Source organism: Homo sapiens, chromosome 11 (assembly GCF_000001405.40).
Source record: "Homo sapiens chromosome 11, GRCh38.p14 Primary Assembly".
Classification (NCBI taxonomy): domain Eukaryota; kingdom Metazoa; phylum Chordata; class Mammalia; order Primates; family Hominidae; genus Homo; species Homo sapiens.
In genome coordinates, this window is record NC_000011.10 from 56,555,822 (window position 1) to 56,627,910 (window position 72,089).

General features: G+C 36.7%; 2 protein-coding genes and 2 pseudogenes across 2 annotated transcripts, besides 3 other annotated features; all 4 read right to left on the bottom strand.

Annotated features, from left to right (window-relative positions):
- Positions 1-20,952: 20,952 nt before the first annotated feature.
- OR5M10 (olfactory receptor family 5 subfamily M member 10) lies at positions 20,953-21,900 on the bottom strand. The gene has a single exon (NM_001004741.1). It carries the CDS (start codon positions 21,898-21,900, stop codon positions 20,953-20,955), a length of 948 nt encoding a protein of 315 aa, NP_001004741.1.
- Positions 35,974-36,475: an enhancer, noted in NCBI's record as "H3K4me1 hESC enhancer chr11:56359271-56359772 (GRCh37/hg19 assembly coordinates)". NCBI's record gives its function as "activates a minimal SCP1, AML or CMV promoter by ChIP-STARR-seq in primed H9 embryonic stem cells {active_cell/tissue: H9 hESC(primed)}" and the evidence as "EXISTENCE:reporter gene assay evidence [ECO:0000049][PMID:30033119]".
- Positions 36,476-36,975: an enhancer, noted in NCBI's record as "H3K4me1 hESC enhancer chr11:56359773-56360272 (GRCh37/hg19 assembly coordinates)". NCBI's record gives its function as "activates a minimal SCP1, AML or CMV promoter by ChIP-STARR-seq in primed H9 embryonic stem cells {active_cell/tissue: H9 hESC(primed)}" and the evidence as "EXISTENCE:reporter gene assay evidence [ECO:0000049][PMID:30033119]".
- OR5M13P (olfactory receptor family 5 subfamily M member 13 pseudogene) lies at positions 41,686-42,173 on the bottom strand (annotated as a pseudogene).
- Positions 53,415-59,053, bottom strand: OR5M1 (olfactory receptor family 5 subfamily M member 1). The gene is made up of 2 exons (NM_001004740.2): positions 59,036-59,053; positions 53,415-57,698 (listed from the first exon to the last, which is right to left on the bottom strand). The coding sequence occupies exon 2, from the start codon at positions 57,679-57,681 to the stop codon at positions 56,734-56,736; it is 948 nt and encodes a 315-aa protein (NP_001004740.1). The 5' UTR covers positions 57,682-57,698; positions 59,036-59,053; the 3' UTR covers positions 53,415-56,733.
- OR5AM1P (olfactory receptor family 5 subfamily AM member 1 pseudogene) lies at positions 63,925-64,989 on the bottom strand (annotated as a pseudogene).
- Positions 68,876-69,555: an enhancer, noted in NCBI's record as "NANOG-H3K27ac hESC enhancer chr11:56392173-56392852 (GRCh37/hg19 assembly coordinates)". NCBI's record gives its function as "activates a minimal SCP1, AML or CMV promoter by ChIP-STARR-seq in primed H9 embryonic stem cells {active_cell/tissue: H9 hESC(primed)}" and the evidence as "EXISTENCE:reporter gene assay evidence [ECO:0000049][PMID:30033119]".

Here is a 72,089-nt window from a genome sequence, read left to right on the forward strand (position 1 = left end):
ACTCTCAATATACCTGTCCACTAATGGCCAACTTGTCAGCAGTCTAGTACCTATGATCAGATGCAAATGACCAGTGATACCCAAAAGCAGCAATTCCCTAAGCTATCCAGGTGTGCTCAGAGATTCTCCCAAGCAAACAAAAGTTCTGGGTGGCTCTGGAACCTATGCTCAGCTCTGCCACCAACTAACTTTCTAATTGAACTTGGTTAATATCTCGCTCATTTGCAATTTTTGCAAAATAAATTAGATTACATGATACTGGGCCTACTCTAATATACTGAATGTCTGAGTAAATATTTTAGTATTCAAAAAGTAACAATTTTATGAATCTAATCCCCATTAGTGATTTTGATTCTAGCTTCATCAGTAACAAATCGTACCACCACCACAGTGTCAAATTATCTAAACTGTCTTACGTTAATGTTCCCAGCTATAAAATGAGAAATGGAGTTTTTAGGAGGAATAATATAGTTTACTCATTTAAAGTGCTTAGAAAAATGATTTGCATATAGTAAGCATGTAATGAGTATTGTTACAAATGGAGTTAACACTTTTCATAGCTAACCTCCTTTCCTACTTCTTTGCTCACAGCCTCTGAGAGAAGGCACTGAGAATTTTTCAGAGGAGAAACTGATTCATGCCCCCCAATGATATGCAAAGTAAAAGAAAAAAATGATTTTTAATAATAAAAATGCAAACATTTTGTGAGATTCAGTTAATACATTAATATATTTCCCCTTTAACCAAAAATAAAGAACATAAAAATGCAAGGACTTAATTCTGGTTCTGATATATACTCATTTCCTTGATATTTGATTAAAAAGGTTTTTAGGTGCTTCTCTAAGCTTTAAAATGCAGTCATATTTATAGCAAGATGTGAGAGGTGGAGACCTGCTCTTAAAGCAAATCTCAGAGGGACTAAGGAATAGCAGTGATGAGTGTTACTTCTGGAATCATCCCTCTTGTGTTTAATTAAAGGACTCTGGGATTAGGAAACTAATTATGCTTCAGTCATATTGTCATAATTTCAAATGTATCATTGTTTGTTGTATGAGCTCCATAGAAGGCATACAAAAAAAAATCTTGAAATTTTGAGGATTACACTTTTGGAGGGTAAAGTCAGAAAGAAGAAAGATGATGGAATAGAAAATCCCCTAGCATCACTGTCCCCATAAAAATAAAACTAGAAGCTATTCAAAGATGGGAGCTCCATTGTAAATACAACAGAACTCAGAGGAGAAGTGCAGAATCAAGGAAAGTTGTGGAGTGTAAAAGAAATGGTCATTTCCGGTTGCACTACCCCCTTTCCCAAGCTAGTATAATGCCACTCACAAAGAATTTCCCTAGACCTATGTCTGCTAAGGAGGAAGGGGGGAAATGGAATTGGATGTTCAGTCTCCCTCCAGCTTAGGAATCTTCATCAGTAATCCACTCTGGTCCTCTCTCATAAAAACCTTTGGGAGTGCTAGGAGAATTGAATCATCTGAGGTGAACTGAGAACAAAGAATAGGACACTGAATGCAGTACCTGATGCATGGAGCCTGGTGGCTACTCAGCACTGTAATTAGTAGAGATGCCACATTTAACAGACCGATTAGTGTCATAGAAATACAGGAAGCACAGTTGGCAGTACAGCAAGAATTCTTAGCCGGATTTTCCACAAACCCAAGGTTCTTTCATGAAGCCTCCCCCAGCCTGGCCCCAAAACAATTAAAAGACTGGGATTAATAACTTTCCGGAATTGGAAACAATGACAGCACAGCAATATAGTCCCAACACAGTATTTAAGCTTCAGTGCACAAAATAAGACTTCCCCACACTAGGAAACAATGACAGAAGAGAAATTTAGTTGCAGTGGTCACTATAAGCCTACCCCAGCAGAAGCAACAACAAGTCAACATTTAAGAGTGAATACTGGCCAGGCACAGTGGCTCACGCCTGTAATCCTAGCACTTTGGGTGGCCAAGGCGGGTGGATCACCTGAGGCCAGGAGTTCGAGACCAGCCTGGCCACCATGGTAAAACCTCATCTCTACTAAAAATACAAAAATTAGCCAGGCGTAGTGCTGTATGCCGGTAATCCCAGCTACTTGGGAGGCTGAGGCAGGAGAATCGCTGGAAGAACCTGGGAGCCAGAGGCTGCAGTAACCCAAGATCACACCACTGCATTCATGGGTAACAGAGCAAGACTCTGTCTTAAAAAAAAAAAAAGAATACTAAGAACTAAAGATCTAAGACCAACAAAGAACACCTGCGAAAACTGGAAGTGTCTCTCTCTTCAAATGCACAGGCATCGACATAAATATGCGAAGATTATAAAAACCAAGGGAAATATGACACCACCAAAAGAAATCAACAGAGGCTCAACAATGGACCCTGAACAATTAAAGATCTATTAAATGTCTGACAATGAATTCAGCATAAGCCTCTTAAAGAAGTTCAAGAAATTACAGGTCAGAACAAAGATCTCTGAGGAAATAAGGAATTTAAAAAAATATTTAAAGAAAGAAAAATGTTAAAAAAAGAAATTATAAGAAAACAGAAAACTAAAAAAAAAGGAAAATAATTCAGGAAGAAAATAAGAAATTGGAAAGAGAAATAAAAACAATGTTTAAAAATATTAATCCCAGAAATAAAGAATACAAAAACTGAACTTAAAAACTCATTAGAAATCTTTTTTTTTTTTTTAAGGAGGTTTTGTTTTTATTATTTCCTTAGCAAACTCAGGAAATAAAAACAAATCTGAAATTACAATGGGATTGCAGCATATGCTCTTTGAATTTATGCAAATTTAATTATATGCCTGAAGGGAGAGAGAGACAATTCAAAGGGTGGAAAGAGGTTAGCTGGTTGAGCCCTGTGGGAGGGTGCCTGGGGGTGAGGACACCTTGAGGATTGTTGCTCTGCTCTACACTCAGTGGATCCTGGTCCCTGCTCTCGACGGGAGGGGCAATTAAGGGGTGTTCAAGGTTCGTCTGGACTCTAGACTTCTTCCTTACATGCTGAATTTTCAATCCAAGCCCTGCTCGAAAGCCAACTGTACTGCGCCTGCAAGTGGAGCTGTGGACTGGACGGCAAGCAGAGGGGAAGCCTTTGAAGATGGGAACCCAGTTTTGACAGGTATATTCTTTTTCTGTTGCTGCCATAATAAACTATCACAGATTTAATCCCTTAAAACAACACAAATTTTGTCTTGCATTTCTGGATGTCCAAAGCCCAAAATGCTTCTTACTGGGCTAGAATCAAGGTGTCGGCAGTACTGCTTTCTTTTTGGAGGTTCTCGGGGAAAATCTACTTTCTTGCTTTTTCCAGGTTTTGGAGGCTGCCCGCATTCTACCTCCAAAGCCAGCAATGGCCACACATCTTTCATCTTTCTCACCCATTGCTATGACGCTGACTCCCTGCCTCCCTCTTCCCAACCTCCTCTATCCTTTTTCTTTTTTTGAGACAGAGTTTCGCTCTTGTTGCCCAGGCTGGACTGCGATGGCACGATCTTGGCTCACTGCAAACTCTGCCCCCCGGGTTCAAGGGATTCTCCTGCCTCAGCCTCACAAGTAGCTGGGATTACAGGTGCCCATCATCACAAACAGCTAATTCTTTGTATTTTTTTAGTAGAGATGGGGTTTCACCATGTTGGCCAGACTGGTCTCAAACTCCTGACCTCAGATGATCCACCCGTCTCGGCCTCCCAAAGTGCTGGGATTACAGGCGTGAGCCACCGTGCCCATAGTTTTGATGACAGAGGAAAGAATCAGTAAGCTTGAAGATAGAACATTTGAAACTAACTTCTCAGAGGAGCTGAAAAAAAAAAAAAAGTAAAGCAGGCCTATGAAAATTATGGGACACAATCAAGTACATTAACTTTTGCATGATTGAAATATCCAAATGGAATGAGAGATAAAAAGGCCTAGAAACTATACTTATTGAAATAATAACTGAAAATTTCTCAGTTCTGGAGAAACACAATAGCATCTAGGTAGAAAAGACCATTGCTCACCAATCAAATTCAATACAAACAGTAATATCTCAGGTTACACTGTAATCAAATTAGGAAAAATCAAAGACAAAGAAATAATATTCAAATCAGCAAGAGAAAAATATCACATTTAATGGAGACTGATATGGTTTGGCTCTGTGTCTCCACCCAAATTTCATCTAAATTTGCCGTCTCCTACTGCTGGAGGTGGGACCTGGTGGGAAGTGATTGGATCATGGGGGTGATTTCTAATGGTTTAGCACCATTCCCCTAGTGTTGCCTTGTGTTAGAGTTCTCACAATATCTGTTATTTAAAAGTGTGTAGCACTTCCCCCTTCGCTCTGTTTTTCTCCTCTTGCCATGTGCTTGTTTTCCCTTTGCCCTTCCACCATGATTGTTAGTTTTCTGAGGCCTTCTCAACCATGCTACCTATACAGCCTAAGGAACGGTGAATCGATTAAACCTCTTTTCTTCATAAATTACTCAATCTCAGTTAGTTCTTTACAGTGATGTGAGAATGGACTAATACATAAAATTGGTACCAGAGAAGTGGGGCATTCCTATAGATACCCAAAAATGTGGAATCGACTTTGTAATTGGGTAACAAGCAGAGGTTGGAACAGTTTGGAGGGCTCAGAAGAAGACAGGAAGAGGAGAAAGTTTGGAACTTCCTAGAGACTTGTTGAGTGGTGGTGAACAAAATACTAATAGTAATATGGAGAGTGAAGTCCAGGCTGAGGTGGTCTCAGATGGAGATGTAGAACTTATTAGGAAGTGGAGTAAAGGTAACTCTTGCTATGCTTTAACAAAGAGACTGGTGGCATTGTGCCCCTGCTCTAGAGAGCTGTGGAACTTTGAATTTGAGAGAGATGAATTCAGGTACCTGGTGGAAGAAATTTCTAAGCAGCAAAGCATTCAAGAATTAGCCTGGCTTCTTCTCTATTTTCAAAGAGATGGTCTGAAATTGGAATTTATATTTAAAAGGAAAGCAGAGCATGAAAGTTTGAAAAATTTGCAGCCTGAACATGTGGTAGAAAAGAAAAACCCATTTTATAGGGAGGAATTCAAGGCTGCAGAAGTTTGCATAAATAAAGAGGAGCTACATGTTAATAGCCAAGACAGTGGGGAAAATGCCTCCAAGAAATTTCAGAGACCTTTATTACAGCCACTCCCATCATAGGCTCAGAGGGCAAATAGGAAAAAATGATGTCGGGGGCCAGACCCAGGTCTGCAGTGCTCTGTGTAGCCTCAGAACATGATGACCTGCGTCCTAGCCACTCCAACTCCAGTCAGGACTAAAAAGTGCCAAGGTACAGCTTGGGCCATTGCTTCAGAGGGTGCAAGCCCCAAGCTTTGGCAAGTTCCACATAGTGTCTGGCCTGTGGGTGTGCAGAAGACATGAATTAAGGCTTGGGAGCTTTTGCCTAAGTTTTAGAGGTTGTATGCAAATGCCTGGATATCCAGGCAGAAGTCTGCTGCAGGGGCAGAATCCTCACAGAGAGCCTCTACTAGTGCAATGCAGAAGGAAAATGTGGGGTTGGAGCCCCCACACCGAGTTCCCACTGGGTCCTGCGTAATGGATCTGTAAGAAAAGGGACACTATCTTTCAGAAACCAGAATGGTAGCTCCACTCACAGCTTGTGCCATGCATCTGGAAAAGCCACAAGCACTCAAAATCAGCCTGTGAAAGCAGCCAACAGGGCTGCACCCTGCAGAGCCATGAGGGTGGAGTTGCCCCAGGCCTTGAGAGAGCAACCCTTGCATTAGTGTGGCCTGGATGTGAAACATGGAGTCAAAGGAGATTATTTTGGAGCTTTAAGATTTAATGACTGCCCTTCTGGATTTTGGACTTGCATGGCATATGTAGCTCCTTTATTTTGGCCAATTTCTTCCTTTTGGAACAGAAGCATTTATCCACTGCCTGTAACTCCCTTGTATCTTAGAAGTAAATAACTTGTTTTTAGTTTTACAGGCTTACCTGTGGACCTTGTCTCAGATGAGATTTTGGACATTTGGACATTTGGACATGAGGAATTGGACATTTAAGTTTGTGCTGGAATGAGTTAAAACTTTGGGGAACTATTGGGAAGACATGATTGCGTTTTGAAATGTGAGAAGAACATGAAATTTGGGAGGGACCGGGACAGAATGATATGGTTTGACTCTGTGTTCCCACCTAAGCCTTATATTGAATTGTAATCCCCCAGTTTTGGAGGTGGGGCCTGGTGGGAGGTGAATGGATCATCGGGGTGTTTTCTAATAGTTTAATACCATTCCCCTAGTGCTATCTTATGATAGAGTTCTCATGAGATCTGTTTGTTTAAAAGTGTGTAGCACTTTCCCCTTTACCCTCTCTCCTCTGTCGCCATGTGAAGATGTGCTTGCTTCCCCTTCACCTTCCATCATGATTGTAAGTTTCCTGAAGCCTCCCAGCCATGCCTCCTGTACAGCCTGTGGAACTGTGTGTCAATTAAACCTCTTCACTTTATAAACTACTCAGGCTAAGGTAATTTTGTTTAGCAATGTGAGAACAGAGTAATACAGAGCTTGAATATGGCTTTCAGCAGATTTCTCACAGAAGCTAGCAGGTCAAGAGGAAATGGTATGCTATACTCAAGATGATAAGAGAAAAAATCTTTCAAGGAAGAATATTATGTGCATTAAAGTTATTCTTCGAACATGAAGGTGAAATAAAGATTTTTTTTTCGCAGAAAAACAAAAGCTGAGGAAATTCATCAACACCAGACCTGTTTTTCAAGAAATGCTAAAGAGAGTTCTTCAGTCTGAAAGAAATGGGTACTAACATGTAACAGGAAAACATTGGAATGTATAAAATTCCCTCGTAAAAGAACATTCAAAATCAGAATACTGTCATACTATAATTGTGGTAAATAAACCACTTGTATCATAAGTATGAAGAATAAAATACAAAACTATTAAAACCATCAATAACTACAGTTTAGAAGTAGGCAATATAAAAACATGTACATTGAAACACCAAAAGTCAAAATGTGTGTAGGGCATATTAAAAGTGTAGAGTTGGTTTTTGATGCTTTTATTTGCAATCAAAATTAAGTCATTATCTGTTCAAAACGAACTGTTATACTATAGATTTTTTTTGTAAACCTCACGGTACCCACAAAACAAAAACCTATGACAGATACACAAAAACATAGCATGGAATCAAAACATACTTCTAAAGAAAATTACTTAACTACAGAGTAATACAGTAAGATAGAACACAAGAAATAAAGGATTTAGAAAACAACAAGCGAAGAAATAACAAAATGGCAGTAGTAAACTCTTACCTAACAATAATACTCTTCAATGTTAATAGACAAAATTCTACAATTAAAAGACGCTGAGTGACTGCTCAATGGAAAAAAAAGTAAAACAAAAGAAAAACAAACAAACAAATATCAATACTCAAGTATGTGCTGTCTTCAAGAAATTTACCTATAAAGACAGGCATATACTAGAGTAGCAAGTTAGATAAAAAATAAGATCCATCCATCTGCAATTTTCAAGAGATCTATCTCACATAGGCTCAAAGTAAAAGGATGAAAAATAATCTACTAGACAAATGAAAAATAAAAGACAGCAGGGGTTGCTATTGTTATGTCAGATAAAAGAAGCTGTAAACCAAAAACTGGAAAAAATGACAAAAAGGGCACTGCCTAATGACATAGGGTTCAATTAAACAAGAAGACTTAACTATCCTACACATATACACACCCCACATTGGAGCACCCAAATTCATAAAACAAGTACTTCTAGACTGACAAAAAGACCTAAAAAGCCACACAATAGCAGTAGGGGAATTCAACACCCCAATTACAGCCTTAGGTCATCAAGGTCTGAAAACTAATAAATTCTGGACTTAAATTTGACACTTGATTAATTGGACCTAATAGACATCTGCGGAGTACTCCACCCATAACCACAGAATATACGTTCTTGTCCTCTGCACCTGGAACATACTGGAAGGTTGATCACATACTAGGCCATAAAGCCAGTGTCAATCAATTAAGAAATAAAATCATGTCAAACTCCCTCTTGGAGAACACTGGAATAAAAATAAAAATCAATACCAAGATCTCTCAAAACCACAAAATTATACGGGAATTAAACAATTTGCTACTGAATGACTTTTGGGCAAACAACTAAACCAGAAATTAACAAAATATATATTTGAAATAAATAAAAACAGAGACACAACTTACCGAAATCTCTGGGATGCAGCAAAATCAGTGTTAAAAGGAAAGTGTACAGCGCTAAACACTTCCCTCAAAAAGTTAGAAAGTTCTCAAATTAATGATCTAACATCTCACCTAGAGGAACTATAAAACAACAAACTAACTCCAAAGCCAGTAAAAGAAAATAAATAACTAAATCAGAGTAAAACTGAATGAAACTGAGACCCCAAAATACATCCAAAAACCAATAAAACCAAAAGTTTATTTGAAAGGATACACAAAATGGATAGACTGCTAGCTAGATTAACAAAGAAAATAAGAAAGAAGATCCAAATCAGCACGATCAGAAATGACAAAGGTGACATTACAATCAATTCCTCAGACATATAAAAGACTATCATAGACTACTATACAAAAATCTAATCAAAATGTTTTAAAGACAAATGTATGACCTGAAACTATAAATCTACTAGAAGAAAACTCTGGGAAAATACTTTTAGACATTGGTCTAGGTAAAGAGTTTTTGGATAAGGCCTCTAAAGCACAGGCAACAAAACCAAATATAGATAAACAGGATTTCATCAAACAAAAGAAATCTCTGCACAGCAAAAGAAGTAATCTATAGAGTGAAAAGACAACCTACACAATGGGAGAAAATACTTACAAATCATTCATCTGACAAGGGACTAATATTCAGGTTACATAGGAAATTTGAACAACTCAATTTCAAAATAAATAAATTTTTAAAAATCTGATTGAAATGTGCAAATGATTATAGATATCTCTTTTTCATCTTTTTTCTTTTTTGTTTTATTTTAATAATTTTTTCTATTTTTAGTTTCAGGGGTATATGTGCAAGTTTGTTACATAGGTAAATTGAATGTCACTGATATTTGGTATACAAATGATCCCATCACCCAGGTAGTGAGCATAGTACCCAACAGTTTTCCTTTAAAAAAAAAAAACTTTTATTTTAGTTTTGGGGATACATGTGAAGGTTTGTTACATAGGTGAACATGTGTGATGGGAGTTTGTTGCACAGATTATTTCATCACCAGAGTATTAAGCCTTGTACCCATAATTATCTTTTCTGCTCCTATCCCTCCTCCCACCCTCCCCCCTCAAGAAGACCCCAGTGTCTGTTGTTTCCTTCTTTGTGTTTGTAAGTTCTAATCATTTAGCTCCCACTTATAAATAAGAACATACGGTACTTGGTTTTCTGCTTCAGCATTAGTTTGTTAAAGATAATAGCCTCCAGATCCATCCATGTTCCTGCAAAAGACACGATCTTCTTCTTCTTTATGGCTATGTAGTATTACATGGTGTGTATGCACCACATTTTCTTTATCCAAACTGTCATTGATGGGCATTTAAGTTGATTCCATGCCTTTGCTATTGTGAATAGTACCAAAATGAACAGTCACATGAATGTATCTTTATGGTAGAATGATTTATAATTCTGTGGGTATATACCTAGTAATGGGATTGTTGGATCAAATGGTAGTTCTGCTTTTAGCTCTTTGAGGAATTGCCATACTGCTTTCCACAGTGGCTGAACGAGTTTACACTCCCACTAACAGTATAAAAATGTTCCTTTTTTTTTGCAACCTCACCAGCATCTGTTATTTTTTTACTTTTTAATAATAGTCATTCTGACTGGTGTAAGATGGCATCTCATTGTGGTTTTGATTTGCATTTCTCTAATAATCAGTGATATTGACCTTTTTTCATATAATTGTTGGCTGCATGTATGTCTTCTTTTGAGAAGTGTTTATGTTCTTTGCCCACTTTTATTATGTATTTTATTTATTTATTTATTTATTTATTTATTTATGAGACAGAATCTCACTCTGTCGCCCAGGCTGGAGTGCAGTGGTGCAATCTCGGCTCACTGCAACCTCTACCTCCTGAGTTCAAGTGATTCTCCAGCCTCAGCCTCTAGAGTAGCTGGGATTACAGGCACGCACCACCATGCCCAGTTATTTTTTGTATTTTTAGTAGAAACAGGGTTTTGCCATGTTGGCCAGGCTGGTCTTGAACTCCTGACCTCAGATAATCCACCTGCCTCTGCCTCCCAAAGTGCTGGGATTACTGGCATGAGCCACTGTTGCCAGCATCTTAGCCCACTTTTAAATGTGTTGTTTGCTTTTCTCTTGTAAATTTAAGTTTCTTAAACATGCTGAATATTAGACCTTTGTCAGATACATAGTTTGGAAATATTTTCTTCTATTCCATAGGCTGTCTTTTTACTCTGTTAACAGTTTGTTTTGCTGTGAAGAAGCTCTTAAGTTTAATTAGATCCTACTTGTCAATTTTTGCTTTTTTCTTTTTGCAATTGCTTTTTGTGTCTTTGTCATGAAATCATTGCCCATTTCTTTTTCTAGGATGATACTGCCGACATTTTCTCCTAGGGTTTTCACAGTTTGGGGTTTTGCATTTAAGTCTCTAATCCATCTTGAGTTGATTGTTGTGTGTGGTATAGGGAAGGGGGTCCAGCTTCAATCTTCCGCATATGGCTAGCCAGTTATCCCAGCACCATTTATTAAATAGGGAGTCCTTTTCCCATTGCCTGTTTTTGTCAGCTTTGTTGAAGATCAGATGGTCATAGATGTGTGGTCTTATTTCTGGGCTCTCTATTCTGTTCCATTGGTCTGATCATTTTTCAGTCTGCACTCCCCAGCTCTTCCCCCTCTATTAACCCCCAGTGTTGCTTGTTCTCCTTTATTTTTCATGTGTATTCAATGTTTCTCTCATACCTTTAATAAGAACATGGGCACATTTGGTTTTCTGTTCCTACATTAATTCACTTAGGATAATGGCCTTCAGCTGCATCTATGTTGCTGCAAAAGACATGATTTCATTTTCATGGCTTCATAGTATTCAATAGTGTGTATGTATCATATTTTCTTTATCCCGTTCATCATTGATGGTTATCTACGTTGATTCCATGTCTTTGCTACAGTGTATAGTGCTGCAATGATTGCACAAGTGCATGTGGTTTTGGTAAAATTATTTACTTTCCTTTGGGTTTATACCCAGTAATAGGATTGCTGGGTCAAATGGTACTTGTGTTTTAAGTTCTTTGAGAAATTTCCAAACTGCTTCCACAGTGGATGAACTAATTTACATTCCCACCAAAAGTGTATAAGGATTCCATTTTCTCCACAACCTCACCAATGTCTGTTATTTATTTCACTTTTTAATAATAGCCATTCTGACCGGTGTGAGATGTTATCTCATTGTAGTTGTGATATACATTTCTCTGATGATTAATGATACTGTATTTTTAATATATTTTTTGGCCACATGTATGCTTCATTTTGAGAAGTGTCTGTTTATGTCTTTTGCCTATTTTTTATTATACTTTAAGATCTGGGGTACATGTGCAGAACGTGCAGGTTTGTTACACAGGTATACACATGCCATGGTGGCTTGCTGCACCCATCAATCCGTTATCTACATTAGGTATTTCTCCTAATGGTATCCCTTACCTAGCCTCCCACCCCACAAAAGGCCCCAGTGTGTGATGTTCCCCTCCCTGTGTCCATGTGTTTTAATGGTTTTAGGGGGAGGTTTCTTGCCTGTTGAATTGTTTATGTTTCTTATATATTCTGGATATTAGATTTTTGTTGGATTTATCATTTTTGAACATTTTCTTTCATTCTTTAGATTGCTTACTCTGTTAATTTATTTTCTATGCAGTAGCTCTTTAGTTTAATTACATCCCATTTTTCAATTTTTATTTTTATTGCAATTGCTTCTGGAGACTTATTCATAAATTTTTTGCTGAGGCCAATGTCCGGAGTGGTATTTCCTCAGTTTTCTTCCAGGATTTTTATAGCTTTAGGCCTTATATTTAAGTCTTTAATCCATCTTGAGTTAATTTTTATATGTGGTGACAGGTATGGGTCCAGTTTCACTCTTCTGCACATGGCTAAATAGTTATCCTGGCTCCATTTATTGAATAGGTAGTTCTTTCCCTATTGTTTATTACTATCAACTTATTAAAGATCAGACAGTTGTAGATGTCTGACTTTATTTCTGGGTTCACTGTTTCATTTTGTCTATGGGTCTTTCTTTGTACCAGTACCATGCTTTTTTGGTTACTGTAGCCTTGTAGTATAGTTCGAAGTTGGGTTATTTGATGCTGCCAGTATTGTTCTTTTTGCTTAGGATTGCTTTGACTATTCAGTCTCTTTTTTGGCTCCATATAAATTTTAGGCAAGTTTTCTCAAATTCTATGTAAATAGTGTCATTAGCTTGATGGCAATAGTGTTGAATCTGTAGATTGCTTTAGGCAATATAGCTGTTTTAGCATTCTGATTCTTCTAATTCATAAACATGGGATGATTTTCCATTTGTTATATCATCTATGATTTCTTCCAGTAGTGTTTTGTAGTTCTCCTTGTAGAGATCTTTCACCTCCTTGGTTTGTTGTTTTCCTAGGTGTTTTATTTTTGTGCGTGTGGCTATTGTAAATGGGATTACATTCTTGATTTAGCTCTCAGCTTGAATGTTATGGGAGTATAGAGATGCTAATATTTTTATACATTGATTTTGTATCCTGAAACTTTAATAAAGTTGTTTATCAGATCTAGGAGCTTTTTGGTGTAGTCTTTAGGGTTTTCTAGGTATAAAATCATATTATCAGTGAAGAGAGATAGCTTGACTTCTTTTCCTATTTGGATGCCTTATATTTCTTTCTCTGGCTTTATTGCTCTGGCTAGAACTTGCAGTACTATGTGAAATAGGAATGATGAGAGAGGACATCTTTGTCTTGTTCCATTTATTAGGTGGAATGCTTTCAGCTTTTTCCCATTTAGTATGATGTTGGCTGTGGGTTTGCCATAGATGGCTCTTATTATTTTGAGGTATGTCTCTTCAATGCCTAGTTTGTTGAGTATTTTTTTATTATTATTATTATGAAGAGATGTTGGATTTTATCAAAAGCTTCAAAAAGAAGATATTCAAATTGTCAGCAGGTATATGAAAAAAAGGTTTAATTCACTAATCATAAATGAAATGCAAATCAAGACCATAATGAAGTATAACCTCAACCAATTTGTAATGATTGTCATTAAAAAGACAAAAAAATGAACAGAGGTTTGCAAGGATACACAGAAAAAGGAATGCTCGTACATTATTGGCAAAAATGTAAATTAGTATAGCCACTATATAACTCAATATAGCTGTTGCTCAAAAAAAATTAAAAACTACTTTATTGATAATGTTTTTTGCTGGAGGAGATAGATGACAAATACACCCACAAACAAATATATGGCAGGTGATGATAAGTACTGTGAAAACAAACAAACAAACAAATTGGGGCATAGGAGTAGAGGTTAAATAATTTGCCTGAGATTTCATAGGGAGTAAGAGGTGGAACCAGGACTTGATGAATTTGAAAGCTGACTCTAGTCACATGACCTCTGACTGCTGCCTGTGCTCTGAGGTGGGTGAGTATGCTGGCTAGGATCCAAAATCACTCAGGGCTGCTGACTGGGCTCCATAATCAGGTAAGACCATTCACTGTGGTATGTATTCGAGTGGGGCTGCTGGCTGTGGTCCACAGATTGATGGGGTCACTGCCTTTGCTCCAAATTTAGGTGAGATCACTGACCAGATCTCTTGGCCAGATAGGGCCACTGGCTATTTCCTGCAGTTTTTTGGGGCTGCAAGCTGATCCATAATTGGGAAGTTTTACTGGATGTGCTCTGTAGTTTGGAGAGATAATTGACCAGACTCCGTCGTCAGATGGGACTGCAGGCTATGCCCAGCGGTTGAGTGGGGTTGCTGGCTTGGATCTCTACCTGAGTGGGGTGGGCTGCAAGTTGTGCTTTATGGTTGGGTGGTGCTCTAGGCTGTGCTCTGCAGCTGGTCCAGCTTACTGACTGGTACCACAGCCAGACAGAACTGTTCAACATGCCTCCTGACCGAAAGGGCCTGCCAACTCAGCTCCACATGTGAGCAATGCTAGTGGCTGGGCTCTCTGGTCACATAAAGCTGCCAGCTAGAACATGATGCCACCACCAAGATCGGGTGCTGGTTGCCGTAAGCTACACCCCTTAACTTTGTTATGAGCTGACTGGGGTGGCCAAGCTTTGCCAAGTCTTCCGTTATTACCCACAAGGTTAGACAGAATGGGCCTCTTGGGAAGTTCTCTGGAACATAGGGAAGCTGGATGTCTGCCGTGGGCTCTCTTTTCTTCACTGGGGAAACCACAGGCCCAGGGAATCTCTTTCAGTGTGACACTGTGTTTGGCTGGGAAAGAAGCAAGTGAAACTGCTCCTCTTAACAATTCTAATGTGGTTTTTTCCAGTTTTTATGCTCCAAGAGTGTGCCCCACCTCACCCATGGGTTACGGAATTTTCACATGGGCATTTTTCTCTGAGAAGTTGTTCATTGGTCATTCTGTGCTGGAAACCAGAATTGGGGACCTCTTCTTTTTCTTACCTTGCTTTTTCCTTGCTTTTCCTTACTTTCATATTTAAATTCCAATATTAATAAATAAGTATCCTGTAATTATACATCCTGAGATCTGGACTAAACTGAAAATACACAGTTTTTGTTGCCTTATTTTCTCACAATAGCAATGACTATTTAAATATGGACATAGCTATTAATAACAAGTTTTATTTCCCCTTATCCCTAATATTTTACAAGATATCACACTGTATACAGCATAGGATATATCTTTGCACATAATATATTACATAAAATGAATTACCTTTTTCTTAACTAGGAACATCCTCACTTTAATGGCTGTATAACTTTCTATTACAAAAAACGTTTCACCTGTACTTTACACTTTCCTTCATGATCAAGGCTAATGACATTCTACTTAGTTAGAGACAGCTTCTATCCCATCTGGTGGATGCCTGTATTTTACCAGTTATTAAATGCAGGCAGTTCTCACTTTGTGATTTTGTAGGAACTAAGAACCACAAAAACTAAGACACGTTTCCAGTATGGAAAGGTTTCTGTTACATGGTACCATGCCAAGCAGGAACTATTTGTATTTAATACATCATGTGTTTACTTTGTCTTGATTATAAAATAAAAACAACACCATGAAACTCTTCACACAAGTTTCTTATGCCTTCAGTAGATTCTTAAAATTGAAATAGCTGAATAAAAGCATAAGAAAATTTTGTCTCCTTAATATGATAATAATATTAGGTTGGTAAGAAAAAAAATAAGTGCTGTTACTTTTAATGGCAAAAAAACAAGATTACTTTTGTACCAACCTATTAAATATTAAATTTATTTTCAGAAAAACTTTATACCCTTAATCAATCAATGTATGAAAGTGCCAATCTATATCAGCTCTTTTAAATGTAGATATATCAAACAATATCTTACATCATATTTTTGGTTGCTAATATTTTGTGTGTTAATTTTAGCATTTTTGTATTTTAATCAATTTTTTACTTATAGTCTTTGATATTTATATATTGATTCTTTAGTGCTTCAAATTATTTTTATTAATTTCTTGTATTTCAATAATTTTACCAATTTATCTTGTTTGTGGCAAATACATTGCCAAATTGTAGGGTGCCTCTTAATTTTAAATAGTTTTATCTTCAAATTAAAGCAATTTGCTTACTCTTTTTACTACAAATTTTTCCCACTGTTATGAAGCACAGATATATTATTCTCTGATTATTTAAATTTAAATATTTATTGTCTTTCTGATTAATCCTTTTTTGTTCAGTGTTTGAAGTGACTCATAGTGGAAAAACATATGTGGCCCTCTCAGTTCTTTTGGGGGTAATTGCTGGGAAAAAAACCTCTTTGTAAGAAAAAGAGACTGTATTTAGAGATATTTGTTGAAAAAAAATGTTACATGATGATTTCACCATACACTGGTATGGTGAAAACATAAGTATTTGTATAACAGTGTTAATAAATCCATAGAATTAATATACCAAGGTTAGGTGTTTTCTCCTCACTTACCAGACACCAGCATCTTCCTGACTTTCTGGAAAACAAACAACTCATTCAAAATATTTCATCCTTAAGCAGTTCTCCCTATGGCCACCATAGACAGTAAAATAATTTTCCTTATTTTTTAATTGCTTTATAATGTATAAGTATTGTATGTACAACTACATTCAAAATTATACAACTATACATACAGTTTCTAAATTGAATCATAATATTATAATTTCTGAGTTAAAAATTTGGATAGCTAAAAGTATCTGATTTTCAATCTCCTAAGAGAAAATTGAAGACAAAAATATCTTCACCAGAAATTAAAATATATGTTCAATTTAATGATAAGAATTTAGTTTAAAATATATTTATAATTCAGACAAAAAAAACAGTGGAAATGGGCAGAAATAGATTGACTTAAGGTATAATAAAGGTGACATCACAAATCAGTGGGAAAGCAGTGCTTAATAACACTTGGAGGAAGTTGGTTAAAAATGTGAGGGCACAAAAGTAATTTACAACATTAAAACATGCAACAAAATTATATCCAGGATAATTCATGATATTCCCATAAAATATTGCAATGAAAGCCAATAACCCCATATAAGTGCTTGTTTATTCAATTGTGGCATAAGAAAAAGTTACAAAACAACAATAAACAAAATATAATTTTTCTCCATAAAAATACAAATATTCTTCATGTAAGACACCATCATAACATGAAAGAAAATTATTATATGTAGCCTTTATTTGTTAAATATATTCTTCAATTTCTAATCTGTGCAAATTAAAACAGAGTTTGTTTCTAAAACTTCCTTTGAGAGATCAAAGTAGCATATAACCATAAACAAGAGCTCCTACTGCTGATAGAGTTATAGTAAAATGATTGTTTTCAAACATTAGTGGTACAGGTTTGTTACAAGCTTTCTGGATAAAAATTTATCCATAGAAATGTTTAGCAAGACCTTTAAAAATGTTCAAAACATTTAATTCAGCAATTACACTTCTGGGAACATAACAAAAGGAACAATTAGAGAGAGACGTACAGATACGTCGGTCATCAAAATACTAAGATACATTGATATGATGGAATCATGATTTGCAAGATAATCAAATGGAATAAAACACATGTGAATGCTGAGAGCAACTCTTTTCAGGTAGTTGATTACAAGTAAGCATTGCTTCTATTTCTTATGTATGCCAATATGGTTCATTGGTTTTCTACATTTGACATGTATTAATATTGTATTAGGATCACACAAGCTAATTAAAATATGACATTAAAAATGTTCATAAAATATTTAATCTATGTAAAGGTGCATACATTATAGTATCAAATGAAAATCTGTATTCATATTATTATATGGTGAGTAACTTTATATTTGTTTTGTGCATTATAGTAACATGTAGTCATATACATTTATTGAGAAGAAATATAACAAAATATAAACAAAACTTATTCCTTGTCATAGCAGGTCCTTAATAAATTTTATGTTTTTATATTTGTCTGTACCTGGAAATTAATTAATATAAATATGTGTGCTTTTATAATTGGGAAAATATATTAATAAAATGCAGCCTAAGAAGCATAAAGGTTTCCCATATATCAAAATTTTCTCCCTTCACATGGATATTAAGACAATTTTAATTATCATGCATATAAATGATCACATTAGCCTGACTGTCAGGGAAAATTCACATTAGCTGTTGTTAGGATACATCTCACTATCACATAATAACCACTATTTAATCTATAGTAACACTCTTATTAATTCATAGTCTCCAATATTCCCCCCAGCATTTGAAGTGTGTTGAAGAATGGCTTAATAACCACTTCAGTATGAATTAGAAAGAGAGAAAATTTAAAACCAAGAAATCTGCTTTTGTGCTACTGAGTGGCCAAATGACGTTAGGCAAGTCATTTCATCTCTCTGTGTCTAAGACTCCAAATATTGTAAATGAAGATAATAATTCTCTCACTACTTCATTTTCATTTAAGAAAAGAAAAAACAGTAATCCTAAAATTAGCAATACACTATGATTACATCAATTGTCACTATTTCTATTCATGTCCATTTATGTTCTATTCTATCTCCAAAGAATTTCTGAGATAACTTTTACCCAAGGGCTTGCACAATTAAAAAATTAAATTACAAATAGAATAAATAAATACATATTTTAAAAAAAAGAGATTACAAACAGGTCAAGCATTTGGGTTACAAAGGTGTCAAAGTTTAAGTTTGGTTGCTGCAAGCCACAGCAATTCTCATAACTAGAAAATAAAAGGAAGTATACAGTTATTTAGGCAAAATATAGAGTGTGTTTGTACCAATTCTAAAATACAGTTTTCAAATAGAGTATCAGACCACTCTACTTGCTAGAAATTGAACACAATGCTTTGCCTAACCAAAAGAGGAAGATAAAAGAATAATATAAAGAGCTATCCCACAGATTAAATGATGTTGTCATAAGATAAAGAAATATCCCACAGATGAAATGATGCTGGGCCTCTAAAAGGAAGTAAGGACGCTGTGTCACTCAGTTCCCAGCTCTTCTGCTTCACTCTTGTCTCTACAGATCACCTGCTTCTGTTGTGCCACTGCCATTGCCAAAACCAGGCAAATACACAAATAGTGCTAAAAGGTAAATATTAAATTGTTGCTGCCCAAAATTGCCTTCTTTCTTTTTCAGTTACTGTTTCTAAAAGCAGATTTGGATAGAACCAGACTTATTCAACCAACTGACACTTAAGAATATAACCCAATTTTACAAAAACTGTTAGTCATCTGTTTAATATTCTGGAAAACCACTTGAACATTTTATAGTAGATACAGTAGTTGATATCATATAAGCATTTTCTGTAGCATTTTCTGTATAGTGTTAGTTAAAAGCAGAGTGCAAAATATTAAAATGTCAAACATAAGAGGCAATTTAATAGGGCTAAATATGTATGTATTAATATGCAGTCATCTGGTTGACTAAATAATACATTGATTAATGTGTATCTTTATTTAGCCTCTTTGTGATTGATTTTCCCTGTAGTAGCTTTGAGAACTAGAATACCCTAATGTAAAAAAATAATGTGCCACAGACAGTTGTGTGAAGCAAAATAAACACTATTTCCTCCAAAAAGATACGTACGCCCCTATTAATTTTTATACTGTTTCAGGGTGTTAAAGAAGCAGGAGTCTAGGAGATCCAGGGTGACAACATTTTAAAATCAACTCTGTCTTGAGGTTAACAAGGCACAGTCCTGGCCGGTCATGACCCATGTTCATAAGATGCTTATAGTTTAGGAAACAGCCTAAAAATACCTACAAGAACACGCTAATAATGCAGCAAGAGAACCTAGGTGTCCCAATTCTCATAAGAGTATATGCTTTTATCATGATAATAATAGTTATGCACACACTAAAATATCAAGGATCGTTTTCTTTAAATCAACAGAATGATAAATTTTGTCATGCCGTCAGCCTACCCACATGTAGCCACAACTTACTTTAGTCTGTACGTAGATAAAAGACCATTAAAAAAACTTAAAGAGGGTGCATTCCTCCACTTGCTTTCTGGGAACACCTTACTCTGTAATGCAATAGCCTTTAATAAATGATCTCTTTGGAGTAGCATTTAATGAACTATCTCTTCTCACTGCACTTTGCAGCTTATCTTGAAATTTTTCCTCTGTAGATCCAAGAACCCCCTGCTGGGATCTGGATCAAGACCCCTTTTTCCACTAACAAAGTCATTTATGCATATGCAAATATCAATTGATAAACCCTATTGATTCCTACTAAATTATTCCTAAGTCAGAGGTACTTCACTGGAAAACATACGTGGAATGCAATTGAAGTATTTTGATGATAGAAATGGATCCATGCACTTGAAAACTCAAAAAAAAAAAAGGGTGTTGAGAGTTGATTTTCAGAATTGAGGACCATAACTGGTATTACCACATGAACCAATAAGAAGCTTCTCACGATGTTTACAGTGTGGGTTTTGAGAATACTTACAGAAAATTTAACTTATAGGTGATTCATATATTTACATTTTTTGCACAGTGATTACAATAAGTTCACAGGTTTCAGAACTATTGTTCAAGACACCACATTGAAGTAGAAACAATTTTTTTCTTTTTTCGTTTTCTTTTTATTTATTTATTTATTTATTTTTTTGGAGATGGAGTTTCGCTCTTGTCGCCCAAGTGGAGTAAGTACAATGGCGTGATCTTGACTCACTGCAACCTCCGCCTCCCAGGTTCAAGCTATTCTCCAGCCTCAGCCTCCTGAGTAGCTGGGATTACAGGCATGTGCCACCACAACCAGCTAATTTTGTAATTTTAGGAGAGACGGGGTTTCACCATGTTGGCCAAGCTGGTCTCAAACTCCTGACCTCAGGTGATCCACCTATCTCTGGCTCCCAAAGTGCTGGGATTACAGATGTGAGCCACCATGCCCGGCATCATTTTTTTAAAAATGTAAAATTAGCCACCCTATCTGGAGCCTCACTATGGCTCTATGGATAGTAATATTCAAAGGGGTTGGATTTTCAGAGTTTCTCTCAGGCTAAGTTAGTTAAAAGTTTACCCCCAAGTAAGTAAACCCAGTATTTTCATACAGAATTATTAGAAACCAAACAATTTATATTCATAGAATCTCTGACAAATAAAACATTATTAATTTCAACATTAAGCTTTTTATTTTTAAAAACTAAATCTTCAAAGTGTTAATTTTGAGAAGAAACTAAAGTGGTTACTAAGAGCCCATACTGTTAAATAATAACTACACTAGGTTTTTCCATTTCAGTTTGTTACCCCACAGGCACTTAGGGATTACAAATAAACACAGGCCTAAACTGCAATTTTACAAAAGGATTTTCCCCTAATCATTTGTTGTATGGCAAGGATTACATCTCTGTTCCGTAGGCTATAGATCAATGGGTTCAGCATTGGGCTCAAAAAAGTATAAAAGACTGCAATTATTTTGGACTCCTCTACAGACTTCTCTGATGGAGGCCTTACGTACATGCAGAAGAGGGTTCCATAAAACAAAGTGACTATTGTCAGGTGGGAAGCACACGTAGAAAAGGCTTTGTGCCTGCCTTCAGCAGAACGGATCCTGAAGATCGCTGCAAAAATGAAAAGATAGGACAGAAGAATGATGAAGAGAGAGCTTGAGAGAGTAAAGCCTGCAACTACAAACATTGCCATCTTTTTGACACGGGTGTCAGAGCAGGCCAGCATGATAAGAGGAGGATCAGCGCAGTAGAAATGATTGATTTCAAGGGAGCCACAGAAGGATAAGTGAAAGGTCAGCAGTGTCTGAGAGAGCCCATTAAGGAAGCCATACATGTAAGGCACAGTGACCAGAGAGATGCAAATGTTCTTGGACATCCTGGAACTGTAATGTAAAGGGCTGCAAATGGCTACATAGCGATCCAATGCCATTGAAGCAAGGAAGTAAAACTCAGTGATCACTAGGGCGATGAAGAGAAGACACTGTGTGAAGCATCCAGCGTAGGAGATGGTCTTCTGTTCTGAGAGGAAATTGTGCAGCATATTTGGAGTAACATTGGAAGAATAGCAAATGTCTACAAAGGAGAGGTGACCAAGGAAGAAATACATGGGTGTTTGCAGTTGGGAATTGGTCCTGATCAGCAGGATCATGCACAGGTTGCCTGCCAGTGTGATTAGGTAGATCGCCAGGAACACCCCAAACAGGATCTTCTCTAGCACTGGGTCGTCTGTCAGTCCTAAGAGAATGAATTCTGTCACTATGGTGTGGTTTGGGGACAACATCTTCTTATTTCTTGAAAACTGAAAGTGACAAAGAATGTGAGGATTCTCTCTGATCCAGATTTGGCATTTGTTTCATCCATTTATCATTCACTCATTCATCTATTCATCTAGGCACCAATTACTTTTTTCAATAAACACATCAGAATTTCTGCACAACGTTTTCTCTTTATATGTGTGTGTTTTCTGTCTCTTTTTGTATCTCAAACCCACACACACACAGGCACATTCTCTATTTCTGTCTCTTATATATATACATTTATAAATTTATACATTAATGCATTTATACTTGTCTTCTTGGTGAATTCTACATTTGGTAATTATTTTCAAGGTTTGTGAGGGAACAAAAAAAACAAAGAAATGAATATCAGATATTAATATTAGCATCATTTAAATAAATAAATGTAGGAAGTCCAATCTTCAGTTTCCCTCCATGTCTGATATCTTATTATTTCAGATACAAAACAGAAGAAAAAAATTAAGGTAGCATTTTCACTTAAAACCTATGACTGTCGGCCGGGCGCGGTGGCTCACGCCTGTAATCCTAGCACTTTGGGAGGCCGAGGCGGGCAGATCACGAGGTCAGGAGATCAAGACCATCCTGGCTAACACTGTGAAACCCCATCTCCACTCAAAATACAAAAAAGTAGCCAGGCGTAGTGGCGGGCGCCTGTAGTCCAAGCTACCGGGAGGCTGAGGCAGGAGAATGGCGTGAACCCGGGAGGCGGAGCTTGCAGTGAGCCGAGATCACACCAGGGCACTCCAGTCTGGGCGACAGAGCGAGACTCCGTCTCAAACAAACAAACAAACAAACAAACAGAAACCTATGATTGTCAGTGAACATTAAATTAGTTAAACTTAGTGCTTGATATATGGCTAAGAATATACAAAACCAAGAACTGTTTTTTCACTTTGAAATTTTACCTGCCTGTTTATTCATGTACACTGACTGCATAGCTTGATTTTTTTGTGTGTATTACAATTCCTGGGGTTATTGGAGTGAACAAATTTTCCAGTTTCATGGAGCTCACATTATAATATGAGAAATAATGGTTAAACCCACAGAGAAAGATACATATTATAATTTCAAGTAAAAGCTGGGTCTGTGAAGAACAATGAATGTGAGATTCTTTTAGATGACTATTCAAAGTAGCCTTTTCTGAGAATGCAACATTTGAACAGTAAATAAACAATTATAGCACCTGAAGGAAGAGAGTGAAGTTTTTTTGTCTCCATTTATATGCCACTAAACTACTTATTAAAATATTGTTAGAGAATCACAGAACATTGTTAAAAGCAGTCTTTGCTGCCAACTCAAGCCACTCTCTCTGAGTTCTTCATGAAAATAAGCTATGACTGTAAAAATTATTGCTCAAAAATTTGCACCCTAAAGAAATTGCTTATTTAGCTCTCACATATACATCAGAGGAGCTTGCATATAATTGATTTTAGAGTCAATGAAATGTTAACATATGAATAGAAAAGTCCAGTGAAATTGATGAAAATATGGGTTTCCTCTATTGATTGGATACTAATCTCCACACACAGAAAAAGTTGTATTTTTAGTGAACAAATGTAGCAAATGACCTACCTGTTAATGTTAACTCACCATAGTTTGTAAAGCAAGGTGGCAAGATATATATTTCTTAGCTATATTCCCTAGAGTATTTTTAAAGTAATTCTAAAGAACCAATTATAATATCCTTTGTTCCTCAAGGGCTTAACATTTATTTGATAGTTTGAACAGCTAGATTCTCCTTTGAAGATGAAATCCCTATACAACATTTATGTACAGTTTTGTTACATGTGTTCATCAGAGCTTTAGCACAAACAGAGAAACTAGCCATCACTTTCAATAATATGGAAGAAGGAAAATATAGATAGATAAGTTTTGTAATTTTAATATAATAAAACCAAGAAGGTTTTCATCAGAACTCTCCAGTTTTGTCTATAGACACTGGGGTGAGGTCCTTTACTGAGGGTGAGGGGTAGAAAGGTGTGGCAGCTGAAAGACTTGAGGAAAGGAAGGATTTGTAAGGATGTGGAGAGCAGCAGAGTGACAACATAATCAGTAGAAGGAAGCAGAAGTATTGGTCAGGGCCCAGGTCCTTTGGAGGACGGACGTTCTGGATTTATGCTGGAACTAGTCTGCCCTATTGAAAGTCATTAACAAGCTAAGAATCAAAGACAGGTCTGAGACCAGGACCGTTTATAAAATTGATGAGTCATAAAATTGTTGACTTAGGAATAGGGCTGAAAATAGAAGGAAGAATATTTAAAACTTGTTTACACTGCATTTGTTAGATGATAAGGGAAGCTAGACATGTGTTCATTAGTCTGTATTTTCCAGTGCACTGATAGTTCCAGGTTAGCACAAATGAATCAAAATGGGCTCTGACCAAGACAGAAGAGGCATCCCTAATTCTCTTAGATCACAAATGGTGGTTATTCTTTGAGAAATCAGTCAACACAATATAGCTATATATCAAAATCAAAATGTAGATTTGTTACATCCCATGAAATTTGAGAGATTTGAGCATAGCTATTTTTTTCCTCAAATTGAGTTTAAAGCCTTATCTCAGTTTTTATCTGTATGGTTTTGATTCCTTGCACTAATTTAAAAGTAAAATGGTATTTCTTTTGACCCAGCCATCCCATTACTGAGTATATACCCAAAGGATTATAAATCATGCTGCTATAAAGACACATGCACACGTGTGTTTATTGGGGCACTATTCACAATAGCAAAGACTTGAAACCAACCTAAATGTCCAACAACGATAGACTGGATTAAGAAAATGTGGCGCATATACACCATGGAATACTATGCAGCCATAAAAAATGAAGAGTTCTTGTCCTTTGTAGGGACATGGATGAAACTGGAAACTCAATTTTCAGCAAATTCTCAGCAAACTATCGCAAGGACAGAAAACCAAACACCACATGTTCTCACTCATAGGTTGGAATTGAACAATGAGAACACATGGACATAGGAAGGGGAACATCACGCTCCAGGGACTGTTGTGGAGTGGGGGGAGGTGGGAGGGATAGCATTAGGAGATATACCTAATGCTAAATGACGAGTTAATGAGTGCAGCACACCAACATGGCACATGTATACATATGTAACAAACCTGCACATTGTGCACATGTACCCTAAAACTTAAAGTATAATAATAATAATAAAATAAAATAAAAAATAAATAAATAAATAAATAAATAAAAATAAAATGGTATTTCTTAAATATTTCTATAGAATGAAGGGTCATATAGGACTATAATACTGGTGTCTCTCATTTCCTCATCCCTTAATGCATAAAACTAATTGACAATTTGGCTCTTTGTTAAACAGAATGGCAGCTTTCAATTTGAAGGCAATATGCCCTATAGTATGTGTGTATGTATATGTATATTCATTTATTTGTTTTCTTACATATGTTAATATGCAATAACATTTCAATAAAACATAAGAGTTACAAAATGACTCTTCTGACTACAAATGATTCTGGCTCAATAATAACTGAATGGATAGACAAAAAGTAATGGATTGGTTATTTTTGATGAGGAAGAGCAAAGTCTCAAAAATTTTAATATGGGATCACATGATCAGATGTCCACACATTAGAAGGTGACATTAATTTACTTATAGATTTGGTTAGGGAATACAGATTTAGCTATGTATATTATACTAACTCAAAGATGAGTTTTACACATGCTTATTTTATGTTTCATAGAAAGCCTTCAGAAAGTTTTATATTATCTATCTATATTACTGAACACATTAGTTTATTTAGTCGATGTCACTTTGCTTCTGCTGGAAGGACCAATTGATGTATGTCTGCTAGTGGAACACCTAATGGATTTAGCTATACAAATGACACCATGTTCAGACAGTTGGATACATCCTATTGGCCCTTAAGATTTTACTTGTGTGTTTGTGATTACTCAATTGGCTATTTTTTATTTAAAAGTTGTAGTCGGTTCAATATGGTACTGAAAGTCCTACCTACTAAATAAAAAGTATACAAATTGAAAAGAAACAAATCTGTGTTATTCACAGATGACATGATGCTTTATTATAAAAGTTATTTTAAAATATACAAATGGGAAATTAAGTGTATATTTTGGAAGATGATATGATTACAATTACAAATTCAATACACAAAAACCACTCATACAGGCCAGGTGCGATGGCTCACAACTGTAATCCCAGCACTTTGGGAGCCTGAGGTGGGCAGATTATTTGAGGTAGGGAGTTTGAGACTAGCCTAGCCAACATAGTGAAACCGGTGTGATGGCAACGTGCCTGTAGCCCCAGCTACTTGGGAGGCAGAGGCAGGAGAATCCGTTGAACCTGGGAGGCAGACATTGCATAGAGCCAAGATTATACCACTTCACTCCAATCTGGGTGACAGAGCGGGACTCTGTCTAAAAAAACAAAACAAAACAAAATAAAAAAACCCAAAAACACTCATACAGTTACATAAAAGCAATACACAGTAGAATATAAAACTTAAAAATATCACATAAAATCATAAGCTACTCAGAAACAAAAATAAAAAGTGTGCAAAAGATACACACTGAAAAGCACAAACGTCTGCAGAGCGAAATTAAAGAAGACCTAAATAATAAAGACATACGTCTCACTTGTGCATTAGAATATTCAATATAGTCAATGTGTTAATTCTTCCTAAATCTATCAATAATTTTAAAGCCACTTCTATCAAATTTCAGCAGGATGATGTTTGCAAAACTTCATGATCTGATTCTAAAATAAATGCTGTCATAAAAACACAAAAACCCCTTTGGAAAGTGAACAAATATTGTTGCATAATTTGCACTACTTAAATGTCCATGGTCAGTACCATGTGTCCAATTATCTGACCATTGTAGTATTTACATAACTAATTAATTAGGTGCACTTCTAGCAGACATCAATCAATTGATCATTGTAATTGAAGTAAAATCAGGTTAACTAAACATTTAATGTCTTCAAACACAAGTTGAACAGGGGTTTCTGAAGGCTTTCTTGAAAAAAATAAAGTATGTGAAAAACTGTCCCTTAAGTTAATATCATCCACCTAAGAGTTACTAAGAAGTATAGCATTCAAAGCAGTGTGTGGATCTAAGGATGATGAAGAGGTTAAGTGTACAGAATAAAGAGATCACAAATAGATCCACTCGTATATGTAGCCAATGGATTTTTGAACAAAGGTGCAAAGGTATTTTAATGGAGACTGCTACTGGAAAATATGGATATGTTCATTAAAATATTTAACTTCCTATAACACACCACATGCCAATACTCAAAACTAAATTGGTGGAAATAAAAATTCTAAATGTAAATGCTAAATCTACAAGTCCTCCAGGAAAAAAAAAAAAATGGAAGAATAGCTTTATGATCTTGAGGAAAGCAAAGATTTCTTAGGAAGAAAATAAAAGCACTAATTGTGAATAAAATATATATATATAATTATATATATATAAAGTGTGTGTGTGTCATCAAATTTTAAAACACGCATTCTTCAAAATAATGCTAAGATAATGAAAAGGCAAACCATAGACTAGGAAGACTATTCATAGTAAGTAATTCTGACAAATGATTGGTATTAAGAACATATAAATATCTCCCACAATTCACTGGTCCAAATATAAACAGTTCAATTAAAAAAAAAAAGAAAGTCTAAGTTGTGAGCAGACACTTCATAAAAGAAGATACATGAACAGCAAACGATCACATGAAAAGAAATTCAACATCTGCATTTGTCAAGAAAATGTAAATTATGCCCATTATGAAACACCGCATAACAAAGATTTCCTCCTGGACCAAACTCTAGAAAGAATCCTCTGAGCACTTTCTTGACTAGGCCTCAACCTTGGCCTAAAAAGACTTGAACAAAACACAAACACAGTGGCTAACAGCTCAAGGCCATATCCCTGGGATGACTGTAGTACTCCTGGAAGAACCTGCCTGAGAAAACTCAAGGCTGCCAACAAAAGATACTGTCTGTTTCAGCCAATATGTGGAGAAAGAGCTCTTGTCTACTAGCTCCCAAGGGAGGGTAGGAGCCAGTTGGCAAACCTGGGTGGGTTTCACATGGATCAACACTCCTTTCACACTTTTTGTAATTTTTTTACTTCTCTGACTCTCTTGAGCCCTGCTCATGCCTCTTCCTATTTCCTCATTCTACCTTTAGAATACACAGTTATCTCTGTGAAAACAAAATTAGAGTTCAGTTTACAGTGAACCTACCTGTCCATTGCAATAGTATATTACTGAATAAAATCTGTCCTTACTACTTTAACTGGTAGCTGGCTTTGTTTATCTTTGTAACACTTCACACTCACTTCAATGGGAGGAATAAAAAATATTGACAATACAAAGATTAACAATGATAATGTGAAGCAACTGAAACTCTTATAACACATAACAAGATATAATAATGAAAATAATTCAATGGGCTGTGAAAAACTGGTGGCCCTTTATAAAATTTTATATAAATTTATAGTTCATCATAAAACTATGACACAGAAATTTTGCTCTTCAGTATTTATCCAAGGCAAAAGAAGACATATCCATACAGAGTCTCAAACATGTATCAGCAGATGCATAGATGAACCAATTATAGTATATCCCTATAATGGGTTACTACTCTCAGCAATAAAAATGAACAAACTGTTCATACAATCTTGATGAATCTATCATCTATCTATCTATCTATCTATCTAAGAATCAACTTTCTGATTGACATAGTAATGACCTTCCCAAAACTGTCCCTCCATGAAAACCATGAGAACACTAAAAAAAAGTCAAAGTCAACTGTTTCTGGATACTAGAAAGTAATCAAAAGCTTGCAACAATTCCGTGAGTATTTATTCAAGAAAAAATTCCTGAATCTTGGTAAGGACAGTGAACTTTGTGGCATCTTTACTTGCCCTATTCTCACACTTCCCAGCTGCACAGTAGCCTTGAAAATTGGAATTGTGATAACATGGCTGTACACATTTGTCAAACTTTACTGAACTGCACACTTAAAGTTCCTACATTTAATGTAAGTGAATTTACCCCATAAATTTAACTCAAAGGAAATTTTTTCTTTCCTCAGAATTAAGCAAATCAAATTACTTGCTAGATGTTTAACATCCAGAGAATCATTAAAAACAAAACCAAATAGAAAACAGAGCCACAAAGTTATCAGAGTTCTTTCCATACCCAGGATTACAACAAGTCAAAAGCTTAAGCATCGAAAGCTAAGGTGTTCCTCAAACCCATTTTCCCCTAGACTTTTTTAAAACAAATAATTCAAGTTGAGAGTCCAGAAAGCCACTAGTTCATCTCTTATCTTCTCTTTTTTTGTCCCCAGTATCATGGAAGCCTGGTTAAAAGAAAAAAAAAAAATAAGAAGAAGGAGAGAAGAAGAAGAGAAACTTAGATGTTAGATAAAGAGTTTTAAGTAGGAATTGGGTGTGGTCAAGGCAAATGGTTATTGGCCTTCTCTATGGAGATAAGAATCCAGAGTATCCATGTGGGCTGATGTGACCAGTGACTTTTCAAATTCCTTTCCAACACACAAATTACATTTTCCTTGAAAAGCAGGTACACTGAATAAGCATGGTAAGTAAAGTGATGTTTCTGTCAGGCAGTATAACAGAAACAGAAAAGAGAAAACACATGAAGCTTTCAACTCTAAGAAGCCTCAAAAAAGAGAAGGAAAACAGTCACATTTTTAAGGTTTTAGTCTCAAAGCTATATGTGTTCTGTCATGTCTTATGATCTGATTTTGTTCTGATCCTCATAAGGATGGTCAAACTGCTAATTTAGTCCAAACAATTATGTGCGAGTATCATATACTACTAAGAAGTTTCTGATTGTTTTAAAAAATAATGTTAGAACAAATAGACAGTCAGCAAGCAAAATAAATTAATGTAGTGATCTAATATGGCAAGTTATGGGGAAAATGACAATGCATCAGTCAATCTCAAATCATGCACTTTCAACATATAACAATATTAGCATAGCAAACCAGTGCGAAAATGTCTGGACACACTTGTATTTTTCCACCAACAGAATTCTATGCATTATAATAGGCAGTGCAGTAAATATGTTTGCAAAATGGACATAGGAATTGTGCATGTGAGATCATCTAATGTATCTCCTAATAGAGTAGACACTAGTTTTAACATTCTTTCTCACATCTGAACAGGATAAACTATCATTAACAAACTCTTAGTTAATAACACCTTCTTACCTAACTAGAAGTTTGTTAATGAACAGAGCAGTGGGTAAGAAAAAAATTTTACTGCAAAAAGTAAAATAAATGGTAGTAGCTATTGTAGAGCAAAAATTATTCTCGTTGTATGATTGCACCTCCACCAGCACCATACATGAACATACACAATACATACACACCAACAAACACACATACACCTGCTGTGCACTTGAGCCATTTCAGGCAAGAGGAGTCATTTCCAAAAACAAGCAGCAGCCTTGTCTGTACTGAGATTGTCCTGAAAGTATGTAAGGCTGAGGCCAACATGTGAAGAGTCTGTAAGACACAATATAAGCTAAACCAAATTATGAAATAGGAATTGAGAGAAAGGCAGTGATACAGAGAGGGCAACAGAGAGAAAGAGACAGAGACAAGGAAAGACAACTCACAACACTGAAAATATGTCCAAAGAACAAGGACACCTTGCTTTAAGAAGAATAAAACATTATCCAACAGATCACCCAACCATATATAAAAGAACTTTTCATTTCAAATACTGACTTTTAAAGATTGTAGCTATTAAATATTTTCAGCTCCAAATGTCAGAATCAACAATTTTTCTTTCATCACTATGTGCCTTCAATTGTAATTATTCTTTCTCAATTTAGAAACATGTATTGATGACTTGCTATGAAAACAAGGAGATAGATATAATGTTTCTGTTTTTTAATTTATTATTATTACTATTATTATACTTTAAGTTTTAGGGTACATGTGTACAATGTGCAGGTTAGTTACATATGTATACATGTGCCTTGCTGGTGCGCTGCACCCACTAACTCGTCATCTAGCATTAGGTATATCTCCCAATGCAATCCCTCCCCCCTCCCCCCACCCCACAACCGTCCCCAGAGTGTGATGTTCCCCTTCCTGTGTCCATGTGTTCTCATTGTTCAATTCCCATCTATGAGTGAGGATATGCAGTGTTTGGTTTTTTGTTCTTGCGATAGTTTACTGAGAATGATGATTTCCAATTTCATCCATATCCCTACAAAGGACATGAACTCATCATTTTTTATGGCTGCATAGTATTCCATGGTGTATATGTGCCACATTTTCTTAATCCAGTCTATCATTGTTGGACATTTCCGTTGGTTCCAAGTCTTTGCTATTGTGAATAATGCCGCAATAAACATACGTGTGCATGTGTCTTTATAGCAGCATGATTTATAGTCCTTTGGGTATATACCCAGTAATGGGATGGCTGGGTCAAATGGTTTTTCTAGTTCTAGATCCCTGAGGAATCGCCACACTGACTTCCACAATGGTTGAACTAGTTTACAGTCCCACCAACAGTGTAAAAGTGTTCCTATTTCTCCACATCCTCTCCAGCACCTGTAGTTTCCTGACTTTTTAATGATTGCCATTCTAGCTGGTGTGAGATGGTATCTCATTGTGCTTTTGATTTGCATTTCTCAGATGGCCAGTGATGATGAGCATTTTTTCATGTGTCTTTTGGCTGCATAAATGTCTTCTTTTGAGAAGTGTCTGTTCATGTCCTTCACCCACTTTTTGACAGGGTTGTTTGTTTTTTTCTTGTAAATTTGTTTGAGTTCATTGTAGATTCTGGATATTAACCCTTTGTCAGATGAGTAGGTTGTGAAAATTTTCTCCCATTTTGTAGGTTGCCTGTTCACTCTGATGGTAGTTTCTTTTGCTGTGCAGAAGCTCTTTAGTTTAATTAGATCCCATTTGTCAATTTTGGCTTTTGTTGCCATTGCTTTTGGTGTTTTAGACATAAAGTCCTTGCCCATGCCTATGTCCTGAATGGTAATGCCTAGGTTTTCTTCTAGGGTTTTTATGGTTTTAGGTCTAACATTTAAGTCTTTAATCCATCTTGAATTGATTTTTGTATAAGGTGTAAGGAAGGGATCCAGTTTCAGCTTTCTACATATGGCTAGCCAGTTTTCCCTGCACCATTTATTAAATAGGGAATCCTTTCCCCATTGCTTGTTTTCCTCAGGTTTGTCAAAGATCAGATAGTTGTAGATATGCGGCGTTATTTCTAAGGGCTCTGTTCTGTTCCATTCATCTATATCTCTGTTTTGCTACCAGTACCATGCTGTTTTGGTTACTGTAGCCTTGTAGTATAGTTTGAAGTCAGGTAGTGTGATGCCTCCAGCTTTGTTCTTTTGGCTTAGGATTGACTTGGCGATGCGGGCTCTTTTTCGGTTCCATATGAACTTTAAAGTAGTTTTTTCCAATTCTGTGAAGAAAGCCCTTGGTAGCTTGATGGGGATGGCATTGAATCTGTAAATTACCTTGGGCAGTATGGACATTTTCAAGATATTAATTCTTCCTACCCATGAGCATGGAATGTTCTTCCATTTGTTTGTATCCTCTTTTATTTCCTTGAGCAGTGGTTTGTAGTTCTCCTTGAAGAGGTCCTTCACATCCCTTGTAAGTTGGATTCCTAGGTATTTTATTCTCTTTGAAGCAACTGTGAATGGGATTTCACTCATGATTTGGCTCTCTGTTTGTCTGTTGTTGGTGTATAAGAATGCTTGTGATTTTTGCACATTGATTTTGTATTCTGAGACTTTGCTGAAGTTGCTTATCAGCTTAAGGAGATTTGGGGCTGAGATGATGGGGTTTTCTAGATATACAATCATGTCATCTGCAAACAGGGACAATTTGACTTCCTCTTTTCCTAATTGAATACCCTTTATTTCCTTCTCCTGCCTAATTGCCCTGGCCAGAACTTCCAACACTATATTGAATAGGAGTGGTGAGAGAGGGCATCCCTGCCTTGTGCCAGTTTTCAAAGGGAATGCTTCCAGTTTTTGCCCATTCAGTATGATATTGGCTGTGGGTTTGTCATAGATAGCTCTTATTATTTTGAAATACGTCCCATCAATACCTAATTTATTGAGAGTTTTTAGCATGAAGTGTTGTTGAATTTTGTCAAAGGCCTTTTCTGCATCTATTGAGATAATCATGTGGTTTTTGTCTTTGGTTCTGTTTATATGCTGGATTACATTTATTGATTTGCATATATTGAACCAGCCTTGCATCCCAGGGATAAAGTCCACTTGATCATGGTGGATAAGCTTTTTGATGTGCTGCTGGATTCGGTTTGCCAGTATTTTACTGAGGATTTTTGCATCAATGTTCATCAAGGATATTGGTCTAAAATTCTCTTTTTTGGTTGTGTCTCTGCCAGGCTTTGGTATCGGGATGATGCTGGCCTCATAAAATGAATTAGGGAGGATTCCCTCTTTTTCTATTGATTGGAATAGTTTCAGAAGGAATGGTACCAGTTCCTCCTTGTACCTCTGGTAGAATTCGGCTGTGAATCCATCTGGTCCTGAACTCTTTTTCGTTGGTAAGCTATTGATTATTGCCACAATTTCAGATCCTGTTATTGGTCTATTCAGAGATTCAACTTCTTCCTGGTTTAGTTTGGGAGAGTGTATGTGTTGAGGAATTTATCCATTTCTTCTAGATTTTCTAGTCTATTTGCATAGAGGTGTTTGTAGTATCCTCTGATGGTAGTTTGTATTTCTGTGGGATCGGTGGTGATATCCCCTTTATCATTTTTTATTGCCTCTATTTGATTCTTCTCTCTTTTTTTCTTTATTAGTCTTGCTAGCGGTTTATCAATTTTGTTGATCCTTTCAAAAAACCAGCTCCTGGATTCATTAATTTTTTGAAGGGTTTTTTGTGTCTCCATTTCCTTCAGTTCTGCTCTGATTTCAGTTATTTCTTGCCTTCTGCTAGCTTTTGAATGTGTTTGCTCTTGCTTTTCTAGTTCTTTTAATTGTGATGTTAGGGTGTCAATTTTGGATCTTTCCTGCTTTCTCTTGTGGGCATTCAGTGCTATAAATTTCCCTCTACACACTGCTTTGAATGTGTCCCAGAGATTCTGGTATGTTGTGTCTTTGTTCTCGTTGGTTTCAAAGAACATCTTTATTTCTGCCTTCATTTCGTTATGTACCCAGTAGTCATTCAGGAGTAGGTTGTTCAGTTTCCATGTAGTTGAGTGGTTTTGAGTGAGATTCTTAATCCTGAGTTCTAGTTTGATTGCACTGTGGTCTGAGAGATAGTTTGTTATAATTTCTGTTCTTTTACATTTGCTGAGAAGAGCTTTACTTCCAAGTATGTGGTCAATTTTGGAGCAGGTGTGGTGTGGTGCTGAAAAAAATGTATATTCTGTTGATTTGGGGTGGAGAGTTCTGTAGATGTCTATTAGGTATGCTTGGTGCAGAGCTGAGTTCAATTCCTGGGTATCCTTGTTGACTTTCTGTCTCGTTGATCTGTCTAATGTTGACAGTGGGGTGTTAAAGTCTCCCATTATTAATGTGTGGGAGTCTAAGTCTCTTTGTAGGTCACTCAGGACTTGCTTTATGAATCTGGGTGCTCCTGTATTGGGTGCATATGTATTTAGGATAGTTAGCTCTTCTTGTTGAATTGATCCCTTTACCATTATGTAATGGCCTTCTTTGTCTCTTTTGATCTTTGTTGTTTTAAAGTCTGTTTTATCAGAGACTAGGATTGCAACCCCTTCCTTTTTTTGTTTTCCATTTGCTTGGTAGATCTTCCTCCATCCTTTTATTTTGAGCCTATGTGTGTCTCTGCACGTGAGATGGGTTTCCTGAATACAGTACACTGATGGGTCTTGACTCTTTATCCAATTTGCCAGTCTGTGTCTTTTAATTGGAGCATTTAGTCCATTTGTGTTTAAAGTTAATATTGTTATGTGTGAATTTCATCCTGTAATTATGATGTTAACTGGTTATTTTGCTCGTTAGTTGATGCAGTTTCTTCCTAGTCTTGATGGTCTTTACATTTTGGCATGATTTTGCAGCGGCTGGTACCGGTTGTTCCTTTCCATGTTTAGTGCTTCCTTCAGGAGCTCTTTTAGGGTAGGCCTGGTGGTTACAAAATCTCTCAGCATTTGGTTGTCTGTAAAGTATTTTATTTCTCCTTCACTTATGAAGCTTAGTTTGGCTGGATATGAAATTCTGGGTTGAAAATTCTTTTCTTTAATAATGTTGAATATTGGCCCCCACTCTCTTCTAGCTTGTAGAGTTTCTGCTGAGAGATCCGCTGTTAGTCTGATGGGCTTCCCTTTGAAGGTAACCCGACCTTTCTCTCTGGCTGCCCTTAACATTTTTTCCTTCATTTCATCTTTGGTGTATCTGACAATTATGTGTCTTGGAGTTGCTCTTCTCGAGGAGTATCTTTGTGGTGTGCTCTGTATTTCCTGAATCTGGATGTTGGCCTGCCTTGCTAGATTGGGGAAGTTCTCTTGGATAATATCCTGCAGAGTGTTTTCCAACTTGGTTCCATTCTCCCTGTCACTTTCAGGTACACCAATCAGACATAGATTTGGTCTTTTCACATAGTCCCATATTTCTTGGAGGCTTTGCTCATTTCTTTTTATTCTTTTTTCTCTAAACTTCCCTTCTTGCTTCATTTCATTCAATTCATCTTCCATTGCTGATACCCTTTCTTCCAGTTGATCGCATCGGCTCCTGAGGCTTCTTCATTCTTCACGTAGTTCTCGAGCCTTGGTTTTCAGCTCCATCAGCTCCTTTAAGCACTTCTCTCTATTTGTTATTCTAGTTATACATTCTTCTAAATTTTTTTCAAAGTTTTCAACTTCTTTGCCTTTGGTTTGAATGACCTCCCGTAGCTTGGAGTAATTTGATCATCTGAAGCCTTCTTCTCTCATCTCGTCAAAGTCGTTCTCCATCCAGCTTTGTTCCGTTGCTGGTGAGGAACTGCTTTCCTTTGGAGGAGGAGAGGTGCTCTGCTTTTTAGAGTTTCCAGTTTTTCTGCTCTGTTTTTTCCCTATCTTTGTGGTTTTATCTGCTTTTGGTCTTTGATGATGGTGATGTACAGATGGGTTTTCGGTGTGGATGTCCTTTCTGTTTGTTAGTTTTCCTTCTAACAGACAGGACCCTTAGCTGCAGGTCTGTTGGAGTACCCGGCCGTGTGAGGTGTCAGTCTGCCCAAGCTGGGGGGTGCCTCCCAGTTATGCTGCTCGGGGGTCAGGGGTCAGGGACCCACTTGAGGAGGAAGTCTGCCCTTTCTCAGATCTCCAGCTGCGTGCTGGGAGAACCACTGCTCTCTTCAAAGCTGTCAGGGACATTTAAGTCCGCAGAGGTTACTGCTGTCTTTTGTTTGTCTCTGTCCTGCCCCCAGAGGTGGAGCCTACAGAGGCAGGCAGGCCTCCTTGAGCTGTGGTGGGCTCCACCCAGTTCGAGCTTCCTGGCTGCTTTGTTTACCTAAGCATGCCTGGGCAATGGTGGGCACCCCTCCCCCAGCCTCGCTGCCGCCTTGCAGTTTGATCTCAGACTGCTGTGCTAGCAATCAGTGAGACTCCGTGGGCATAGGACTCTCTGAGCCAGGTGCGGGATATAATCTCCTGGTGTGCCATTTTTTAAGCCCGTCGGAAAAGCACAGTATTGGGGTGGGAGTGACCCGATTTTCCAGGTGCCATCTGTCACCCCTTTCTTTGACTAGGAAAGGGAACTCCCTGACCCCTTGTGCTTCCAGAGTGAGGCAATGCCTCACCCTGCTTCGGCTCGCGCAGGGTGCGCGCACCCACTGACCTGGGCCCACTGTCTGCCACTCCCTAGTGAGATGAACCCGGTACCTCAGATGGAAATGCAGAAATCACCCATCTTCTGCGTCGCTCACGCTGGGAGCTGTAGACTGGAGCTGTTCCTATTCGGCCATCTTCAGTACTTAACCGATACAATAGGTTTCATTTCTCACAGAACTCTCAGAATATATTAGGAAACATGGCATTGTATTATTATGAATTTTCTGTGTGACTAACAGACAAATAGAGTTGCAATATCTACACAATCACAGGAATGGGTATGTGCAACTGTTTGCTCATGAAAGGACAAGGGAGTTGATATTTGGGCTGTGCCTTGAAATATGAAGTTCTCTCCAGAATAAGGACAGCAATAAGGATAAAACTATTGGTTAAGAAAAAAAATGCCTTTTTAATATGCAATGTCTGAACAACAGAATAAAGGAGAATAAAATTAAAAGATTGGAGTTGAATTTCTCATAAAAAAGCATAAACTGTAGCTGAAATCAGAATTATTCTGTTGGCATTCTTATTATATTATATTTTATTATTTTATTTATTTATTTATTTATTTTTGAGTTGGAGTCTGGCTCTGTCACCAAGGCTAGAGTACAGTGGCACGATCTTGGCTCATGGCAACCTCTGCCCCCCGGGTTCAAGCGATTCTCCTGCCTCAGCCTCCCAAGTAGCTGGAATTACAGGCACCCACCACTGCACCTGGCTAATTTTTGTATTTTTAGTAGAGACGGGGTTTCGCCATCTTGGCCAGGCTGGTCTCGAACTCCTGACCTTGTGATTCACCTGCCTCGGCCTCCCAAAGTGCTGGGATTACAGGCATGAACTACTGCACCTGGCCTATTTTATTATTTTTTTAAGACAGGATCTTACTCTGTTACCCAGGCTGGAGTGCACTGGCATGATCTCAGCTCACTGCAACCTTTGCCTCCCAGGCTGAAGCCATCCTCCCACATCAGCCTCCTGAGTAGCTTGGACTACAGACACTTGCCACCAGACCTAACTAATTTTTGTGGTTTTTTTAGAGACAGGGTTTCCTCATGTTGCCCAGGTTAGTCTCGAACTCCTGAACTCAAGTGATCTGTGGGCCTTGGCCTCCCAAAAGGCTGGGATTACAGGCCTAAGCCACTTTGCCCAGCCTGTTGGCTCTTTTAAATGTTAATTTTCTATTTGGGTAATAACCAGTATTTCAATGGCAAAGCAATATACTAGGATCACACTTCATATAATTTATCCAATCCCAATCTGTGGGAAACATTTTATGCTCACATATAAGCATTCACTATGTGGAAAAAAAAAAATCCAATCCTACTGGGAAAATATCTATTATGAAAATACTTGTCAAATGAGCTGAAATTCCCAACTTGTCCCAATCAAATTGCAGCTACCAGAAAAATAGATACCTATGGCTATTTGCTGAGGCATTCAAGAAATAACGTTCATCTGTTCATCTCACCCTAGGTTTTTTGGGGTTTGTTTTGTTTTATTGAGACAGGGTCATCCAGGCTGGAGTCATCCAGGCTCTGTCATCCATCCTCTGTCATCCAGACTGGAGTGTCGTGGTGACAACATGGTTCACTGAAGCCTCTACCTCCCAGGCTCAAGTGATCCTCCTGCCTCAGCTTCCCATGTAGCTGGGACCACAAGGGCATCCCACCACAACTGGCTAATTTTTTTTTATTTTTTTGTAAAGACAGAGTCTCTATCTTGTGTAGTTTGGCCTAAAACTCCTGGGCTCAAGCAATCCTCCTGCCTCAGCCTCCCAAAGTACTGGGATTACATGTGTGAGCCACACTGCCTGGCATTATTACCCTAGGTTTTTAAGGTTAAATGGCATATAACACCAAAAGATTTGTATGTAGCATTTGGTACATAAGGAACTATTATAAATGTATGAAATAAAGACAAATCACCCTACCTGAAAAGTTAACAAAGTATATGGACATATAAGTGAAAGAGAAATATGAGATTAGCATCAATATACTTAAAAATACTTAGTTTCACTTGTAATAACAATTCAACCTTAAACACCAAATGAGAATTCATTGTTTACCCATCAGATTAGAAAACATTTAAAGTCTGACAACACCTAGTTTTGGCAAGAATAAAGTGATGTAAAGGTAACACTCACAAACTGTTGATAGAAATATAAATCAGTAAAACAATTGGCAATATATAGTAAATTTAAAGATACTTATATCTTATGACCAAGAAATTACCAACCTACCTGAGAGGAACTCCTTACGTGGTACACATTCATAATTACACACAAAACATTTATTAATGGATTTTCATATTATCAAGAAACTGGAAAATGTAACTCTTCACCAACAGTAGAAATAAAATACAATTTGGGAGGCTGAGGCGGGAGGATCACAAGGTCAGGTGATCAAGACCATCCTGGCTAACATGGTGAAATCCCGTCTCTATTAAAAATACAAAATTAGCCTGGCATGGTGGTGGGCACCTGTAATCCCAGCTACTAGGAGGCTAGACAGGAGAATCGCTTGACCCTGGGGGGCGGAGTTTGCGGTGAGCCGAGATCGTGCCATTGCACCCCAGCCTGGGCAACAAGAGTGAGACTCTGTCTCAAAAAAAAAAAAAATCGTAGAATAAATACACATATTGAGGCATATTTATATATTGGCATAGACTATACCACTAAAAATTGCTGCTGCATGATTCACCACAGATACATCCAACAATATTTAGTGCAAGATAAATAAATTGCAGAAAGATACATAGAGTGGATGCATTTATTTCAAGTTCTAAATGTAGCAAATCAGTACTACATATTTCTATGAATATATAAACACCTATCCAATGATGTAACTCTACAGAAGGATAAGAAACATTAAATTTGTAATAGAGTTTACAGCAAGAAATGGGACAAGAGACAGAATCAGTCAGGAGAGATGTATCTTTGTAAGTTTTAAATTTCTGAAATAACTGAAACAAATGGGGCATTCTGTGAAGATTTAATAGTGATTAGTTGTGCTTACAAAGGAGTCTTTATATTATTTTCTATTTTAGATGTATATTAAAAATAGTTCATAAGAAAAAATTAACAAGCGAAACCATGAAAATAATTTAATAATATATGTAAAAATCCACATGATCATAGGTGGCATAAACTTAACTTCCTAAAAGTAAAAAAAGACACAATAAAGTGAAATAAAAAAAATTGAGAAAATTTAAAATGATAAAATATTAACTTTGGAAAAGATACAATAGAAGAGATAAAATGGAATTCATGTGTATATATATACAATTGCTACACCTGTATATATAACAAAAACATGTTTATATCATTGAGAAATATCTGAAATAAATAAGAAAACATATAAACACCACAATTTAAAAACAGGTGAAGCAGCTGGGCGCGGTGGCTCATGCCTGTAATCCCAGCACTTTGGGAGGCCGAGGCGGGCGGATCACGAGGTCAGGAGATCAAGACCATCCTGGCTAACACGGTGAAACCCCGTCTCTACTAAAAATACAAAAAATTAGCCGGGCGTGGTGGCGGGCGCCTGTAGTCCCAGCTACTCGGGAGGCTGAGGCAGGAGAATGGCGTGAACCCGGGAGGCGGAGCTTTCAGTGAGCCGAGATCGCGCCACTGTACTCCAGCCTGAGCAACAGAGCAATACTCTGTCAAAAAAAAAAAAAAAAAAAAGGCATACGACCTTGATTCTCACCAAAAAAATTTGAATAAGCAATTAAAAAAAAGAAAATGTTATATTGTAATCAAAATACACACACACACCTACATACACACATAAAACACACAAATATCCACATGCATTCGTGGATAAAACATTCAATTCAATTTATTTATTCAAAGGAAACAGGCAATGGTAATAAAAGAGTGAAGAATTGAGTTCACATGTTGATGGGAATCCTTACTGGTACAACATACAAACAATTAAAAACTCTTTCTAAAGGAAATTTGGCATTTCCATGAAAAGCCTTATGAAATAGGGTTTCATTGGATCTATGATATCATTCTAAGGATATAACTTAAAGTAATAATCCAAAGTACACCTAAAGGATCTTCATTTCTATATAATATGTATAAAAGAAAAACAGAAACCTCATCTACTATGGTTGGCAAGTTTCTGGAAAATAGCTTGGAGGCTTATTAAGTATTATAAAATGTAATTAGCAAATGTAGTCACTCATTGCCATTTATCCAACTTTTCAAACAGACTCACGAAGATAAGCATAGAAGATTACAACTAAACAAGTGTGCTAAATGTGCTGCCTCATGTGAGATTCTGAATACATAGAAGTTAGGTAGATATCCTCCATTCATTCAAAGGGACAAACAAAAACATTTAAAAAAATGTAATGAGCTGTCATTTTCTCAGCAATTGATAATTCTGTCTTTTATGATATTTTAGTATGATATATAGTACTATGATATATAGTACTATGATATATAGTACTATGATATATAGTACTATGATACAGTACTATGATATATTAGTACTATGATACAGTACTATGATATATTAGTACTATGATACAGTACTATGATATAGTATTATGATATATTAGTACTATGATATAGTACTATGATATATTAGTACTATGAGTACTAATAATGGAATCATCTGTACTTCATTACTTTTTACAGAGCTAGAACAATGTCTTCTAGTCTTATATTTGAATTTCTATGCTTTCATTTTCAATTTACTGAGGTGGCAGTGTAAGCTCTAGCTAATAATTTGACATACACTTTTAAGTCCCATATGCAAATTACAAAGGACAAAAAACACTCAATGACAGATTGATTTGTTAATTTTAAATGTTCATTAATTGGTCAGATAATAAGAACAGATTCCAACACCTATGACCAAAATATCTACCTTACTTAGCAAACAGTTTCTTTTGAATAACTTTCCTTATACTTCTTTTAACGTCTTTATTCCTCAGGCTGTAGATCAATGGGTTTAACATCGGACTCACAAAGATATAAAAAACAGCTACAATTTTCCCCTGTTGTATAGATGTCTCAGAAGGGGGCCTCAGGTACATGCAGAACAGTGTCCCATAGAAGACAGTGACAGCGGTCACATGAGACCCGCAGGTGGAGAAGGCCTTGCGCCTCCCCTCAGCAGTGTGGATACGCAGAATGGCAGTGAAGATGAAAGTGTAGGAAATGAGGATGACGGTGAGAGAGCAAATGAGGTTGGAACCAGCCACCACCAACATGGCGGTCTCTTTGACATAAGTATCTGAGCAGGCGAGGACTAAGAGGGGTGGGTCCGCACAGTAAAAGTGGTTGATGTCATTGGGTCCACAGAAGGACAGACGAAGCATCAGGGTGGTCTGTGCTTAGACCATTTGCAAAGCCATAAATATAGGGAGCAGCAGCGAGACAGAGGCAGACACACCTGGTCATTTTGCTTCCATATAACAAGGGCTTGCAGATGGCCATGTAGCGGTCATAAGCCATCACTGTGAGCATATAATAATCTGTAATCACCAGTGCAATGAAAAAGTGAAATTGGATAAAGCAGCCGATGAAGGAAATGGTTTTTCTCTTGGATAAAAAGTTAACCAGCATCTGAGGAGTAACATTGGTGGTATAACAGAGATCTACAAAGGAGAGGTGACTGAGGAAGAAGTACATTGGAGTGTGTAGTGTCGAGTCACTTCTGATTAACAAGATCATGCTCACATTGCCGATTACTGTGATAAGGTAGATGACTAGAAATACCACAAAAAGAAGGGACTGCAGCTCAGCCCGATCTGTCAGTCCCAGGAGAACAAACTCAGTCACGGCTGTATGGTTTTTCTTTAACATTGTGTTTGCTTGGCTTCAAATGACATCTAAATAAAAGGAAATTAAAATGCATTTAGGTTTGTCATTTATGCATTACCCCAGTGGTGTCATCTGCTATTTCTTCCTCTTCTCTCAAAATGTAAATACATGTGACATTAAGAAATAGCCTAGTGAGCATGTGATTGATGCTTTAAACATCTAAACTAATATAGAGTTTTTTAATATACAAAGGCAATAATATTTAAAATGGTTTTCTGTGGTTCTTTTCTGCAAGTCTTTTGATAGTTAAAGAGCCTTATCTTTTATCTTTTTGCAAGTCTTTGTTATATGTGTTCACTTAGACTTTTCTTGAACCCATGGTTGTAAACATTGCTTTTCTTTGAAACTGTAATTCTTTGTTTAACAACACACCTTTGAATGTGGGATCTAAAGTATCAGCCTTTGAAACCCTCCAGGTTTATCACAACTGAACGTGCTTAGGAAAGTGGGACTGATGCCTGGTATACATCCCTGTAGAACAAGAATCGCTTTGCCTGCCCCTGTGAACTGGAGATCATTTTCCAGATCTTCCCTCACCCTCTAATGTGTGCCCATTTTCTTCACTTTATTCTACCTCAGCTGGCCCTCTTATCAACAAATCTTTTTTAACTTTAAAGACCAAGCTACATTTCTTCATTTTGTATATTTTTGTCCAAGGGGGCAAAAATTGGTTCTTGGGGAATGAAAGTAGATATTACATATTTGTATTTATAATACATATGCACATAATACATAAACCATATACATTTGCATGGTATATAGATACACAAGTGCACCTGTATTGATGGTATTAAATGTTGATAGGGATATAAAGAAAACAATAGTGTATCAAAGGGCTCCTGGGGAGGGGGGCAATAAGGATAAAATGATGAAGAAACTTATCCTCAAACTAAAATGCTGTTGTTTTAACTCTACCTCATTCTAACACTTGAAAAACTAAGAAAAAACATTGGAACACAAGTTCAATATGAATTTGTTAAAACATGTAACAGATCAAAGTGAAATCATAATCATATTAACAACATGACTGAGACCATACTTAAAATATCCTGACCTGAATCTCTCAACATTTGGGCAAGATAAAAGTGACCATGAAGATCATGATGGAACAATCGACGTGTTTCTTCTATGACACATATCCAGACTTGACAATGTTATACTAACTTTTTTTTAATAACTACCATGCCAACACTGGAAACAGGTCACTTCATAAATAAAGCACTCTGTAAATTCAATGTTCAAAACTTGTCCACCGTATTATCTCATTCTACACAAAAGGACATTGGGCTTCTGCCTAGGGTAATAAGTTAGAAGATAAGTCACCTAAATCAATAGAATCATAATTACCTTGTTAAAGCTCACAGGGTCCAATTGAATTTCTTTTGGTTTTTATTTTTATTTTTTATTTCCATAGGTTTTGGGGGAAAAGGTGGTATTTGGTTACATGAGTAAGTTCTTTAGTGGTGATTTGTGAGATTTTGGTGCACCCATCATCCAAACAGTATACAATGAACCCAATGTGTAGCCTTTTATCCCTCACCTCCTCCACCGTTTCCCCCAAGTCCCCGAAGTCCTTTGTGTCATTCTTATGCCTTTGCATCCTGACAGCTTAGTTTCCACTTATGAGTGAGAACACACTATATTTGGTATTTTATTTCTGAATTACTTCACTTAGAATATTAGTCTCCAATCCCATCCAAGTTGCTGTGAATGCCATTACTTCATCCCTTTTTATGGCTGAGTAGTATTCCATCATATACATTTTGTATATATATTACATATAATATATATGTATATATCCATCAAACAACAAGTGGATAAAGAAACTGTGGTGTATTATATATTATATCACATTATAATGTATGATATATATATAATATACCACATTCTCTATCCCTCTGTTTGATGGTACATTTAATTGCCAAATAGGCAAATACTGTTTTGGTGCTGGATTTCATTTGTGTGTGTGTGTGTGGCGGAGTTTCACTCTTGTCGCCCAGGCTGGAGTGCAATGGTGCAATCTCAGCTCACTGCAACCTCTGTCTCCCAGGTTCAAGCAATACTGCTGCCTCAACCTCCCGAGTAGCTGGGATTACAGGTGCCCACCACCACGTTCAGCTAATTTTTTTGTATTTTTAGTAGAAACGGGGTTTCACTATGTTGGCCAAGCTGGTCTTGAACTCCTGTCCTCAGGCAATCCACCCGCTTCAGCCTCCCAAAGTACTGGGATAACAGGCGGGAGCCACCGTGCCCCGCCTAATTACATTTTTAATGGGCTTTTTTATTGAAATATTAATCACCCTTCAAAATAACTTCTCAATTCATCTGTTTTTTTATGAGTCTTTTTTTTTTTCTATTGGAAGTTGAAGTAATGCAAGCAATAAATAGTCCAAATAATTTAACTGAGAATTTTGTGGAAATAGTCTTTCTTCTGAAAAAACAAGAACACAATATCCTACTGCTTTGAGCAAGGAAATCTCAGGGAGAAGCTTCTGCAATTGGACAGAAATGGCTTTGGAGGCATCTGAGCCTGTGCTCTCCTGACATGCACCCTACACTGAGACATTCCCATGTGAATGCTTGCTTCTTCTATTCTGTCCTACAAAGAGTCTAGAAGGTTGGTCTTTGTCTTTAACAAGAGTGGTGTCTCCTTGGAAAGTGGTCATGGTTCAATTTGGAGTGGAAAAAGAAATCTAGAGAAGGCAGCTTCACAAAACATATTTTTATTATTTTTAAGTAATATAGGCTATAAACCTAAAAGTAGCCCATTCTTTATGAAAGGGCTATAAAATATTACATGATACAGCTCTTATAATAGTAAAGAGTGGCATTGTTAACACAAAATGAATCAGAAGGATGATTTAATACCAGATCTTGATTGTTCTAAATCAAGTATAAACAGTAAGCATAGTTTACTATTGAAAGCCAGCAGAGTGGGACAGTTACTGGGAGTTTGCAGTCACACTTCCTGGGTGAAAAACCCAGTGCCTCTAGTTCCTACCTGTGTGGCCTGGGGCAAGTTATTAATTTCTGTGTGCCTCAGTTTTCTTATCCATAAAATTTGATTAATAGCCATTCTCTCTTGATGAGAAAGTTAATTCAGTAAAAGTTTTTAAAATATATCTGTCATGTACTACATGCTTAACAAATTGAGGCTACTAGTATTATTTGGTGAATGATCCAGGTCTAGTCTAGAACGAAACTCAACATCAAAGCATGAGCTCCTTTAGGGTCAAGGATTTTTATCTGATCTAGTTATAGACTCAGCAGCACCTAGATTTGTGCCTCCTGAATTGGAGGCAGTCAATAATTATTGATGAAATAAAAATTCTTTTGGCCTATTTTCTTTTCATTATGCAAACACTCTGTAAACACCAGTACTCTGAAAAGAATAGCAACACTTTAATATAAACATTTTCTAATTCATCAGAATATGTTTCAGCTCCATTTATTTCTATCAATTAAAATATTTACTGCCGGATTTTAAACTTTTTAAAAAATATATCTAATCCTACCTGAGAAAGAAGCATGATTTCATGATTACAGAATGGGTATTGAGAACCTGTAGAGTTTATAATGCAATTACTGTGTGGAGACCAAATCCCTGCAGGTCAATTATTTCTAGCAAAAAGTCATTCAAATTATGAACAACCACAATATTTCGATTCTTCTGAAAATCCTAAGCTCACGGAGCACATGAGTTTTGCCAACTCCACACTGTCTTCAGGGAATCGCATCCCCCAAGAGTGATGTAGGAATGGGATTCATTATTTATTTTACTTTACTCCCAAATAATTTAATATGTTAGACTTTGGGAAATATTAAGTTCCTGCTTACAGCAAGTATAGTGGATGGTATCGGGAGAAGGTTTCAGAGTCTGGAACACCATTGGAAGATAAACTAACTTTTGTTGAACTTGAACTAGTGATATATCAATTTTGAGTTTTGTACATTTATCTTTTTAATAGGGATAGTAATGTGTAAGTGTGGAACATTTTGGATTTATAGATAATATAGGTGTGCTGGTGATTCTCCTTTTCCACCCTACTCCCATTCACATCTATTGTCTTCTCTTCTGTGCCTTGCATTGTTCACCTGGAGTTGGGCTCCTATGGACCTGGTCAACAGGGCACCTATGGTGTCTGGTTTCCAGCTGACCTTGGCTTTTGAGAAGACTCTCTAGGATGTCAGAAGTGGGAAAGATAGGGAATTACCTCAATTTCTTTCTCATTCCCTTCCTGCTTCATTATAAGTGTGCTAAATTGGCTGCATCCCTCCCTGGAGAATGTCTTGGGATGTGTGTCTTGGGAAGATGTTGGCAAGGGATTTCTTCCTGGCTTCAGCTCTCACTGAGCTCTGTGACAGAAGCCACTGTCCTTGGTCCTTCAGACCTAAAGATGGAAATGGTTTTCTACAGTTAGCCTTGACTTTTTTAACCCCTTTGGCTGATTCCTTTAACTTTACCTTTTTATTCTCTGTCTTTTCATTAAATTCTCTTTAGCTAAAACATATGAGTAGAATTGTGGACATCTCAGATCCTGGCCAGAGCATCATATAGTAGTTATTCCGTAAGTCTTGCAGTGAGTTAGTAGCAGTAATAATAACTATTATGATAAATATTATTTTAGCTAAAAATTTGGAATACTTCTACATTCATCATGTTAGAACTTAAAGGAGCCATTGAATTGCCCTCCTTTTGGATCCTGACTCAATTAGAGTCTACACATGGGAGTCAGATATGAAAATTACTAGCATTATTGCTGGTGAATTTGGATTTGAGAATGTGGTTTAGAGATGCTTCTCTGTTCCTTTCCTCTGAGGTGAAGTCACTCAGATACAGTACAGCAATGGGATAACTCTCCTCTCCCCTTCCCTTTCCACAGCCATGAACAGCTTCAGCATCCTTATCAATCACATAGACTAGAAAAGGATGTTTTGGACTAACATCAAGGCCATCACAATAACTCTTTTTATAATCTCTCCAATCCATTCACCCTCCTGAGATAGGATGATGGAAGGTGTAGGAAGAACACCTCAAAGTGTCCTTCAAAATCTTTTCTTCAGTCATTCAATCCTCTGCCTCCTTTGTAGCATGCTTGGTACTCCCTTGGAACAATGTATGTGTTTCAGAAATCTCAGTCCTTTTTAATTTCCTCCTCCCATTTTGGACCCTTTCCATGGCCAAATATTTTCTCTATGACTTTTAAAATATCTCAAAAATCAATTTTTTTCTACAATGAAAATAAGAATAAAGAAATTGATACAATTGCTAGAAACTTTAAAGAAGGTTGTAATGATGCTTTGAAAATATTGGGAGATCTTTTATCTTAAAATCTTACAGAGTTTTATTAATTTATTCTCAATAAAAATTACAACTTTGAAGAAATGCTGTCAATAGAAATTGCATGACACCAGGAAAGTAAGTCATGACCATGACTACTTCTTATCTCATCAACCACTATTAACCTACTATCCAACTCCATTCTTTTTACCTAGGCACTGAGTGTTCCTCTTGTGCCTTCTTCATATGAAATATGAATATATATATATGCATTACAACATATATATATCTTTTTCATATATATTTTTATATCTGTAAAATTGTAAAACTGTCTGAAACATAATTACCCATAAAAATAATTACCCAGTTAAACATCTTAACAAACCCATGTGGCTTGGGGTGTTTCTAGAGTCAACCCAGAAGTAGCTACGAGAATAATATTTTAATTGAAACCTAGCTCTTGCTGTGTTCCTGGAAAACATTATTTCATTCTTCCGAGCTTCAGCGTTTTCATCTGTACCAAATAAGGAGTAATATATATATCACAAAGATACTGCACATGTTAAATAAACTTTGTTTTTCATTGGCAGTAAATGTGGCTATCCATTTGTAAATCCTTTGCACACCTATGGCTGTTATTTAATAAACATTCAGAAGTGATAGTAGTTTTCAGAGTAAGAGTTGCAACGTATGTGCTGTGCTATCAGATAAGGTAAAGAAAATGTTAAAAAAAATTTGCAGGTTTTACAATTCTGTGTAAAATTCTATGTAATTGCTTTGTTCTTTCACAGGAGCCCCATCCAGCTGAGCAGAGATGTGGTAAAACAAGTTTTCAAAATATGTTTTCTATAGTGAGTGTGCTATAAATCTAACTAATTCTGCTTCTCCAACTTGAATTTAGGAAAGCCCGGAGATAATTTAAAACACCAAAAACATGTGTATGGAATACATAATGTTGAAGATTATTTTCACACATAAGTGTAAAGTAATTCATATTCAGTCAATTTTTGCACATTTGGTTTGGTCGTTCACTTTCAAAGTTCTATAATGAACACAATTTATCTCCTTAAGTGAAGAAACATAATTTCTTCACCAAATGTTACAAAATGTTACAAAAAGTGTTACAAAATTTAAAAATGACATTACAGTACAGCTTTCACCTATTTCAGTAAACCAACTACCCAGAAACACATTTTTAAGAATGACAAAGTAAAGAGTATATGCAGATTTTTAACTGTAGCAGCATTTTTGTCCACCTTGACAAGTGCTTTTGTTTTTGCTTTGCCTGTTTGTGTAAACTGGTAGGTAAATAATTTGCACATTTCTCCGTTTTTAGAAAAAAATTATGGTGACCAAATACCTTTAATTATTGCATTACCTAGTTCTGTATGTCAAGACATAATTACATATTACATGGAGTGGTTAAATATGGCTTCCTTTTAAAGAGTAGCTTTGGACTTAGAATAGCCAAATATTTAAATAACCTATTTTGGTTGGTCTTCTTCTTTAGGAAATACATTCAGACTTTAATCCCTTTTCTCCTTCCAAGATCTGGTGCTAGTTGGTGTAAGCCAAAAGTCTACAAGGAGGTGTGCTACACCCTAAAAGAGCTGCTTGAGTTTTCTAGTTTATATAAGCAGAATTCTGGAGAACAGGTGTAGGAATGGATATTAAGGGTGTGGGATAATGGTGGGAGGAATATAAAGTTGGATCAGGCTGAATGTATTGATATGGGCCCACTAAGCAGAGATTCTGCACTCAATGTTACAAATCAGGGAGTTAAAAAATGTTCTAATAGTTTATTAGCTGAAATATGGATCAAAGGATGGCCTACTGTGAGCGACCTTGAAATGCCAGATCTTCCCTGGTTTAATGTAGAGGGAGGAATCCAAAAGCTTTGGGTGATTAGAATTCTAGAGTGGATTAGTCAAATTAGACACTTCCTCTGGATATAGGTTTACCTATCTCTCATGCAATGCTTCTGCCAAGATTACCATTCGTGGACTCCCAGAATGCCTTATCCACTGTCATGGTATTCCACAGACCATTGCCTCTGACCAAGGCACTCATTTTACAGCTAAAGAATAAGACAGTGGGCTCATGCTCATGGGATATACTTGTCTTACCATGTTTCCCATTATCCTAAAGCAGATGGATTGATAGAAAGGTGGAAAAGCCTTTTGAAGTAACAGTTACAACAACTAGGTGATACTTTATTACAGGGGCTGGGCACGGTGGCTCATGCCTGTAATCCCAGCACTTTGGGAGGCTGAAGCGGGTGGATCACTTGAGGTCAGGAGTTCGAGACCAGCCTAGCCAACATGGTGAACCCTCATCCATACTAAAAATACAAAAGTTAGCCAGCCGTGGTGGCACATGCCTGTAATCCCAGCTATTCGGGAGGCTGAGACAAGAGAATCGCATGAACCTGGGAGGCAGAGGTTGCAGTGACCCAAGATCGTGCCACTGCACTATAGGCCTCTGGAAGACACAGCAGGACTTCATTTTACAAAAAAAAAAAAAAAAAATGCAGGCCTGGGGCAAATTTCTCCAGAAGTCTTTGTATGCTCTGAGTAGGCATCCAATATGTGGTACTGTTTCTTCCATAGCCAGGATCCAAGAATGCAGGAATCAAGGGGTGGAAGTGGAAGTGGTGCCACTTACCATCACCTCTACTGACCCACTAGCAAAATTTTCCTTCCTGTTTCTGTGACATTATGTTCTGTGGGCCTAGAGGTCTTCGTTCCGGAGGGAGGAACTTTGCCACCAGAAGACAGAAAGATGATTCCATCAAACTGGAAGATAAGTTTGCCACCTGGCCACTTTGAGCTCTTCCTGCCTCTAAGTCAACAGGCTAAGAAGGGAGGTACAGTGTTGGCTGGGGTGACTGACCCAGACTATCAAGATGAAATCAAACTACTACTCCACAATGGAGGTTAAGGAAGAGTATTTGTGGAATACAGGAGATCCCATAGGACGTCACAGTATTACCATGTCCTGTGATTAAGGTCAGTGAGAAACTACAACAACCCAATCCAGGCAAAACTACAAATGGCCCAGACCCATCAGGAATGAAGATTTGTGTCACTCCACCAGGTAAAAAACCGTGTCCTGCTAAGGTGCTTGCTGAAGGTAAAGGGAATACAGAATGGGTTGTAGAAGGAGGTAGTTATGAACTGACCATAAGGGGTCAAGCCCTGCCAATTCCTCCATTATTCCCCACAAGATTAGACAGAACTAGGCCCCTTGGGAAGTGCCCTGGAACACAGGGAAGTTGGATGTCTGCCATGGGCTCTCTTTTCTCCACTAGAGAACACAGGCCCAAGAAATCCCTTTCAGTGTGACACTGTTTGGTCGGGAAAGAAGCAACACAGTCAAAGTGAAACTGCTCCCCTTACACTTCTAATATGACTTTTCCCAGTTTCTGTGCTCCAAGAGTGTGCCCCACCTCACCCTTGGGTTATGGAATTTTTACCTAGGCATTCTTATCTGTGAGAAGTTGCTAACTGGTCATTCTGTTCTGGAAACCAGAACTGAGCACCTCCTCTTCTGCCATCACGCTCTACAACAAGTTTTTAACTCCTTGCTTTTTCCTACTTTTATTTTTAAATTCTACTATTATAAATAAGCATCCTGTAATTATATATCCTGAGATCTGAATTAAACTGGGCATACAAAGTTTTTGTTAGCTTATTTTCTCAATGTAATAGCAACAATTGCTTATCATGGAAAATTTGGACATAGCTATTAATAAGTTTTGTTTCTCTTTATCCCTGATATTTTACAAGATATCCATATGTAGCATTGGATATGTCTTTGCACATAATATATTACACAAAATGATTTACCTTTTTCTTAACTAGGAACATCCTCACTTTAATAGCTGTATAACATTCTAAGAAAAAAAAATTAAACTGTACTTTACACTTTCCTTCATGATCAAGGCTGATGACATTCTAGTTATTTAGAAACACCTTCTACCCCATCTGGTAGATGCCTGTGCTTTACCAGTTATCCAAAGCAGGCAGTCCTCACTTTGAGATTTTGTAATATCTAAGTAAGAACCATGCAAAACAAGACACGTTTGCCATATAGAAAGGTTTCTGTTACATGGTACGGTGCTAAGTGGGAGCTACTTGTATTTCGAACATCATTTGTTTGCTTTTTCTTGATTATAAAATGAACACCATGAAACTCTTCACACAAGTTTCTAATTATGCCTTCAGTAGATTCTTAAATTTGGAATAGCTGAATAAAATTATAGAAACATTTGACTCCTTAAAATATTAATAATATTGTATTTATTTCTAGAAAAATTTTATACCATTAATCAACCAATGTATGAACGTGCTAGACTTTTTCAGCTGTCTTAAATATAGACACATAAACAGTATTGTACTTCATGTTTTTAGCTGCCACTATTTTCTGCGTTAATTTTAGCATTTTGTATTTTAATCAATTTTCTACGTATAGTATTCAACATTTATTTATATGGTCATGTTTTAGTGCTTCAAATGATTTATATTAACATAACATATTTCAGTAATTGTGCCACTTTGTCTTATTTGTGACAAATACATTGCCAGACTGTAGGGTGGGTCTTATTTTTAAATAGTTTTATTGTCAAATTAAAGCAACAGTATTACTGTGAAGTATTCCCATTCTTAGGAAGCACAGAGTAATTTTTCTCTGATTATTTAAATGTTTAATATTTATTTTAATTCTAATTAATAGGGTTTTTTCAGTGTTTGAAATGATTCCTAGCAGAAGAATATATGTGGGCATGTCAACTCTTTTGGGTGGAGTTGTTGGCAAAAAGTCAGCATAGTTAGAGAAAAGAATCTGTATTTAGAGATATTTGTTGAAAAAAAGTGTTTTATTATGAACGCCGGTATGGTATAAAAATAAATGTTTGTATAAAGTTGTTAATGAATCGATAGAATTAATATACCAAGGTTAAGTGTTTTCTCCTTACTCACAGGCCACCAACGTTTTCCTGCCTTTCTGGAAAACAAACTTAACAATAAGCAGTTTTCCTATGGCCCCCATAGAGAGGAAAATAGTTTTCATTGTTTTTCAAATAATTTACAGTGTTTAAGTATTTCATGTATAGCCACATTGAAATATATATTTGCATATATAAAGTATGCATATAGTTTCTAAATTGAACAATAGTATGCATAATTTATGGGTTAAAAATACTGGATATCTAAAAGCAATCATCAGATGATTTGCAGTCTCCTAAGAGAAAAGTGAAGATAACATTTTTCCATCAGAAATTAAAACATATTTTAAGTGTACACTAATCATACGAATTTAGTTTAAAATATATGTATATTGTGGCCAAACATAAAGAGGAAATAGGCAGAAATAGATTCACTTATGGTATAATAAAGGTGACATCACAAATCAGTTGAAAAACAAAGCATTGCTTAATAAATAGTGGGAGGAAATTGGTTAAAAATAAGAGGGAAAAGATAATTTTTAATATTACAACACAGTACAAAAATGTATTATATCTAAAATAATTCCTGATATCACTATCAAATATTGCAATGAATATAAGTGCTTGTTTTTTCAATTTTAGGATGAGGAAAACTTACATAACAGCAATAAGCAAAAGGTCACATTTTTCCAAATAGAAATACAAACATTATTCATGCAAGAAATTATCAGCAATAGCATGAAGAGAAATTATCAACCTTATGTGTAGCCTTCATTTGTTCAATATATGCTTCAATTTTTATTCTGTGCTTATTAGAACAGAATTATTTTCTAAGACTTCCCTTGAGACATCAAAGAAGCAAATAACCATAAACAAGAGCTCCTACTACTGATAGAGTTATAGTGAAATGATTATTCTCAAATATTACTAGTACAGGTTTAAGTTGCTAGAAGCTTTCTGGAGAAAAATTTACCCATAGAAAAATTTAGCAGGAGTTTCAAAAGCATTGAAAACATTTAATTCAGCAGTTCCACTTCTGGGAACATACACAAAAGGAACAATTAGAGATGCACAGATACATCAGTCATAAAAACACTAAGATACATTGATATGATGGAATCATGGTTTGCAAGATAATCAAATGGAATAAAACACAAGTGAATGCTGAGTTCAGCTCTCTTCAGGTAGGTGATTATAAGTAAATGTTGCTTCTATGTCTTATGTATGTCAATATGGTTCAGTCAGTTTTCTACAATTGATATGTATTATTATTGTATTAAGGTCATATGATCTAACTATTATATGACATTCAACATGATGTTCATCAGAAATATTTAATCTATATAAAGGTGCATACATTATATCAAGTGAAAATCAGTGTTCAAATTTGTATATGATAAGTGATTTCACATTTGCTTGATGCATTTTAGTAACATGTACGCATATAAACTTATTGAGAAGAAATGTAACAAAATATAAAGAAAATGTATCCTTTGTCACAGGACAGATCCCTCATAAATTTTACTCCCTCATATTTGTCTGTACCTGGTAATTAATTAATATGAATATGTATGCCTTTGCGACTGGGAAAATATATTAATAAAATGCAGCCTAAATAGCATATATGTCTTCTGTATATCAAAATTTTCTCCCTTCACATGGACGTTAAGACAATTTTAATTATAATGCCTATAAATTATGTTAACCGGAATTTTCAAGGGAAATTCTCATTAGCTATTCTTAGGATACATATAACTATCACATAATAACCACTATTTCATCTATAGCAATAATCTCATCAATTCATAATCTCCAACATTCCACCAAGCATTTGCAGTGTTTTGAGAATTTCTTTAATAACAACTACAGTATGAATTAGAAAGAGAGAGAATTTGAAACCAAGAAACCTGCTTTTGTCCTACTGAGTGGCCAAATGACTTTGGGCAAGAAATTTAATCTCTCCGTGCCTCAGGCTCCAATGTTGTAAATGGAGATAATAATTCTCTCATTATTTCATTTATGAAGATTAAAATAAAGTGTTCCTAAAATCAGCACTACACTGTGACTGCAACTCTTATAATTACTTTTATTCATGTCGATTTATGTTCTATCCTATCTCCAAAGAATTTCTGAGGTGACTTTTACCCAAAGACATGCAGAAGGAAAAAATTAAATCACAAATAGAAATAAATAAAATATTTTATTAAAAATCAATTAGAAACAGGTCAGTCATTTTGACTAAAAGGATGTCAAAGTTTAAAAATGGTTGCTGCAAGCCAGAGCAATTCTCATAACTAGAAAATAAATGGAATCGTACAGTTATTTAGGCCAAATATAGAGTATTTTTTGCACTCATTCTAAAATCCAATTTTCAAATAGGGTTTCAAATCTGGATATGAGACCATTCTGCTTGCCAGAAATGGAATACAATGCTTTGCCTAATAGATGGAAATTTCTCATAAAATAAAGAAATACCCCACCGATGAAATGATGCTGGCCCTCAAAAAGGAAGTGAGGACTCTGTGTCACTCAATTCCCAGCTTTTCTGCTTCATTGTTGTCTCTGCAGATGACCTTCCTCTGTTGTCCCACCATCATTGCCAAAACCAAGCAAATACAAAAACAAACAGTGCTAAAATGTAATTGTTAAATTCTTGTCACCGAAATTTGCCTTCCTTCTTTTTCAGATACTGTTTCTGAAAGAGGATTTGGCTAGAAACAGACTTAATCAAATGAGACTCAAGAATATGCCCCCATTTTACAAAAACTGCAAGTCATCTGCTTAATATTCTGGAAAACCATTTGAACACTTTATAGTAGATATAGTAGTTGATATCATACAGACATTTTCTGTAGCATATTCTGTATGGTGTTAGTTAATATCAGAGTGCAAAATATTAAAATGCCAAACATATGAGGCAATTTATTAGGGCTAAATACATATGTATCAATATGCAGTCATCTGGTTGACTAATAATGCATGGATTAATGTGTCTCCTTAGGTAGCCTCTCTGAGATTGATTTTCTCTATAGCAGCTTCAAGAACTACTAGAACACCCTTATTTTAAAAATAATGGGCCACAGAAAGCTTCATGAAGCAAAATAAACACTGAGTATTTCCTCCAGAAACATATATACACCCCTATTTATTTGTATACTGTTTCAAGACATTTGTGGGTATGCACAGGGCAGTTAATAGACCCTATTGACTCCTACTGAATTAGTCCTAAGTCAGAGGTACGGCACTGGAAAACATAACTGGAATGCAGTTAAAGTAGTTTGATGATAGAATTGGATCCATACACTTGGAAACTCATAAAAAGGTGTTGAGAGTTGATTTTCAGAATCAAGGACGATAACCAGTATTATCATATGAACAAAAAAGAAGCTTCTCAAGATATTTACAAGATGGGTTTGGGGAACACTTACAGCAAATTTAACGTATCAGTGACCCATATATTTATATTTTTTGCACATTGATTACAATAAGCACAAAGGTAGCTGAGCTATTGTTCAAGACACCATATTGAAGTAGAAATAATTTCATTTTTTAAAAAGTGTAAAATTATCCACCCTATCTTGAACCTCATTATGGCTCTGTGGACCATCATATTCAAAGGAGATGAATTTTCAGAATTTCTCTCAGCCTAAGTTAGTTAAAAATTTACCCACCCCCCAAGTAAGTAAACATAGTATTTTCATATAGAATTATTAGATACTAAAAAATTTATTTTCATAGAATTTCTGACAAATAAAACATTTTAAATTTCTCAACATTAAGGCTTTTATTTCTAAGAAATCAATCTTCAAGGTTTTCATTTGGATAAGAAAGTAAAGTGGTTACTGACAGTCCATGATGTTAAATAAATCACGACTACACTAGGTTTTTCCATTTCAAAAGCCAGTTTGTTACTCCACAAGCAATTCGTGACTGCAAATAAACACAAGCCTAAACTGCAATTTTATGAAAGGATTTTCCCCTAATCATTTGTTGCATGGCAAGGATTACATCTGTGTTCCGTAGGCTATAGATCAATGGGTTCAGCATTGGGCTCAAAAAAGTATAAAAGACTGCAGTTATTTTGGACTCCTCTACAGACTTCTCTGATGGAGGCCTTACGTACATGCAGAAGAGGGTTCCATAAAACAAAGTGACTATTGTCAGGTGGGAAGCACACGTAGAAAAGGCTTTGTGCCTGCCTTCAGCAGAACGGATCCTGAAGATCGCTGCAAAAATGAAAAGATAGGACAGAAGAATGATGAAGAGAGAGCTTGAGAGATTAAAGCCTGCAACTACAAACATTGCCATCTTTTTGACACGGGTGTCAGAGCAGGCCAGCATGATAAGAGGAGGATCAGCGCAGTAGAAATGATTGATTTCAAGGGAGCCACAGAAGGATAAGTGAAAGGTTAGCAGTGACTGAGAGAACCCACTAAGAAACCCATACATGTAAGGGATAGTGACCAGACAGACACAGATGTTCTTGGACATCCTGGAACTGTAATGCAAAGGGCTGCAAATGGCTACATAGCGATCCAATGCCATTGAAGCAAGGATGTAAAACTCAGTGATCACCAGGGCGATGAAGAGAAGACACTGTGTGAAGCATCCAGCGTAGGAGATGGTCTTCTGTTCTGAGAGGAAATTGTGCAGCATATTTGGAGTAACATTGGAAGAATAGCAAATGTCTACAAAGGAGAGGTGGCCAAGGAAGAAATACATGGGTGTTTGCAGGTGGGAATTGGTCCTGATCAGCAGGATCATGCACAGGTTGCCTGCCAGTGTGATTAGGTAGATCGCAAGGAATACCCCAAACAGGATCTTCTCTAGCACTGGGTCGTCTGTCAGTCCCAAGAGAATGAATTCTGTCACTATGGTGTGGTTTGGGGAGAACATCTTCTTATCTCTTGAAACTGAAAGTGACAAAGAATGTGAGGATTTCTCTCTGATTCAGATTTGGCATTTGTTTCATCCATTTATCATTCGCTCATTCATCTATTTATCTAGGTGACAATTACTTCTCTTGTTTCAATAATCACATCGGAAATTTTACATAACATTGTCTCCCTATATGTCTGTTTTAATCTGTATCTTTCTATACATCAAACCCACATAACTTACACAAACATACATATTCTCTATTTCTCTCTGCCATACATGTATACATACATAAGTTTATTCATTCCTACATTTATACCTGTCTTCTTGGTGTACTCCACATTTGGTAATTTTATTCAAACTTCGTGAGGAAACAAAAAATCCAAAGGAATGAAAATTAAATACAAAAACCCTAGGTTATTTGCATCTTTCAAATGGATAAATAAAGGAAGTCTGATCTTTATTATACCTCCAGCTCTGATATTGTATTGTTTCAGATACAAAATGAAGAAAGAAAAGCAAAGCATTTTCAATTAAGACCCATAGCTGTGTGCCTTACCTTTATTCAGGAACGATTAAACTAGAGAAATTAATTTCTATCTGATATATGGCTAAGAGGGTACAAAATGAAGACTTGTTTTTTTCCACTTTGTAATGTCACTGCCTGTTTACTCATGTATACTGTATAGCTTCATTTCTTTCTGTTCCAATTCCTGCGGTTACTACAGTAAACAAGTCTCCCAGCTCAGGGAGCACACATTATAATAGAGGGAGCAGAGCACACATTATAATAGAGGGAACAGAGATTAAACACACAGAAAAAGTTACATACAATTTCAGGCAAACCATTTTTCTGTGAAGAAAACATGAATGTAGGATGCTTTTAGATGACCACTCAAAGAAGATCTTTCTAGGAATGCAGCATTTAAACAGCAGATATGCAATTCTACTATTTGGGGAAAGTGTGGATTTTTTTTGTTCCCATTTTTGTGCCACTAACCCACTCATGACAATATTGTTTAGGTATGCACAGATAATTTTTAAAAGGGGTCTTAGCTTCCAACTCAAGCCACTCTCTCTCAGTTCTCTTTGAAAGTAACATAAGATTGTAAAAATTTCTACTCCAAAAATTCCACCTTAAAGCCATTGTTTATTTAGTTCTCATGTATACATCAAAAGAGCTTACATATAATTGATTGTAGAGAGTCAATGCAATACTAACATATGGATAGAAAAGTCTAGTGAAATTGGAGAAAATATTTGTTTTCCCCATTGATGGAATACTTATCTCTACACACACACACACACACACACACACACACACACACACACAAATTGTATTTTTAGTGAACAAATGTAGAAAATGACCTACCTGTTAATGTTAATGGACCATATCTTATGAAAACAAGGTAGCAAGATTTACAATATATTTATTAGGTATCTTCCCTAGAGTATTTTTAAACTAATTCTAAAGAGCCAATTAAAATATGCTTTGTTCCTCAAGAGCATAACCTTCATTTGATGCTTCCTGGAGCTAGACTCTCCTGCGAGGATAAAATTCCTATTTTACATTTATGTAGAGTTTCGGTACAAGTGTGCATGAGATCCTTAGTACAAACAGAGAAATTAGCCATCCCTTTCAATAACATGGAAGAGGAAAACATGGGTAGATAACTTCTGCCTTTTTAGTATGATGAAAACAAGGAATTCTCATCAGAACTCTTCAGCTTTTGCCTATAAACACTGCAGTGAGGTCATCTAATGAGTGAGGGGTAGGAAGTTGTGGCAGGTGAGACATTTGAGAAGATGAAAGATTTCAAAGACTGTGAGAGCAGAAGAGTGGCATAATCAGTAGAAGGAGGCAGAAGTATTGGTCAGGGCCCAGGATCCTTTGGAGGACGGGCGTTATGGATTTATTTTGGAACTAGTCTGCACTATCAAGGTTAATATTAACATGCTAATCATCAAAGGTCTCAGAACCAGGGCTATTTATAAAATTGATGATGCATAAAATTGTTGATTTAGAAAGGGAATTGCAAATAGAATGAGAATATTTGAAAATTGTGTAGCACTGTATTTGTTGGAGGACAAAGGGACCTAGAGATGCGTTCATTAGTCTGTATCTTCCAGTGCACATATAGTTCCAGGTTAGCACAAATGGATCAAAGTACAGTCTGACCAAGACGGAGAATCATCCCTAATTTTATTAGAGTTGCGGGTGGTGGGTTATACTCCGAGAAATCATTTAATAAAATATAGCTATATATCAAAATCAAAATGTAGATTTGTTACATCCCATGAAATTTGAGAATATAGGGCATTCCTATATGTTTATTTCAAATTGATGTGTAAAGTCTTCTCTATCTCAATTATTCTGTTTTATTTTGGTTCCTTGCATTACTAAAATTGTAAAATGCAATAATATTGCTTAAATATTTTGGAAGCCGGGCACGGTGGCTCTTGCCTATAATCCCAGCACTTTGGGAGGCCAAGGCCGCTAGATCACCTGAGGTCAAGAGTTTGAGGCCAGCCTGGCCAACATGGCGAAACCCTGTCTCTACTAAAAATACAAAACTTAGCCAGGTTTGGTGGTGCGTGCCTGTAATCCCAGCTACTCAGGAGGCTGAGGCAGGGAGAATTGCTTGAACCCAGGAGGCAGAGGTTGCAATGAGCCAAAATTACACCACTGCACCTCAGCCTGGGTGACAGAGCGAGACTTCATCTCAAAAAAAAAAATTAAGATGGAATATAAGGTATCATAAGATTATAAAACTGGTGTCCCTCATTTCCTCCTCCCTTAATGTAGAGGTACCTTGTTTTGCATAAAAATGTTGAAGATTTGGATAATTTTTAAGTAGACTGCTTTCACTTTGAAGAAAAAATTCCCTAATGTATGTGTGTATGTATGTATGTATTTTCTTTTATATGTTGGTATACAATGGCTACATAATAAAACATAAGATTTACAAAGTGAATTTTCTGACAAAAATAAAACTAGCCCTATAATAACTGAATGGTTAGATGAAAAGTATAGATGAATGGGCTATTTTCATTTAGAAAGAGCAAAGTATATGTAATTTTAAGTATGGAATCACATGATCAGATGTCCACACGAAAGAAGGCAATGTTAATTTATTTATACAGCAATGAATAGAAAATACAGAATTTAGCTATGTGTATGATACTTACTCAAAGAAGAGTTTTACACATACTTATGTTATTTTTCATAGAAAACCTCCAGAAGGCTCTGTTTATATTACTCAAAGACATTAATTCCTTAGTTCATTTCATTTTTCTTCCACTGCAATAACTAGCATGTGTGTCTGCTAGAGGGACAGCGAATGGATTTAGCTACACAAATGATACACTGGTAAGCTAGTTGAATACATACTACTGGCCCTTTAGATTTTTACTTGTTTGTGATTATTCAATTTACTATTTTTATTCAAAAGTTATAGCATGCTATTATTATCAAAATCCAGCCTAAGAAGTGTTCTATAATAGTGTCATGCTCACTAGACACTACATCACTGATGTTGTATTATTATTTGTATGAGTAGTACTATAACCATAATAAATTCTACCCATTTACTATTATTTTGAAGCCAAATGCTCTTAATTATGTTTAATGTTTAACTGATACTATGTAAAATGCATCAAACTGTCTACAATCAGGTAGGCAATATAATCTTGAAAAAGAATGCATGAAATCCATAGTTCATTAAGCAGGATGCAGCACATTAAGAGAAAACAGTCTCCTTGGGACAGATTTCTTTTTTTAACTTTTATTTTAGGTTCAGGGGTCCATGTGCAGCTTTGTTATAAAGGTAAATTCCATGTCACAGGGTTTTGGTGTACAGGTTATTTCATCACCCAGTTGATAAGCACAGTGCCTGATAGGCAGAGTTTCAATCCTTACCCTCCTCCCACACTTCACCCTCAAGTAGGTCCTGGTGCCTGTTGTTCCCTTTTTTGTGTCCATGTGTATTCAATGTTTAGCTTCCACATGTAAGTGAGAACTTGCAGCATTTGGTTTCCTGTTCCTGCATTGGTTTGCTTTGGATATTGTCCTCCAGCTTCATCCGTGTTGCTACAAAAGACATAATCTCATTCTTTTTTTTTACGGCTGCATAGCATTCCATGATGTATATATACCACATTTTTTTGTATCCAATCTACTGTTGAAGGGCATTTAGGTTGATTCCATGTCTTTGCTATTGTGAATACTGTTGTGATGAACATACACATGCATGTGTCTTTATGGTGGAATGATTTATATTCCTTGGTGTATATACCCAGTAATGGGATTGCTGGGTCAAAAGGTAGTTCTGTTTTAAGTATGTGCCATTATCCCAAAATTCACACCATCCTACTGAAGAGCTATCTATCCCTGAATCACAAATGTGTCTAAATGCTGCTGCAGTGATTCATCTGCCTAAGCATGTGTTGCTGTGAAGGATAAAAAACGAACACATCAAATCGTTCTAGAGAAATGGAGGCCCACACGAAGCTTCATGAAAACCTTAAGACTACAAATACCCAAATTACGGTGTAGTCCCACATGTGACACTTCCCATGTTCCCCCAATGAGAAGATAAAAATCAATATATTAAGACATACTTGAAAGTATCTGCTTCAATGGCAATGAAAGAGTGGAGAAGTGAGGTCACATATTGATGTGAATGCCTCCTGGTAATGCAAACAATGATATTTATAAAGCCTACTAACGGAAATTTGGCATTGCTTCAAAAGCTTCAAGAAAGAAGATTTCATTGGCTCAAAATATAATTCTAAGACTGTATCTCAAAGTAGTATTCTGAGATATACTTCAATTGAAGGGGTGGCCTGCCCCTCTGCACCTGTGGGTATATCTCGTCAGGTGGGATGAGAGACTGAGAAAAGAAATAAGACACAGAGACAAAGTATAGAGAAAGAACAGTGGCCCCAGGGGACCGGCGCTCAGCATATGGAAGACCTGCATCGGCACCGGTCTCTGAGATCCCTCAGTTTTTATTGATTACTATTTTCACTATCTCAGCAAGAGGAATGTGGTAGGAGAACAGGGTGATAATAGGGAGAAGGTCAGCAAGAAAACATGTGAGCAAAGGAATCTGTGTCACAAATAAGTTCAAGGGGAGGTACTATGCCTGGATGTGCACGTAAGCCAGATTTTTCCTTCTCTCCACCCAAACATCTCAGTGGAGTAAAGAATAACAAAGCAGCATTGCTGCCAACATGTCTCGCCTCCCGCCACAGGGCGGTTTTTCTCCTATCTCAGAATAGAAGAAAGGTGCAATCAGGTTTTATACCGAGACATTCAGTTCCCAGGGGCAGGCAGGAGACAGAGGCCTTCCTCTTATCTCAGCTATAAGAGGCCATCCTCTTTTACTAATCCTCCCGAGCACAGACCCTTCACGGGTGTCAGGCTGGGGGCCGGTCAGGTCTTTCCCATCCCACGAGGCCATATTTCAGACTATCACATGGGGAGAAACCTTGGCAATACCCGGCTTTCCAGGGCAGAGGTCCCTGTGACTTTCCACAGTGCATTGTGCCCCTGGTTTATGGAGACTGGAGAATGGCGATGACTTTTACCAAGCATACTGCCTGTATACATTCTGCTAACAAGGCACATCCTGCACAGCCCTAGATCCCTTAAACCTTGATTCCATACAACACATGTTTTTATAAGCTCAAGGTTGGGGCAAAGTTACAGATTAACAGCATCTCAGGACAAAACAATTGTTCAGGGTACAAGTCAAAATGAAGTTTCTTATGCCTTCCTTTTCTACATAGACACAGTAACAGTCTGATCTCTCTTTTCCCTACATCAGTGATCTTTATTGTTGCATTATCTGTATAAAAGAAAGGAGAAAACTTCATATACTATGTTTGAAAGGTGTCTAGAAAATAGTTTGGAAGTTATTAAGTACTATAAAAATGTAATGAACTGTAATTTCCATTGCATTCTGTCTTTTATCGTTTGCTACCAATATGAGTACTAAAGAAGGAATCACTGTTCTTTATTGACTTTTACATGCCATAAGTCTTCTATTTAAATTTCTATGATTTCTTCTTAAATTCACTGAGATGACACTGTCAACTCTAGCTAATAATTTGGTATACACTTTCAATTCCCATATGCAAGTTACAAAAGACAAAAAACACTCAATGACAGAAAGTGATTTGTTAATTTATAATGCTCGTTAATTGGTAAGATAAAAATAATGTATTACATAACCTGCAACTAAAATATCTACCTTACTTAGCAAACAGTTTCTTTTGGATAACTTCCCTTATTGTTCTTTTAACATTTTTATTCCTCAGACGGTAGATCAATGGGTTTAACGTAGGACTCACAAAGATATAAAAAGCAGCTACAATTTTCCCCTGTTCTACAGATGCCTCAGAAGGGGGCCTCAGGCACATGTGAAACAGCGTTCCTTGAAAGACAGTGACGGCAGTCACAAGGGACCCGCAGGTGGAGAAGGCATTGTACCTTCCCTCAGCAGTGCAGATATGCAGAATGTCTGTGAAGATGAAAGTGTAGGAAATAAAGATGATAGTGAGAGGGCAGATGAGGTTGGAACCAGCCACCATGAACATGGCAGTTTCTTTGACATAAGTATCCAAGCAGGCGAGGACTAAGAGGGGTGGTTCTGCATAATAAAAGTGGTTGATCTCCAATTTTACATCAGAGTCAGCCCTGGGAGATGCTTCATACTGAGAAAATAATCATGACCTTATATGCCATAATAAGAATATGGAAACTTGGATCAACAGGTTCCTTTCTCCCATTGTATATACTTTCTGGGTGGTATTCTCTCCGTTAATATGTATTTCTCCCTTCCTCTCCAACCGTCCATTCAAAAATTTATAGTGGAATTAAATGTGCATATAATGCATTTTCTCCAAAAAAAAAAAAGTGGTTGATCTCATTGGGTTCACAGAAGAACAGACAAAGCATCAGGATGACCTGTACCAGACCATTTGCAGAGCCATAAATATAGGGAGCAGCAGTGAGACAGAGGCAGACACACCTGGACATTTTGCTTCCATATAACAAAGGCTTGCAGATGGCCATGTAGTGGTCATACACCATCACTGTGAGCATATGATAATCTGTGATCACCAGTGCAATGAAAAGGTGAAATTGGATAAAGCAACCAATAAAGGAAACGGTTTTTCTCTTGGAAAAAAAAAGTTAACCAGCATCGGAGGAGTGGCATTGGTGGCATAATAGAGATCTACAAAGGAGAGATGACTGAGGAACAAGCACATTGGAGTGTGTAGTGTTGAATCACTTCTTATTAAGAAGCTCATGCTCACACACATGGACACAGGAAGGGAAACATCACACACCAGGACCTGTCAGGGGGTCGGGGGCTGGGGGAGGGATAGTATTAGCAGAAATACCTAATGTAGATGACAGGTTAATGGGCGCAGCAAACCACCATGGCACATGTATACCTATGTAACAAACCTGCGTGTTCTGCAGATGTATCCCAGAACTTAGAGTATAAATAAATAAATAAATAAAAATGAAAAGGTGCTCAACACACTAATCATCAGGAAAATGCATATGAAACAAAAGCATGATATCACATTTGTTATGATGGCTGTTACTTTATTTTAAAAAAATCCAAAAGACAACAAATATTGGTGACATATGAAGAAATTGGAACCCTTGTACAACATTGGTGGGAATATAAAATTGTGCAGCCACTATAAAAAACAGTATGATGAGTCTTCAAATAATTAAAAATCGAATTATCATATAAACCAGCAATTGCACTTCTGGGCATATATCCAAAAGAATTTAAATCAAGCTCTTGAAGAGACATAGGTACTCTTATGTTCATTGCACCATTATTTACAATAGTCCAGATATAGAAACAACCTAAATGTCCATTGAAAGATGAAGAAAATGTAGTACACACATGTAATGGAATATTATTCATCATTAAGAAAAAGAAGAAATCCTGTCATATGATGAACCTGGAGGACATTATGTTAAGTGAAATAAGCCAGGCACGGAAGGACAAATACTGCATGATTAAATTTATATGAGGAATCCAAAATAGTCAAACTCATAGAAACAGAGAATAGAAGGTGGTTGCAGCGGCTGGAGGAAAGGGAGAAATGGGGTGTTGCTGTTCAGCAGGTATAAAGTTATAGTTTTGCAAGAATAAATTCTAGAGATATGCTGTATATCATTGTGCCCATAGGTAACAATAGGTATATTGTTAACAGTTAAAAATATTGTGCACTTAAAAAAAAAAAAGAAGATCATGCTTACATTGTGATTACTGTGATAAGGTAGATGACTAAGAACACCACAAAAAGAAGGGGCTGAAGCTCAGCTCGATTTAAAGAAAAGGAAATTAAAATGCATTTAGGTTTGTCATTTATGCATTAACCCAGTGGTGTCACCTGATATTTCTTCCTCTTCTCTCAAATTTGTAAATACATGTGTCATTAAGAAATAGCCTAGTAAGCATGAGATTGATGTTTTAACATCAAAAATAATGTAGAATTTCTTACATACGAAGGCAGTTATATTTAAAATGGTTTTCTGTGGTTCTTTTCTGCAAGTCTTTTGATAGTTAAAGAGCCTTATCTTTTATTATTTTGCAAGTCTTTATTATATGTGTTCACTTAGACTTCTCTTGAACCCATGGTTGTAAACATTGCTTTTATTTGAAATTGTAATTCTTTGTTTAACAACACAACTTTGAGTGTGGCATGTAATGTATCAGCCCTTGAAACTCATCTATTTTTATCACAACTGAATGTGCTTAGGAAAGTGGAACTGCTCCATGGTACGTATCTGTATAGAACTAGGATCTCTTTGCCTACCTATCTGACTCTGGAGCCCAGGCTGTTGCGTCCCAGTCTGTTGTTGAATCCTCCATAGTCTGGTGAATGTAGATGTATTTTCCCTTTTCCCCGTTCCATTGCAATCTACTTATTATATCAATCTGCTTATTATATCATTTGCTTATTATTATATCATTTGCTTACTATATCTGCATGGCCACTTACATGGGATAAACGTTGTTTACCCTTAAACGTATCATGTCCGTGTCTTTTCTCTCCCCTCGCACTTTCCCCACACAGAACATTTTTGGCGGCACGAACAGGATCCAAAAGCAAAAGCAAAACATGCCATTTTTCGGCCACAAGGACCAGGCTGGAAGCTCGGGGACTTCCCATATCCCGGGATGGGAATGCCCCCAGTTTTCCTCTTTGGCGATTGAATGGTCCAGAGTAACTGGCCTTTGTGAGAATTGGGAATCTAAATTAGTGCATTTTAAACCATTGGCTGTGTGTGAACTTTCAAAGTTCTTTAATGAGTACAATTTATCACCTTAAGTGACGAAACATAATGTTTTCACCAAACACTAAAACATAATTTCTTCCAACATGTTTCATCAAGGTTTGAGAATAGCTTGGCTTTATGACTTAAGTGTTACAAAATGTAAAAAATAACATTGCATTAGAGCTTTCACACATTTCAATAAACCAGGTAGAACGGTGTTTTTCAGAATCACAAAGTAAAGAGTATATGCAGGATTTTATAACTGTAGCAGGAATTTTGTTCACCCTGAAAAGTGTTTCTGTTTGTTCTTCACATGCTAATGGAAACTGGTATGTAAATAATTTGAATGTTTCTCTCTCTTTTCCAAAAAAGACTTATAGTGAACAAAACTTTAATTGTTGCAAAAGCTTGTGTCTATATGTCAGGACCCAATTACATGTTACATGAACTTGTGATCTATGGCTTTCTTTTACAAAGCAGCTTTGGACTTAAAATGGTCAATGATTGAAATAACTCTTTTGGTTTGTCTTTCTCTTTAGGTAAATATCCAGTCATTAAAATTTTAATCCCTTTTTCCGTTCTGTAACTTGCGAGGCCTCTATTGGTAAGGAAGGGAGGCCTAGAAATGCATCCAGTTGCTGCTCTCCGGTCTTTCTTGACCTCTAATCTGCCTGGTGACAGTTTTGCTTTGCTGTCATCCACCATGATAAATGTACCTCAGAGTCATTTCACTCTCTTGGCTGAATATAGCCATAGCCTTCTTATCTTCCCTGATGACCCAGTTGCACCTTGGTTTTAAAGACTTACAGACCTCCCTTAGGTCTGCCCCTTATATCCATTCGGAAATGGCCTGGGAAGTCAGCTGTGTAGGACTCAGCTTCACTGGTGCAATACGTCCAGGTCATCAAATCTTAGCTATTTGCATGTTCACCTACTAGGGACATGCTGGAAGTTTGGAAGTTTAAGTACTGTCTATGCCACATGGAAACTGAAGAAACTGTGGAAATAGCTGTGATCATAGCTGCCCAAATAAGCTAATCCCAAAGTTGACTTTGCTTTAGCTACTCAACAAGTTGATTCAGGGCCAAAGCCTGGGCAAGGGAGATTGGGATAGCTTGTCTCAGAGAAAGCTTCTAAGTTTTTTTGTTGTTGTTGTTCCTCTCCATTCATTAGTGTGTCCAGGCCGAAGAACCAGGACTTGGGTTTGGATTTTCTCTCTGTCATAATCTACATTTTTTAACGTCAAAAATTAACGGTACTAGAGCGCAGGAGAGGAAGATTGTTTTAGCCCTAATGAAAGATATAATACTATTATATTATTTTATTTTTATTTATAATAGTATTATTATGAATCTGACCCAGAAGTAGTAGGACTTTGATTTCAAATGTTAATCTACTTCAGACCCAAAGATTAAACATTATATGAATTAACATATCTCTGCAATCATAAATTATACATATCTTTGTATAAGTAGCCCATGGCAGTAAGTGTACTTGAACTAATTTTGTTTAAACTAATTACCACTGTTCAGTTATTTACTCAATAACCCTTCACCAAATATTAACTGTACACCCAAAGTGTTGTGCAGATTTCCATAGGAATTATCAAGATGAAATTGATGTTAGCTTTATCCTCAGAGCATTTACAATTCATAGGAGTAATAGAATAGTTATAAAAGAAAGCATATATTGCAAGAGTGGCAGAAAAAACCAACAAAGGTTTTCAGAAAAGCAAAAGACTATTTTAGCTGAGGATATAATGTGCAGAGTCACGGCAAAAGTCTTTTGATTACCAAGAATGGAACACCTTTCTATCTGCTCTAGAATTAATCCCAACATCAAAATCTGTACCAAGTGTTTTTGCATTTACTGAAAGATACTATGTACATCTAAATTAGGATTCTATCCATTATGATGTGACTTTTGTAAACGCCTCCAGAGGGAGCCCTAATGATATCCTGTGGGTTTCTTATCTAATGCTTCAGGAATGAGTCTACCGAGATTAGTCATTCAGTATAAATCCTCCCACACTGGGGACTTTTGAGTAGGATAAGAAATTACTATTCCTTCACAAGTAAGTCTGACAGTTCTGAGAATCAAGAACTCATAAGAAATTTGTGTGATTTCCTATTTCCTCTTTTGAACATAAAATGAAATTAGTAGTGGCCATAAGAATTGTCATGGTAAAACAAAACCATAGACAGACAGGCCTCAGACTCTCTGATGAAGACAACAGGTAACTAGTGATATACGAGGAGGTCAGGCAGGCTCTGCAAATAGCCCTCTCATTAGTTACAGATCCATTATTCATGACACAGCTGAGACTTAGAGTAGGCTTACAAGTTGAGTTTTAGTCAAATCTTGGAATTCAAAAACATACATTTTTCCACTAACTTGTTTACCTTCTCCAGAACTAGAGCCTTAGAATTTGGCACAAGAAAATATACTCTTCTATGTCTTTAATTACTTAATACAATTATTACTAAGAGGAGAGTGTCAAGAGAATTGGATAAAAATGAGGGTAAGGTTAACGGTGAGAAGGAAAAAAAAAAGTGAACACATTTCCATCGTCATTTCTAGGAGCTTTTCTTAGGTTTCTTCAATTCGGTTTTGCATTGGAATATGATGGCAATGCTGTGTCTGAGCTCACGCTTGTAATCCCAGCATTTGGTGAGACCGAGGTGGGTGGATCACCTGAGGTCAGGAGTTCGAGACCAGCCGGGCCAACATAGCGAAACCTTATCTCTACCAAAAGTAACAAAAAAAATTAGCTGGGCGTGGTGGTGGGCACCTTTAATCCCAGCTATTCGGGGGCTGAGGCAGGAGAATCACTTGAACCAGGGAGGCAGGGGTTGCAGTGACCCGAGATGGTGCCGCTGCATTCCAGCCTGGGCAACAAGAGAGAAACTTCATCTCAAAAAAAATAAATACATAAAAGAAAAAGAAAAATAGGTTTGCATTATTTTGTTCCAAGAGAATACATTTTTCTGTCCTTTGCCAACACTGCTATGGATTTATGGAGCTTTCACCTGATGTGTCCCACTTGGCAGAATTTTTCAGAAAATACTCTGCATGGCTTGAAGTTGTGTTTTTTCCTCCTGCATTGTACACAGAGCTTTAACTCTTCCCTGCCCTAAGCATAGTTTGGTTTCTTTCCAATAGTTCCATTATTTAAAATAGAATAATTTCATATATTTAATGATTATTCTCTTTATTCTTCCCATTTTCTTACTCATCTCTCTCCTGACGTGACAGAACACCACTGAATGAAAAGTGAAAGCTGTTGGAATTTTCAACAATATGAGATATGTCCATCTGGTGTTGGCCCATGTTACTGTGGGTTATGGTATGTGATGTGTGAATGAAAATATCTTAGACGTCATTCACCACAAACCATCTGCAATGGCATTTTTAAAAGTGTGAACATTTTACTGGGAATTATAACATAGCCCTTTTTTCCCATTCCCCACATTAGCTCATAACTTGAAACATAACTATGTCAAGGTCTACTTTCACAACTGGTGATATATAGGAAACACTCTTTTCATATGTATCCCATAAATCAAACCCTGGGCTGTATGTAATCAACAATTGGATGGTGTAACCCTCTATAATTTCATCCTTTGCCCTCTGTTTCTTGGGTGTGAGAAGACTTGAGATAGGATCATGAAGCCTCTCAGAAAGATTTTCTTTTCTTAAGCTTTCTAGCACCAACAGAATACTGTAAGGGATAACATCAGATAGTGGGATACTTTATTCCAAACCAATGAAGGAAAGTTTTATATGCATTGATGATGGCAAGTTCTATATTTGGGGGCTGGAAAAAAGACTTTGTGGGACAATATCTCAGAATCTACTGTAAGGGGAAAGTGTAAGCTATCGGGGTAAAATCACGTGAAAAAAAATCTTGTTTAATACAAACAGGCCATTTCAGTTGTCTTGTTCAGAGCTTTCAATGTTGTCTGTGCATTACAATAGAATGAAAGTTTGTTAAAAAGTATCATATCAGTTAGGTACAGCAAACCACCATGGCACACATTTACCTATGTAACAAACCTGCACATCCTGCACATATATCCCGGAACTTAAAATAATATTTTATATATAGATATATATATGTCATTATTAATTCTATATATTATATATACTAGTTACATATATATTTGTGTGTGTGTGTGTGTGTGTGTGTGTGTGTGTCCCACCTGGGTTGGGCTAGAACCTAGGTATCAGTGTTTTTAAAAACTCCAACTTGATTCTCATGTGAAGCCAGGGCTGATAACCACTGAACTAAATGTTAGATTTGTGAATATGTGATACATAAACTAAATAAAGCAATATCGTTTTTCCTTAAAAGGTATGAACATTCTGTGTCCTCTCATCCTTGCAAAATTTTCTATAGTAATTAAAGACAACTCATTTTTGTAGCCTTGAGTCAACTCCCACCTAATTTCCAACAGTGCAAACTGAAAGTTTTAACTATTAATATGTTAAGTTTTAGCTCAGGCACCATTATCACTAGCTTTGTTACTAAAACAAGCCCCTAATGATCTCTCTACCACTAATTGCACTCCCTTCCATACATTCTTCACATGGTAGCTGGAATTTTTTTGTAGTAACTTGGTCTCTACTGATAACGTCTGAAAGGTAAGAGATCTGCATACCATGAAATGTCAGCTGATGTGAGTTGGCAAAGTGAGCTCATTAATTCATACATTAATGGTTACTGTGAATCTACTATGATTCAAGCATTAGTCCAGGTTCTGGGGATATGGCACAAATGATGTTCCTGTGCTCATATAGCTAACATTTTGGAGGGAACAGACAATGAATATTTAAGTAAATGATTTCAGAAGTGATAAATGATATAAAGAAAAATAAATCATGATTCATGATTAAAAAGGTATTTGAAATAGAATGAAGTGATGAAATGAATCACTCAAAATCTGGGAAGGAATTGGGCAGAGGGAGCTGAAGTAGGAATATTCTTAGCATGATCAAGGAACAGCTAGAAAGGTCAAGGTAGCAGGAGAAGAAGGACAGAAGAGAAAGTGGAAAGAGAAGAATTTGGAGACACGGGTGGGAAGACGTCACGTAGGTCCTTGTGTGT

What these genes read in the sequence shown, in the direction of transcription:
- OR5M10 (NM_001004741.1), bottom strand. Translation starts at nt 21,900, where the DNA reads ATGTTGTCCCCAAACCACACCATAGTGACAGAATTCATTCTCTTAGGA.
- OR5M1 (NM_001004740.2), bottom strand. Translation starts at nt 57,681, where the DNA reads ATGTTCTCCCCAAACCACACCATAGTGACAGAATTCATTCTCTTGGGA.